The sequence below is a fragment of the Vigna unguiculata genome, chromosome 5 (assembly GCF_037176805.1).
Source record: "Vigna unguiculata cultivar grain cowpea cultivar isolate G323 ecotype 2 chromosome 5, ASM3717680v1, whole genome shotgun sequence".
Taxonomy (NCBI): domain Eukaryota; kingdom Viridiplantae; phylum Streptophyta; class Magnoliopsida; order Fabales; family Fabaceae; genus Vigna; species Vigna unguiculata.
The window spans coordinates 7330968-7403056 of NC_140796.1; the positions used below are offsets into that span (position 1 = coordinate 7330968).

Here is a 72089-nt window from a genome sequence, read left to right on the forward strand (position 1 = left end):
TTCTAATATGTTGCGTCTTGTATGAGATAGATATGGCTAGGATAACAAGTGGTATCTCAATGGAGTGAGTGCTACAAGCTTACAACCTCCACTTATAGGAGAGATTATTATTGAAATTGTGATATTGATCGTACAAATGATAATTTGCACGTGAAGGATGCATGCCTACATAATGAGTGCACAATATGGAATGATTTCCCATGGGTCTAATGGATATGTTTCTCTTGACAACCTATGTGGATCACATTGCTAAGACTTTGTGGGATGGTGTGGTGAAAAATGAAATTTGTTGAATTAACATGTTAACAGTGTGGTAAGACATTGGTTTAAACGAAATGCATATTAAATACTATCTTATAAGATCATAAGGAGTTCACACTGATGTCCCATGGATGAAAGATGACTAAATATAGGGTTCCAAATAAGTGTATTAATGTTATAATGAATAGTTATGGTTGGTTGCCCTTCTAAAATGATAGTTATGAGTTTGTCAATCAATAAGTGACATATAAAGACTAAGAACTTCCATCTACCAATTGGTAGAGCGACATCACATTGGATGATGTGTTCCCATTCCATCACATTCATGTAGTGGGATCATTTTTCATGTATGTTATTTTGGATGTGATGATGACAACACAAGTTTTTTGTGGAGCTCCTAAGAGTGGAGTATGGGTGTACCCATTAACATTTTACATTTTTTGCTAATATTTTTTTTAATGTTAAATCAACATAAAAGGCCAAAAACTTTAAGAAAAATGACGTTCATTTCATTTATTAAAGAAAAAAATCTTAGTGACAGATTTGGAGGAACATATATGGTCACACAAACAACCGTTCACGTCTTTCAAGAGCTAAAACAAATGAAAAGTCACAAAGAAAGTCAATTTCATGTACGTCACATAAAGAATCTTAAATGAATACAACAATTGTTAGTTTTGTATGAATTCCATCGACAAAACAACATTAATTAATTTAACAATTTTACTAAATCAAGGCGTGCCCATAAAAATAGATCATAACTCTCAAGGCCTCATCAAAACTATTCTCGTTAATATGCATATCTTGCTTTAATAACATGACCAATTATTGCATTTCATTCTTAGTCATTTTTACCATCTTTGATATGCATACCTCACATCGTACATATACTTTATAGTTGTGACATTACCTTGATTGTTCTCCTTCAAAATTAATAAAATATTTACGAGTTTCACTAAACTTACATCAATAAAAATGAATTGCTTAGTGGTTTTTAATTTGCCACTATATCAATGAACTATTAATATATCTGACAGATGTCTACAAATTAACTTTATAGTCTATCTTCTACCATTATTCATTAGTTTACTTGCAATTTAAACATACAATCATATTTTCTCATTTTAGTTACACAAATTTACAAATTCTCTAACAAAACTTATTTGAGCACCTATTTTATAACCTAACAACATATATGACTTTTTTCCTTAAGGGTCACTTATTGTATCAACATCAATATATGATGACTTTTCTTTAACAGTCAATTACAACAAGTGCACTGGTGTGTTGAAGTAAAATCCAAGTGTTGTATCCTCAGAGATTTGTTAAAACCTTACCAATATTTGTACTACAATAATGCTTTTGTGATTACGTTTTGGCTAAGAACAACTTAGTAAGAAGTATTATAAAAACAAATAAGGTTGGATGTTTTCTCTCTTTCCCTGGTTCTATTTTGATTTCCTTTCTTTAACCTAAAATCTATCACAAATTATTGCTCTTGAAGTACTCTATCTAAGTAGATTTAGATGCATCCTTACAGTCCAAAACCTAGGGAAATTTAGACCCAAGGTGATTCTCTACTCTTGGTAGACTAAATATCTACTTTACTGCTCATGACTTTTCAGCCCAACATCCCCTATAAGTACCATTTATGCACTAGTATAGGTAAGACAAATTGTTTAGACCATAATTCAAACCAATTTTCCAACTCAATTTGAACCAATTAGAATAATCAAAGATAATTAAAACAATTCACAATCTAATGAATCATAATAGCAATAGATACATTAGAAGATTAATCATAAATAAAAAAAAGGTTAAGTTCAAATACATCCAACCTTACGCTTTGAGTTTAGCCACACATGATCGAGAGATCAACCCATTAATACACATAAATCCACTTTCTCTCCACTTTATCCATCCCAAAAGAAAATTGTAAAGAGTTTCCAGAGGAAGGAAGCCTATTCTCTGTGAATATTATGACCTAGCCAAAGAAGAAAGTCTTATTTTATAGACTGATGTAAGCAATGCTCAACCAATTTTTCTGCACTCAACCACATGAACTTCTTTTATGAGTTTTTCTGTTGGTGTGCTTAGCCACATGAACTTCTTCTATTATTCTGATGCTTGAAGTATCACTTCACTATCAATAGTTTAAGCTCATGTGTGTAGTTCAACAACACTTTTTAGGCTCAACCCAAGGATCTATGATTGTTCTATATTCTCAACTATCATGGTTGAGCTCTTTAAACATGGCCGAGTGTAATGCCTGATTTCTCTCTCTTTTCTCTTGCAAAATAATGTGATTTCATTAGTTTTCATGTTTTCCATTCATCAAAGGAGGATGTTCATCGGTATAAGTATGGTCTTTTTCCTTGCTAAAAACAATTTAAGTCTTTAATGAGTGTCTAATTTAATATGCTTATGATGTTAAAGAGACACTTATCAATATACTAATAACAAATCCAAATTCAAATGACTAATTCAAGGAAGTCACCTCACGTACTAAACACCTATACAAATATATTACAATATTAATACATGTCACTTTTAATACATGTCACTTGTCATTTTTTATCACGAATAATAAACTTACTCAACTTATTTGATGTGAAAGTTTCATTTTCCTTTATTCCAACTATTTTTTTTATATTGATCATATCATTATATTATGAATTTCATTTATACAAATAAATTTATCAATTTCATCTCCTATGATACTTTAAAATCGATCATCCATTATAATTACAATTATGTTAAAGAGAATAATGGATTTCAATAAAAATATTACATTTTAGAACATTTAATCAAGTAAAAAAACGTTTTTAAATTACATATAAGCTAAACAAAATATTTAGATTGGCAAATCTACAAGTAAATTATACACTTACATTTGACTTACCATAATGTACATTCCATAATAATATCAAATGTTGAATTACTATGTGTTAATTAAAAAAAAAGTATAAATACCTCTATTATTAACTGCTTAAAACTAAAACATAAAATTTACTCCTACTAACTTCAACATCTACACAACGTTCTGAAAACAATAATAATGAATACAGATTGTTATAAAATAAAAAAAGACAAGCTGTTTTTAAATAGTGGCAGAAAACTCCTAAAGAGTGTAGAAACGAACAAATTGTTCTAAATAATTTCTTTTAACTTGGATCGATTCATACAATTTTGTTACGAGAAATCGAAGGTGCACAAAATTTCAACAACTTTTAAGAAATACCATTTCCGATGAAATAAGAATTCAACAACCTTATTACAAAAAGTTTAAATAAAATTCCACAATCAATTCAATCTTACTTTACTCTGAAATAATGATATATGACATTACAATGTATTTCGAAAAATCAATTTCAGAACAAAAGGAACAATATTCAAAATTGAAGGCTCTATAATCAGCACCTTCATTATATTTAACACATGCAATTAGACAGTGTTATGAAATGTTTAAGTGTTCTAACTAAAGAGACTATTATGTACAAAAACAAATCTGATCAAAGGTTATTTTTTTTTTTTCATATTGAAGGTTAATGTTTCAATCTCAAAATTATCAAAATTACATCAATAGGGTCGATCATTATATTTAATATATTAAAAATCATGATATAATTTTGACCTTAAAAAGTTATCTAATATTATTAGATATATCTAAATAAATAAGATTTTTGAATTATCCACTTCAAATTTAAATAGTTTTTCAGATCATATATTCACAAATATTTTATTAATTTTTTCTAGAAGGTTGTTGCATTTTTCTATAATGGTATTTTTGAAAGGGTAGTTGATTTTATTTTTTCGAAATTGATTGTCTAAAACTTATGTATTTGTAGGTTGCAACTTTCAAAGTTTAAAGTTAAGAACAACTTTGTCATTTCATATTTTTGGGGATTCAGGTTGAAATTTCTAGAATAGAAGAACGAGTATGTTTGCATGAGTAGTTTTTATTGAGCCAAAAATGTTTGTGGGTACCACAAATCTTATGGTTGACGAGAATGGGTCTGACTCTTTTTATTCTCGTTCAAGGGTAGGGTTAGGTTCAATTTGTATTAAAAAACTGTGGACTTAAATTTTAATATCTAATTTCATTTTATTACCTGATTTTGTTTTGCTTATAATTTTAAAAATAAATTACATCTTAAATTATTGTATATATTTAATTTAAACAATATATAAAACCTAATAAATATAAAAGATTGAAATAAATATTAATGAATGAAATTACATTTTTAGTTAAATATATGATATTACTATAATTTAAATGAAATAATTATTTTATATTTTAATATCTATAATAAATAGAGCTGATAAAAAAAATCTATAATTAATAGAAAATAAACACAGGATTTTAATTCTAATAAGATTAATAAAAGGGAAAATCCAGAAAAAAAAGAATAAAAAATTGAACCGGTTGGTAATCCGGTGGTGGTTTGACTGGACCGGATCAGATAACGAGAGAGTTAAGAAATGGAAAATGGGGTAAAACCATAGCAGACAGCAATAATCAATTACACAGCTGCAACAACCAACACAAGCAGCACCAACCTCCTTCTTTCTCTTCTCTTCTCTTCTCTTCTCTTCTTTTTCTCTCTCGCGCCCAATTCGCCTTATTCTCCTCCATCTCCAATTCACTCTCTCTCCACTTTTTTCTCTCCACACTTTCATTTCCGTCGAATCTTCGATCGGAACCGGCGATCGGACCGAACGCCACTCCGCGCCGGAATCCTGTAGAAGGTAAGCCAAACTGTGACCTATATTTCCTTCTTCTTGGCTTTCTTTGTATCTGAAGCAGCAATGTGGGTTTCGTTGTGATCCGTGCATTTTCTTTCATTGACTTTTCAAGCTTCGATCGAATCGTGCGTGAATGCGCGAGACTTAGCGGAGAGATCTGCTGTTTCTCGATCCGTGTTCGCAATGCGAGGCGATCAGAGTCGATTCGATTGCTTGAGTTTGTGTTCGAGCAAGATCCGAGACTTGTTTCTTGCGTTTTTGGCTAAGCGACGACTTTTGGCTTTGGATGAACGTGTGGTTGTTTTTACTTACTGTTGTTGCGTTCTTGTTGGATTGAATTGATTTCAAATAGTTAACTTAACTAAAGGGTGGAGCGTGTTTCAGTGTCAGTGTTTTTGAGCTTCGACTTGTGCACACTTTACTTCATTTAGTTATTGGAAATTTGTTCCTAACTCAAATATAAGCGAATGAAGTAGTTTTTTGAGTTGACCGAGGAAGCTAATGAATTTCCTCTTAGTGTGTACTGTAGACTATTGTAATGTGAAGTTTTATAATGGTTTCTTGTGTGCTTGGTCAAACTAAAGATTGTCTTGCTTACTTTTAGTTGCCTAGCGGGACCTTTTTACTGAAATCGCTGACGAACTGACATTGTCAACCATTTACACGCTGTTAGTTAACTGGATCAATAAATAGTGTGCAACTCATGAATCACCGTTTTTACTTCGTTTAGGTTCAATTTTATGCACATGAAATATAAGATTAGAGTCATAGAGGATCCAGATTCGGTGCAGTCATTTTTGTGTGCAATCATGCATTTTGTGCTTTCATAACTGTTCGATAAAGATCAGCTGCTGAGGTTTAGAATTGTTTTAAGTTGATGCACCAAGATATAATCCAAGCGGGCTGATCTTAACTTGATCGTTCTAAATTGCTGAATGCGTTCAAAAAGTGAGTGCCGGGAATGTGGATCTGAGTATTGGCCATCACAAAAGCATTTTCTATTTTTGTTTAATTGGTTTCTTTCCATATGGTCTGCGGTTTTCTTGTTTGATGCATGCATCACATAATGTCTGTTCTTCCAAAAGGTTCATATAGAACTTGCTGTTCATTAAGCTGTTTTGTGGTTATTGTAATTTTACTAGTTGTTACTTACAGGTGGATTGGGCTTTCATAATTGGAATGAATATTTTTTAGCTTACTCAAAAATATCTTGATGGAAGAAAAGGAAGAAACAAAAGAGATAAATATATCTGGTAATGGATTAGATATTGATGAAATAGTAGATAGTGGCGTAAAACAATTTATTGGAAGTCCTCATCAGGAAAATGTAAATTCTAGCAGCAGTGTTGGGGTTGAACTTATAGATGAAAGGGCTAACTTGCAAGAACAAGTTATTGATTCTGTAACTACAGTGATGGACGAGGACCAGTTTGAGCAAGTATCTTTGAAAGACCAAGATAAGAATAATGAGCATGAGGATTCAAACCGCTCGTCTGGTTCTGATAATAAACAACATCCATATGGTGGAAATGCAGAGGATTTTCAACAATCATTTGGGTCAAACTCAATAGAGAATGATTCTTCCCCAGTTGCGGAGATGGATAATGATAATCATTCTTATAGTCCTGGGTCAGAAGGACATTATGGTCATACATCCAAGCATTTTTCCACATCAATTAATTTTGATTCTAGCGGATATTCTACTTTTAATTCTCCACCAAAGCCAAGACAGAAACATGCAAAGCCGAATGTGTCTCCAGAATTGCTCCATTTAGTTGATTCTGCTATTATGGGGAAACCTGAAGGTATGGACAAGTTGAAGAATATCGCAAGTGGTGTAGAATTTTTTGATGGTGGGGAAGAAATGGACAGTGTGCCTTTCTTAATTGTAGATTCACTTCTTGCAACAATGGGTGGAGTGGAAAGTTTTGAAGAGGATGAAGATAATAATCCTCCCAGTGTGATGCTGAATTCCCGGGCTGCCATTTTGGCTGGTGAACTTATTCCTTGGCTTCCTTATGCAGGTGATACTGATGATGTGATGTCACCAAGGACACGGATGGTTAGGGGACTACTTGTGATATTAAGGGCTTGTACTAGAAATAGGGCAATGTGCTCATTGGCTGGCCTTTTAGAAGTGTTGTTGAGAACAGCAGAAAAAATTTTCACTGTGGATGTTGGCTTAAATGGTCAAATGAGGTGGGATGGAACACCTTTGTGCCACTGCATACAATATTTGGCGGGTCATTCTCTCACTGTGAGTGATCTTTATAGATGGTTTCAAGTAATTACAAAAACACTTACAACAGTTTGGGCTCCACGATTAACACTGGCATTGGAGAAGGCAATTAGTGGAAAGGAGTCAATGGGACCAGCTTGCACCTTTGAGTTTGATGGTGAAAGTTCTGGTTTGCTTGGTCCAGGCGAAAGCCGTTGGCCATTTATCAATGGATATGCTTTTGCAACATGGATCTACATTGAATCATTTGCAGACACATTAAATACAGCTACAGTTGCTGCTGCAATTGCTGCTGCTGCAGCAGCTAGGTCTGGTAAATCATCAGCTATGTCAGCTGCTGCTGCAGCTAGTGCACTTGCTGGTGAAGGTACAGCACACATGCCACGGCTGTTCAGTTTTTTATCCGGTGATAATCAGGGTATAGAGGCTTATTTCCATGCTCAATTTTTGGTTGTTGAAACTGCTAGTGGAAAGGGAAAGAAATCTTCTTTGCATTTTACCTATGCTTTCAAACCACAATGCTGGTATTTCGTTGGTCTTGAACATATAGGCAAGCATGGAATTCTTGGGAAAGCAGAAAGTGAAGTCAGATTGTATATAGATGGGTCTTTGTATGAAAGTCGTCCTTTTGAGTTCCCTCGAATTTCCAAACCTCTTGCCTTTTGCTGCATAGGGACTAACCCTCCTCCTACTATGGCTGGTTTGCAACGCCGTCGTCGTCAATGTCCTCTGTTTGCTGAGATGGGTCCTGTTTACATCTTCAAGGAACCAATTGGTCCAGAAAGAATGTCAGGCATGGCTTCTAGAGGTGGGGATATAGTTCCTTCTTTTGGTAATGCTGCCGGGCTACCATGGCTAGCAACAAATGCCTATGTGCAGAGCAAGGCAGAGGAAAGCGTGCTTTTGGATGCAGAAATAGGAGGTTGCCTTCATCTGCTCTATCATCCCAGTTTGCTCAGTGGTCGTTTCTGTCCTGATGCTTCACCCTCTGGTGCTTCAGGTTTGATAATTTCTATCGACTCTTTTATGATAATACATGAGTAATGAATTTTAAACACTGCATAAATGCATATTGATTTTTCATGCAGAAAGGCCCCTGGTACCTGGTAAATAATCATTGGAAGGTTAGTTTGTGGATTTATATGATGGAAATAAAAAGTGATTTACTATATTTTGGGTTAGTGTTTGTAATCATCACAATGGTGGTTCTTCTCTAATCTGTAGTAGTGAAAATTTTTCTTTTACCTTAGTACTAGGATGCTTCTACTCTAATTCCAAGTCTTTGATTCTTGATTTCTGAAAGTTTATTTTCTTTTGTTTTAAAACTATATAATTCAAAAAATATTTTATTTTTGGGAATCAAGAACAGATCAGTTAGGGGCTTGCATTAAGCTTATATCCAAGCATATAAAATTGTATTATTGTTTATAAAAAGTCTTACAATGAATATTAACCAAATTAAAGGGTGGGTAAATGGTATGAAATTCATTGAGAAATAGACATACTATTAGTGTTCTATCTGTGATTAAGCTGTCTCGTGAGGTTATCTTGTATAGTTGACTTTTTGATAGGTTCTGTTTCTCTCTTTGCGAGTCTGACAGCTACACACATAGATTAGATATGCTGGCTCTTGGAATTTGAACTTATGGCCTCATTCAACTTTATGTAACTGGCTTGTAATGTAATGAATGTTCGGAATTTATAAGATTTATTTAAATCATATTTTTAGTCAATGTGAGACTAAATACCATATTTGAGGCTACAATTAATGACAGTTCCCAAAGGGGCTGCAACTAAGTTGGGCTAAGGATGATCCCATTTAATGTGGCATTCAAACATAATCCTCCTGCCCACGGCTGTCAGCCTGGAGTGTGGTAATGTGGGTGGCCCTACAATGGATTTACGTTAGTCTTTGAGAGCATCTTATAGTTTGCATTTGGGATTTAACTCAACCGCATAAAACCACATTTGAGAGCATCTTTATAATGAAGGTGTATAAAATTTTCTGTATTGTAGTCTTCTTATAGTTTCTTTATAATAATGATTCAGGAACTCTTCGACGTCCAGCTGAGGTTCTTGGGCAAGTCCACGTTGCTACACGAATCCGACCTGTGGATGCTTTATGGGCATTATCCTATGGTGGTCCCTTGGCTTTGCTTCCTTTGACTATAAGCAATCTACATGAAAATACTCTGGAACCTCAGCAAGGGAATTCACCTTTGTCTTCAGCGACCACATCTTTGGCTGCCTCAATATTTAGAATTATATCCACAGCTATTCAACATCCAAGGAACAATGAAGAATTGGCTCGTGGTAGAGGACCAGAGGTTCTATCAAAAATTTTAAATTATCTTCTCCGAACTCTATCTTCACTTGATGTTAGAAAGCATGATGGTGTAAAAGATGAGGAACTTGTTGCTGCTGTTGTATCCCTTTGTCAATCTCAGAAGATCAACCATGCACTTAAAGTGCAGCTGTTCACTACACTGTTGTTAGATTTAAAAATTTGGAGTTTGTGTAGTTATGGCATACAAAAGAAGCTTTTATCATCTCTTGCAGATATGGTTTTCACCGAGTCAATGGTAATGCGAGATGCTAATGCCATTCAGATGCTTCTTGATGGCTGCAGAAGATGTTATTGGACTGTTCCTGAAATTGATTCATTAAATACTGTTTCCCTAACTGGGTCTACACGTCCAGTAGGTGAAATCAATGCTTTGGTTGATGAGCTCTTGGTGGTAGTTGAACTTCTAATAGTGGCTGCATCTCCTTCGTTGGCCTCAAATGATGTCCGATGTTTACTTGGATTCATGGTTGACTGTCCACAACCTAACCAGGTAAAGCAGTAACATCTAAGTGCTTTTATTTGCCTCAAATGATGTCCGATGTTTACTTGGATTCATGGTTGACTGTCCACAACCTAACCAGGTAAAGGGGTAACATTTAAGTGCTTTTCTTTTCGGTGCGGGCAATAAGAAGGGATTGTCGGACAGGATACTACAATGACAGACATATGGGTGCTGTCAATGCTAAAATGCATTTGCTAGAATAGAATTTCACAGTACCTTTTTGTGGTCTTTCTTATATAGCTTCTGGAAGAATGATTGCTTGTTTGGTGTTTTCAACTGAACTTTTTTATTATTAAATTTTTTATCATTTAGAATACAGTATTTTTTTATTATTTGTTAGGTACTTATTTCAGGGGTGTGGTAGTGTATTTCATGTTTGAGCTGGGTCTCTTCCAATACTATTATATAAAAATAACCTTTCCTTTTGTTTTACGATACAAATGGGTGTTATCATTTAGTTCCTTTCAGCCAGATACTCTTTTCCATGCAGTACTCATGTGGCATGGTGACATTGTTCCCTTGTGACTTGGCAACGTTTAGGGGACATGCCAATAATATGGCAAGTGATTTTGGCGTAACACTAACAAAGACATATATATAAGGTATACAACAAAAATTGTTGAATGTAATAAATAAGAAAAACTAGTAACATATATCTAAAACAATAAATTAGAAACGTGTTCTAGGAAATAAAATTCAACAAAAGTATCTATCAACAATGTATAGGGAGAAATGTGCAGAGGGATCATAGATGAAACTGAGGAAATAATGGCTCGAGAAAACAAAAAGGAACATAAACTGGTAGTCAAGATAACAAATAGAGATAATGCACAGTTGGCTGGAGAGGTTACATCAGAATTGAACTTCAGAACAAGGGGAGAGGAAACAAAAAGTACTATAAAGAGAGGAGTAAAGCAACTAATATCAATATTTTTTGTCTCAACAATCTGCCTTGGCCACATGGACAGGTGGCTGTCATAATCTGCAATGTAAAACTTACAATGCCATTGAAGTCTAATGACATTTTGTTTAACTATTGCAATCCCATCATGGGGTGGTACTGCTATGGAAACCCTGGCTTCTAGTTGATGACACTGACTTGGTGATGGTGGTTATATGATCTTGTTATGATATCTGTTTCCGCATTGATGATAATAAGGTCGTGCTCATTTGTTTCAGTTCTGACCACACACTTGTGAAAGCTGTTAAGATATCTTTAATATCTTATTTTTTGTTTTTATTGTTATTATTCTTCATATGTATTTTGGGCTTAGCCCATATATTATTTATTATAAATACAGCCCCTATGTGTATTTTCTACACAAGGGAGATTAATCTCAATCCCTACTTTCTCTATATTCAATAAAAGCCATGAGTTGGGCTGCATTTACATGGCACAGTAAGGCACAGCAGTTGTGAAAACCTAGCTAGCTGAATATCTGTAGTAGTTCCCTTTTTTAATCAGAGGAGAAAATGCTATGGCATCACCATACAAGTTGCAAACCTAACTAGGTTAACTCTAATAGGTTATATTTTGTGGTATGTTGTGTTAGATTGCGATATATTTAATGCATGTAATCTCAATGTTCTGGATCTCATGTTAAGTGGTTTTTTTGAAGTTTGTAATTCTAAGTGTTGCACATAATATAATGCTTTGGTTTGATTCTTTTATTTTTATTTTAATAAAACTGTACTAATTCGTTATTTATTCAATTTCAGGTTGCTAGGGTGCTGCATCTTTTCTACAGATTGGTTGTCCAGCCAAATGCATCTAGAGCTCATACATTTGCGGTAGAATTCCTGGCATGTGGTGGTGTAGAAACTCTTCTTGTTTTGCTCCAGAGGGAAGCTAAAGCTGGAGATAATGGTGTCCTGGATTCATGGTCAATGAATTCTGAACTTCACAAAACTGAGATTGATGGTGGTAATGAAATGACAAAAGGAAGTCAAGAAGATGAAGGATCGAAGGAGAAAAATGAAGCCATCTTACAAGACAATGACCACGGTTCCCTATCTGTTGATAGTGGCAGTAGCCCAGATCCTATTTCTCCTGTATTTGCCTCTGAAATTCCTTCTGTCAAGAATTTGGGAGGCATAAGCCTATCCATTAGTGCAGACAGTGCTAGAAAAAATGTTTACAATGTTGATAAAAGTGATGGGATTGTTGTTGGGATCATAGGTCTCTTAGGTGCATTAGTAGCTTCAGGCCAGCTGAGAATCGGTTCTTCTGCAGGTCCTGATACAACAAGCAACCTTTTGGGTGTTGGACTCCATGACAAAGGTGGTACTATGTTTGAAGACAAGGTCTCTCTTGTACTTTTTGCTTTACAAAAGGCATTTCAAGCAGCACCCAACAGGCTAATGACCAAAAATGTTTACACATCTTTGTTGGCTGCCTCGGTATGGCTACCTTCCTTCATCATATCTACACTCCATATTCCTATGCTGCAAATATGGGAATTGTCCTTTCATTTTACTATTTTTTGATAAAAGTTCTATCAATGTCTTTACCATGATTTATTCAGTATAAGCCCATTCTTTTATTTTATAAAATCATGTTAGGCATCACAATGAGATTTTAATAACTCAATTAGGTTAGCACCTTAAAACTCCATCAATCACGTGCCACCACATGAAAACTCCATAAAAAGGAAAAACAACAAGATACAAAAACACGAGGGGAGCAGATCAAAACTCATGCAAGAGAAAAAACCTCCAAAGCACTAACAAAAGCTAAACATAGGGAGGCTTAAATGATTTTTGAAGAAATCAAACTTAATATATGAAGGGAAAAAGTCATACAATGACATTGGCCATTCCAGTTTGTTGAATTAATTTCTCAATACTTGATCTTTTGTCAGGGGGCTTTTTAAATACACATTATTTTTCTTAAGAAAAGGAAACTTACTAGTTGAAGGGAGAAGGATATTTGCTAATATTAATGTAAAATGTCCTCTTATTAACCATGACCCAATGCAGATGAAAGAAAAACATAGAAGCCTTCAAGTCTCTTTTTGAGTGCTTATTCGAGATGTATGTTTAAAAATGTCATTAGGTGATAAGGTTACTATCCTCATTTGTTGATGTTTTCATTTTTCTTTGTTTTCTCTTCTTTTCAGATCAATGCCTCTTCTTCAGAGGATGGGCTAAATTTCTATGATTCTGGTCACCGCTTTGAGCATTCACAACTTTTGTTGGTGCTTTTGCATTCTCTTCCATTTGCACCTAGGCCTCTACAGAGCAGAGCGCTACAGGTATTAGCTTCACAGTCATGCATCCATTGTTTATAAGTTGTGTTTTATATGATTTATGAGGTGTTTGCTGTTTCATGTGTATTGTATGTGATGAAATTCTCAATACAGAGCACTTGTACATTAATGTACTGCTTAGTTCATGCATTTCAGTTTCTGGCATTTTATAGATTTTATTGGGGCATAAGTTCGCTGCTACTTGAAGATTCGAAAGATAATGCTGGAACACAGACATTTATTGACCTAGGCTAGTGCAAAACTAAAATAAAAGACAAGATTGGTTGTTAAAATCTAAATTTGCTTGTCAACAATGATTAATAGCAGTCCCCCCCTTAGTTTCTAGTACTTCTGTTATCTGTTACATTTAGATTTCATTGTAACGGATTTGACTATTTGATTTGTTATCATCTGGATAGATAGCTGTAGCTTTATCTGTAGCTTTATATTGTAATTGGTCTCAGTTAAGAGAAAACTGTGTCTGTGACATTTTCTCTAGCTTTGTCGTTACTGCTCTCATTTTCTCGGTCTCTGCCCTTATTAATGTTCAACTCTTGGGAGGTTGGGATTTAGTTTGGACAGTTATTATAGTTTGTTGATAGAATGGCTAGAGATTGTCGGATATATAACCAAATTATAGTATATGGTTGGGTGCAAATATCACCTTACAAGTTGGTTTTGTGAAATTAGATTAGGCTTTAAAGTCCACTTGCTAAGATAAGTGATTTGGGAGGTAAATAGCCAGGAGGAGGTTGTAAGGGATCAAATCGTGTTTGGAAAAAACCATTACCACCCGTTGGAGATTCCATATCTACTAGAGATATGGTCGAATAATAATATATACAATAAACCTTCGCTTAAATCCACACTCATTTAAGTTTGCATCCCGCTTAAATCCGCATTTAGAAAGAGAAAATTCTCGGATCAATAATTTTATGACTATTTTTAGAAAAAACCACATAAAGTCGTTTGACTTCATATTCGGTTACATTTTGTTCTATATATATATATAGTGTATAAATAGATAGAGAAAGAAATATGAATAAAATATCAAGTTCCTCTTTCACTATACCCCTCTTATATCTATCATATATCTTATATCTCTTATTTTACAATCTTTAAAAATTTTCAACACTCATAATATTCCATACTTTAATTATATGACCCCTAATATTTCATATTGTAATATGACTCTTAAAATTTCATAAATCTACATCCCAATTAAATATGTATCAAACTCTCAAGATTAAAATGCAGACTTAGGTGAATCTTATAAGCCAAATTTGTTAGGTTGAGTTAAATTTAAAGTCCACATTCTATGATGGTATCAAAGCCTTAGTAAGGTTTATTGGGCATATCATGCTACTCGTTATTAGATCACTCTTTATTCCTATGCTTGATATGTCTTTTTTTCATGTAAGGTATGTTGGAGATCTCATATATACTGAAAATTTGACTAAATTATAATATATAAGTAAGTTTAAATCTCAACTTACAAGCTGGTTTTGATATAATAATATACACTTTTTGAACAAGTTGTCTTTCAAACCTACCCAAATAGAAGTGCATACAAAAGAAACTAGCGAGCCAGATGGCCTGAACACACAAGCTGCAAAAACTTTTCCCATTTTAGATTTCCGTTTCATTAACTCCCAACTTAGTTTTAACATAGATGCTTCATTAAAATCTTCTATAGAACTTAATCCTAGTCCTCCTCCCTTGCAAGGCTTACAAACAATATCTATGGTACAGAAGTTGCTATAACCAAGCTAAATATCACTAGTCGAAATACAATTTATAAAGCAGCTCTCAATTGTTTTCCACATTGTTTTAAGCCATCTATATATTTGAAAACGAAAGAAAAGAATGTTTTGTATCATAGACTTGACCAGCATAATTTTTCCATTTGGATAGTTTTTCCTTAATTATGTCAGCAATTGGCATCAGATGATGTAACTTTAGCTTGCCCTTCAAAGTAGGTACACCAAGGTATACAAAAGGCAGTAGTTCTTGTGAGAAACCTAGTGTAGATGAAACTTCCCAAACTACAGCAGGTATATTCCGAACATAGAATTTAGATTTGCTATTATTCATTGTCTGATCCAAGATTTTTTCTATATCTATGTAAATCATCCATAATGTTGCTCATATTTTTCATCACACACCTTCAAAAGAACTTAATGTCATCAGTATATGAAGCGTGTATGGGAAAATCAATCTGTCTTGGTCCAGAAGCCCTTATTTTTCCATCTAAATCATGCAAAATGATGCTTCTATTTATAACTTCCTTTGCAATACAAAACAGCAAAGGAGATAAGGATCTCCTTGCCTTACACTCGATAACAATTAAAGGATCCCCCTGGCTTGCCATTCACTACAACAAAAATCTTAGCAGAATTCAGAAGCATATATATATATCCATGTGCAGAACTTTTTCTGCAAAACCAAAAGCTTTTAGTACAAAATATGAAAATTTGAAAGTGTATTAAAAAGGCCTTTTTATATCAATTTTGTTGGCAATATCTCCTGCAAAACACATTCTATCCAGTAAATTAACTGCTACAGACACTGTTTCTGTACAATCCAGGATACTTCTTCCCTGCATGAATCCTCTTTGTTGAGAAGAAATCAATTTATTAGTGATCTTGACCAACCATATGTTATAATCTCTGAAATTGTTTTATATTTAAAGTTTGCAAGTGCAATAGGTCTGAATTTACCAATCTCATTGGCACTAGGTTCCTTAACAATCAATGGTTTGAGTTACAATTTGGCAACATCCACCCTTTTTCAAAGATCTGCATGACAGCATTATATACATCAGGTTGGGTTATGTCCCAATATGATTAAAGACACTATAAATCCATCAGGCTCAGTGAACTTGTTGGACAAAGATTAAACAGAGCTTCCTTAACATCTGACATCGAAGGCATTTGAAGTAGCACCATATTATCAGCTGCATATACCGTCTTGGGAATCACCTCCCTAATAATAGGACTCGAAGGACTGGAACAGTCATTAGACACAATATTCTTGAAATGCTCCATCACATGCTCTTCCATTTCTAATTTATCAGAGATCATTCTTGAATCATGCTTGAGAAGAAGGAAATTCTATTAACAGAATATCAAATAGAAGATTTGTCATGAAATAACCTGGTAGTCCTGTCTGCTTTCTACAATTTAAGTCTACATCTTTCTCTCCAAAACTCCTGATACATTAAGGCATTATTCAAATCTGTTCTCCTTGTCAGTTAGTGCTTTTCTCATATTCTTTTTTCTTATTACTTTCCAATTTTATACTTTGTACCTTTAGGAGAGCCAATTCCTCCTTTTCATGTACATTGCCAAACAATGTTTTATTCTACATTCCAATTCGGATTTTGACTTTCTTGAGTTTTTGGTTTAGTGTATATATAGGACAATCACTCCAAGTAGTATTCGGTGCCAATTTATAATTGTTCTTTCATGGCTTAAGTACTTTTTGTCCGACTTAAATAAGGTTCTTGTATATGCCACAGCTATAATGAAAATTATCTATGGAGCTTTTGAGAGGAAGTTAGACTTGCACTTATGGACATATTCCTGCTTGACATCTTTTTAATACCAACTAGTTTTAAGTTGTTTTTGTTTGTGTATGATTTCAGGATCTTCTATTTTTGGCTTGCAGTCATCCTGAAAATAGAAGCAGTCTGATAAGCATGGAAGAATGGCCTGAGTGGATTCTTGAAGTTCTGATCTCGAACTACGAGGTAATAATATTAATTAAAGCCAAGTTTTAATCCTCTCTCTCTCTCTCTGTGTTTATTATTTGTCTCCATTTATCTCTAATATTGTCATACAAACACAATAAATTCATGCCATTTTCTTGTGTAATACACATTTGTATGGTTGTTGGGAAGACTCTTTAACTGTTCAACTTGTGCTCTTCTGTTTGACAGGTGGGTCCTGGTAAATTATCTGATTCAACGACCATTGGAGATGGAGACATAGAAGACCTTATACATAATTTCCTTAGTATCATGCTAGAGCACTCAATGCGCCAAAAGGATGGATGGAAGGTTGATATTTGTTAGAATAGTTCACTTCTTTCATGTCTTCACCTTATTGATGTTACTGCCAACTGTTGCCCAATTTTCTCTTTCAGTATGTTTCTGTTGACAGCATCCTCGTCGGACTGTATGTTTACGTGTTTCCGATGTCTTTATTAATTATTTATTTCATTGGCTGGTGTTATCAATTTTGAACATCAAATAATAGACATTTATTGTGGTTGCAATAAATGTGCAAATCCTTTCAATTCCAAGAGACTTATTTGGGATTTTAGATATACACACTACTTCTTTATCTTTTTATCTTCATGGTAAAGGAAGATATTTCATTCAAGTGAAGAGAAAAATACAAGCGGGGGATAATTTTTTCTAAATAAAGAAACCAAATGAATACTAGAGGTCAGAGGTTAAAAATGTGACAGAGCTTCTATTTGATAGCTCATATCTTGTCCTGGTGATATAGTGAGAATGTTTTGGATGTTCTCTATTTCATTGTAACACTGCTAATATTTTATTTTGTTATCACATAATTGTAGTCATCCTTAGGGAGTAAACTTTTGTCCTTGACCTGGAATTTCAATATAGTGGGACTTATTAGTTTGTTTGGAACACTATCTGGTTCAACTAAACGTGAATCGATCTCCTCCCTTCCTTCTATGTTTTGTACTTTGGAAAGTGGGATCTTCCATTTACAAGGCTTGAGATAGATCACCATGCAGAGTCTTAGTCATCTGAAAATATCAGTCATCTGGAATTTCCCTTTTATTATATGTATTTGTTTGCTTGCATGATTTCTGGTATTGTCAAAGTAATTCAGACTGCCCAGTGCTGTTCATTTTGTCCAGGATATTGAAGCAACAATTCATTGTGCAGAATGGCTTTCTATGGTTGGTGGATCTAGCACAGGAGAACAACGAGTAAGGTAAGTTTATGTGTCCATTATGAGCTCAACTGTTTACTTCTGAAGTTCTTCTATAATGTGATTTGACTGTTACTGAAATCAAGTTTTATTCCATTTTATTTTATTTTGATGCTGATTGTCATTGTTTTCTAGCTAAACATTTAACTCTTTTAGTTTGAAAACATATATTCAATATAAAACCATTCATTAGGCTATATGTGTATGTAACAGTGCAATCCTTTATGGAAGTTGGTCATTGTCGTGGCATAAGAGCCTTTTAACCAAATTTTTTAAAGTTCAATCCCCTTCCCATTCTAATTCAAAATAAATTTCAGCACAATGTAGGATGAACCTGCTTTGTCTATGCACAAGCCCAAATGGCTCTTGAGTGAGTGGGGGTTATGTTGGATATTCTTAAATTTTTGCGTTTGGATTTAACTCAACCCTTCAAGGTGGTTCAAGGGGTGAGAGTTGCCTCCCCTTTATATATAATATTCAGTCACTCCAACATCTCAATCAATGTAATTTTGGATTTTCCCCAATAGTTATGCAACCAATGACAAGTTTTTGCCTTACAGTTTATGGTTTGAGTAAAGTTGGTCCTTGATAGCACACTTATGACATCGTAATGTTTGGACACTATCATGTCACCATGTTTCAATTATAAATGCTACTGGCTCATATTTTCCTGAAGGGCATGATGTGGAATAAGATAAACAAAACTGGCCACATCTTAAGAAAATCCTCAATTTCGCTAATTACTATGATAAAATAATCATATTTAACTAAACTCTTATTACATGAGTTAGAGTAAAATTGTAAATTATGAGCATTTAGGTGAGCAAGACACTAACAATTAACTAATGCTTTCTAAATAAACATTTTGAAACAAACCAAAATTCACAATGTGGCAGATAGTTTGGAAAAGAGGAAGTATTTTTCTGTAACTTGGAGTGTAGATATGATGAAGGAAGGTAGCCATACCGAGGCAGCCAATAAAGAAAAATATACCGAACCTTCAAAAAGTTTATGTTCCAGTGGTGTTTGTTACCAAGATTTGATAAATTCTAAGTTTGTATAAAAGTTGCTAACACTTGATGATGAATTATGATGAAACAATAGGTATATAGGTTGCTCATCGGTTGACTAGGAATCGAGAGAGAAACAATTGTGTCAGAAACAAAGAAATTGATGTTTAGAGTGATCATTCTAATCTAGGTTTGTAGAAAAGATTGTGAAGGGTTTTGAGGAGTTTTACAATCTCCTTCTATACTATCATATTATTCCCTAGTATTGATTGAAAGTTTAAAGTGGCAGTTTACAGTTACCTGTTTCATGTCAATATAATCATTCATGTCTGGGTTAATTTCTGTATTGAAGACGTGAAGAAGCATTACCTATTTTTAAGAGGAAACTCCTAGGAGGCTTGCTGGATTTTGCTGCAAGGGAATTGCAGGTTCAGGTATATATATATATATATATATATTTTCTATTTTTTTTATTTTCCTATGAAGGGTTATGTACATTAAATGCCTTGGCTTGATATGTTATTCATTCTTATATTCTTTTTCCTCCAGTTATTTAAGGTTTTAAATGTGTAGGCACACTTAATAAACAAATCCCTCTTATGCATAAGCACATTGATATTAAAACCCCGTTTATCAGAATATATTTGAATAAAAGAAAATAAGAGATATTCTTTTATCCCTCTGTATCTTTCTGTTACATTTTCTCTCTCTCTGGTGTGTTATTTCCTGCTCTCCCTTTTGGTGAATCAGTTTTGCTTTCGAGGGTAGCTTCTATAAAGGCTCTCTTTGTATTCGGATTTATACAGAATAAAACTAATAAAAAATATCACATCAGTTTCTGTAAGATATAGAAACTGGATCAGAAACTTAAGAAAGGTGAAGTTTACTGAGATTAGAAAGACAGTGACTGTATGTTTCCTTCAATATACGGTGTTACAGAAAGAACAACTCTGGTTCTTCGAGGACCAGTCTCCTCCCAACATACATTTGTCTTGCCCTTTCTCTAGACCCACCCAAAATGTATTTATAAAAACCTCTCTTATTCTTAACTAACTTTGCTGAGATGGTAACTAGCTCCTAAGTACTGGAAACTTGTTCTTGCTGAGGTGTGGAAGAGAAAACATCAATAATGACTACATACATCTTTTACTTAATGCAGACTCAAATTATTGCGGCGGCCGCAGCTGGTGTTGCGGCTGGGGGTTTGTCGCCAAGAGAAGCTAAGACTGAAGCTGATAATGCTGCCCAGTTGTCTGTGGCTTTAGTGGAGAATGCCATTGTGATACTTATGCTTGTTGAAGATCATTTACGACTACAAAGCAAACAATCCTCTTCTACACGTGCTGCAGATGCTTCACCTTCTCCAATCCCTGCTGAGAATAAAAACAATAGTATCCGAATTTCATTGTCGACTATTGAAGAGTCATTAGAAGCTAGTGACTCCGAGGGAGTCGCTCTAGATGTATGTATACAGTAATTTAAAACTGCACATGCATGCATGCTAGAAATAAATACTGATGTGTTGTTTTTATTTAATAGATCCACAATACTGTTTCTGTCATTCATACAAAATCCATTCCTTGTTGATGTGACTGACATTTTCTCCAAATACTTTTATGTTATAAACCAAAGTATTATTTTTCCATACCTTTGTTTTTTTCTTATCTCTAACTTCATTGTGCATTCTTCAGATTTAGGAAAATATGGATAGACTATTTCTTTTATTTTCCTTACTATTCCTTTTATTTGCCTTGCTATTCCTTTTATTAGCATTCATGTTACTTTGAGTATGTAGTTCTCCACGTTTTCATTTATTTTTGTATTGGTGAAACAAATGCTTTCATGATAATTTTAGGTCCTTTCATCCATGGCTGACGAAAGTGGTCAGGTCCCATCCTCAGTGATGGAAAGGCTTGCTGCAGCTGCAGCAGCTGAGCCTTATGGATCTGTTTCTTGTGCTTTTGTGTCATATGGGTCTTGTGCTAAGGATTTAGCAGATGGATGGAAATACAGGAGCCGGTTGTGGTATGGTGTCAACCTTTCTGAAAATCCAGCTTTATTTGGTGGTGGTGGGAGTGGATGGGATTTTTGGAAGTCTGCTCAGGAGAAAGATGCAAATGGAAAGTGGATTGAGCTTCCCTTGGTGAAAAAGTCTGTGGCAATGCTCCAAGCCTTATTGCTGGATGAGTCTGGGCTTGGTGGTGGTCTTGGTATAGGTGGAGGGTCAGGTACAGGAATGGGAGGGATGGCTGCATTGTACCAACTACTAGACAGTGACCAGCCATTTTTGTGCATGCTTCGAATGGTTCTTCTATCGATGAGAGAAGATGATGATGGTGAAGATCACATGCTCATGAGAAATACAAGTTTTGAGGATTCAGTATCTGAAGGAAGAAAACCACGGTCGGCACTTTTGTGGAGGTAAAACAACCTATTCAATCTTCACGTATATATGCAGTTCATTTTTTTTATCCATAAATGATCAGTGGTCATTGAACTGTTAGAGCACATACTGAACATACACACAAGGACAGAATAAAAGGGGTTGAAAGAGAGAGAGAGAGAGACCAACTGACTTTGAAATTTTATTTTGCACACATCTAACAATATAGAATTCCTATTTATAGTATAATAACAAGCAAATAGTTAAAACAACCCACTAACTACCTGACTAACATACAACACTAACTGAATTATCTACAACACTCTCCTCTTAGTTCAAATTATTCATTAAAATATCATCCACACGTTTATTTTCACTGGAAAAATTTTCAACTCTAGGCAGTGTTTTCAAATGGTGGTTATGGCAGTACCATAATGGTACAGTTATTGCAGTGTTTTTGAGCCATCGCTATCTGCTATTTTGAAGGATATGGCATCATCTTCTATCATTTCAATTATTGCACCGTGGTGGTTTGCGGCACCTGTGGTGGAATAGTGGTTTTTAAATTTATTTATTGTTTTCCAAAAACACAATTTTAGGTTTAGCTCAATTTTAAATCCAAATCTTGAACACGGGAGCGAATGAGCCCTCTTTTATGAACCACTGTGAAAGATTCCTAAGAATGAAAGCATTAACAATGAGCCTTCTTTCTTGTCAAGTTTCCTTGGAGTTGTCTATGGCAGTAATTTGCTTCAGTGGCCTGAACCGCAGTGGTGACATCAGCTCTGATGACCTATACCTTGAAACCAAGTTATTTTATAAAGTCATTTTGATTAGGGGACAACATTCTACTAGCTATGTGAGCTAGTCTATCAGCCAAAATTTTAGAGATAATTTTGAATCTAAAATCTTGAATATTCTCCGCACAAGAAATTTTAGGAGTAAGAGATATAACATTAGAATTCATCCCTGCGAGGATCCAACCACTTTTGAAGAATTGTTGTACAACCTTGCAAACATCATCACCAACATGCCTGATAAAAAGAACCACCAAACCTATTAGGACTCGGAAAACTATCACCATTAAGATCAAACACAACTTGTTTAATTTCTTCCTCGGTAACCAAGCTAGGAATATACTTGGAGACAAAATTCTGCATCTCCAAATAAGAGCAATTAGCCTGAGCATTATCAGCATATAAACTGGTATAGAAATCCAAAATATGTTCTCCAATTTGACTTGGATCATTTAGATTTTGTCCATTATGTACTAATTTCTGTATGGTACTAGCATTGCTTCCTTTTTTCACCACCGAATGAAAGAAATCCAAAACAAATCCAGAAACTTTCCTGACAATCCAAAGCAAAATCCAACTCCTCCTTCAAGCTTTTCTCTTTAGTAAATAGCTCATATTTTTTCAGCATCAAGAGGAGAGGATTCCAGCTGACACTTGAAGGATGGGCAAAGTTCTGATTCAAAGACGAGATGGAATAAATCATTCTTAACAAATTTATTTTGTCATAAATGAAAACCAATTTGTTAAGCATTTGATTCACTTTACTTTAGACGTGTATCAAATGGAAGAAAAATGAAGTTGGATGACAAGGGGAAGCCATGGGTGTTGGGTACCATTAAATGGGTCCCAATCAACAAAATGGTAGTGCTGAGGAGAGATGTTGTTGTTGTTGTTGATGATGAAAGTAAAGGTTGGGAGCATGGTAGTTGAATCGCGAATAGTTTCACATATCAGAGAGTTTAAATTTTGAATCATGAATCGTAAAATTCATAAACATTAAAAAATCTAACATATACTTAAATATATAAGATATATAAATATGCAAAGAAACAATTAATAACAAAAACTTCATAGTCAAATAGAGTTGTTGTATCTATGTGTATTTACCACACAATTTCACAATTTCAGCAACACAACCTTCAAACAACAATGTGGTTACTGCATAAGATTCCTTTAACTATGGCTGTATGCTACTAAACAAACTCTGCATTATAGCCACCCAAAAAATAAGTGTTGTTGCTGCTATTTGCATAATTACTTCATACAGACTATGGTTGTTGCTTGTGTTGAATATTGAGAAAAACTGTATAGGGTTAATCTCCCTTGTGTCTAAAATACACATAGGGTGAATGTATTTATAATAAAGAGTGATACTAGTATATATGGCAACCAAACATAAATATGGTAAATAGAAGATATTGTATTAAACAATATCAACAATATCTACCAATATCAAACAATATCTACCAATATCAAACAATATCTATTTTCCCTAATAAACAATAGATGCTATGCTTCCCTAATTAATGCAATATATCTAACACTCCCCCTCAAGTTGGTGCATATAAGTTGTATGTACCAAGTTTGTTACAAATATAATCAATTCTCAGCCCCCTTAAAGATTTAGTGAAAATATCTACTAACTGATCATTTGAGTTAACGAATTCATATCTCTAGACATAATCTTTTCTCGAATGAAATGACAGTCGATCTTAATGTGTTTGGTCCTCTCGAGAAAGACATGATTAGAACTGATATGAAGTGCTGCCTGATTGTCACATATAAGTGTCATTTGAGTGACATCTCCAAATTGTAACTCTCTAAGAAATTGCTTAAGCCAAACACGTTCGCAAGTGGCTGAGGTCATAACTCTATACTCTGCTTCTGCACTAGATCTTGCCATAACACTTTGTTTCTTGCTCTTCCAAGAAATCAAGTTACCACCAATGGAGACAAAAATACTCAGAAGTAAATCTTCTATCAAAAGGAAATCCTACCCATTCAGCATCTGAATAGCAAACAACTTTTGTATGATTATTAGAACCATATAACAAACCCTTTCCAGGAGATCCTTTAATGTACTTTAATGTACGGAAGACTACATTCCAATGATCTTTACATGGGGAATTAAGAAATTGGCTCACCGCACTGACTGCAAAGGAAATGTCAGGACAAGTAACTATAAGGTAATTTAATTTTCCAACCTATCTTCTATACTGCTCAAGATCTGAAATAGGCTCTCCCTGATTTGGTAGGAGTTTGCTATTAGGATCCATGGGTGTGTCAACGGTTTTGAATTCATCAACCCAATTTCCTCCAAAATATCCAATGCATACTTCCATTGATATATAATAATACCATCGTTGGATTGTGCTATCTCAATACCCAAGAAATATCGGAGTTTGCCAAGATTCTTGGTTTGAAAATGGTGGCAGAGGTGTTGTTTCATCTGGGAGATGCCATGGTGGTCATTTCCTGTAAGAACAGTGTCATCAACATATACTATCAAATAGACACATCTAGCACTTGAGTGACGGTAAAAGACTGTATGTTCTGTCTCACATCGAGTCATACCAAATTATTGAACAACGCTACTAAACTTTCCAAACAAGGCTCTAGGAGACTGTTTTAGGCCATATAAAGAGTTGTGAAGATGACTTACCAATCCAAAAGACTCCTCCCGAGCAACAAATATGAGAGGTTGCTCCATAAAAATTTCTTCCTGCAAATCTCTGTTGAGGAAAGCATTTTTGACATCTAGTTGATAAAGAGGCCATTGTTGAAGAGCAGCCATGACTAGAAATAAGCAAACAAAAGTCATTTTTCCCACTGGAGAGAAAGTATCACCACAGTCCAATCCAAAAATTTGTATGTAGCCTTTGGCTACAAGTCGAGCTTTGAGGCGATCAATAGTACCATCAGGTCCAACTTTAATACAGACTATGTTTGTTGCTTGTGTTGAATATTGAGAAAAATTGCATAGGGTTAATCTCCCTTGTGTCTAAATTACGCATAGGATGAATGTATTTATAATAGAGTGATACAAGTATATATATGGCAAATAGAAGATATTGTAATAAACAATATCAACAATAACTACCAATATCAAACAATATCTATTTTACCTAATAAACAATGGATGTTATGTTTCCCTGATTAATGCGATATATCTAACAACGATATATCTAACAACTTGTATACTAAACAACCTCAAACAAACATTCTATTCTAATCATTTATATTTTATTCTTTCGTTATAACATGACTTAAAGTGATAAAGTAACTGTACCAATTTAGTTTTGATACTACTTGTTAGAACACACACTGAGCATACTCACAAAAACAAAGAAGAAAAGGGAGAGGACGAAAAAGAGAGGGGGTTATGAATCTAATATACTATACTATCTATGTATCATAATATGTCATTATTACTTAAAGTACAATAACAATCTATTGGAATTATATAGAACATGAACAAGTTCTGTATGGTAACAAGGTCCAGCTGCAAACATCTTTCCCCTCCTCCTTATTTTTCCTATAGTCAACTAGAACTTAATATATACCTTTTTCTCTTTACATCTATTTGAAACATTATACTGTATTTTGTAAAATGGTCTTCCTAATTGAATTTCCCAATTTGTCTTTATTTTTCATCTCCTCGCAGATGATTATCATCATCCTAAAATGACTGGGCTTATAGTATTGAAGGGTTTATCTTGTTTACTTATTTATTTGTAATTTGAACAGTGTTCTCTCACCTATTCTCAACATGCCAATTTCTGATTCTAAGAGGCAAAGAGTTCTGGTAGCATGTTGCGTGCTTTATTCTGAGGTTCGTATTATCATCCTTGCCGTTTTAATTTTTCTGTGCACAACATGTGTCACTTGTCTTTCTTTTGTGCACAACTATTGTAGTTACCGTAGTACAACATCTGCCAGGTATACCATGCTGTTAGCAGAGATCAAAAGCCTCTTCGTAAACAGTACCTTGAAGCTATTTTACCACCATTCGTTGCTGTATTAAGGAGGTGGCGCCCTGTTTTAGCTGCCATTCAAGACCTTGCTACTGCTGATGGCTTGAATCCTCTTGTTGCAGATGATCGTGCATTAGCAGCTGATTCCTTACCAATTGAGGTACTTTGCTTCACACGTGTTTTTGAATATATATTGAGGTATGCTGCATATGATTGATCTTGATTAGGTGCCAGCTTAGTTGGAACTGAAATCAAGATAGTGATGCTTTTGCTTACTTATTTTTATTTAAAAAGGAAGCATATGGATGTGCACAAACTCATAATGTGCTTGTAAATTAACTTGTTTTGTACCCTTTGCGATGCATGATAGACTATTTACTAATTTTAGGTGCTTGCATTATATTTTCTGTTAGGCCCTGAGAGTCTACTATAGGAAGAAAAGCCATAAAACTTTATTTAGGCTTTTCTTAGAAGGTTATTAGAAGTTAGTGAGTAGGCAGTTAGAGAGAAAGGCATATAAATAATCTTTTGACTGTGTTCTGATTCCGATCCATGTTCGTCCAACAACCATCGTTAGGAACAACCACCGTGTTTCCGAGTATTGTCCGCTTTGGAGTAGTGTGGAGCTTCGTCACGGGTTTGTCTTTGAAAGGCGCTTCGGAGGGTGGAGGAAAAAAGGAGTATTTAAACTATGCTTGACCTCAACTCCTAAACGATGTGGGACTTATTGGGTGTTCCGGAACAGACTGAAACATAAAGGAGGGAATTATGTTAATTGTTGACTAGGGTATTTTCCCTGTGTAGAAGGAGAATGCTCTTTGGTGTTTTCAACACAATTCTTTTCTTGAATAAAAGTAGCAGAATAATATTCCTTCCATTAGCTTTAGTAAGATTTAGCTTGAAGGGAAGTTTTAGAATAATATAAAAGTATCTACTAAGATGTTCATAAGGTGATTTATTAGCGAGTAGTATTAGAGATCAACTCTCATGCGTTCACTCTTTCTTTCCTGGGCTTTGGTTGGTGGTCAGGTTCCAGCTTATCATCTGGCCCATCATCAATAAATAAATGATTTCAATCAGTTTGAACTGGATTTTACTGAATCGTTAGTACAACTTTATTTCTCGTTACATGAACCATTCTATCTCTGAATTGTGTATCATATCTGGACTATCTTAGACAATCTCAGATTATCTTGTTGTGTCCATATTTGATGAATTGTTTCTTTATTTATGATTATGATCTAGTATTGGTATAAATATGGGTTATTGTGTTTTATTTCTTTGGTAATGCATAAAATAATACTCAAGGGGTTATTATTCAAAGTCTCTTCTCCAATTTCCTCCCTCAATACCTAAAACCCTATATTTTTCAACAATATAAATAATGCGTAGACTAACACTTATTCGGTTTCCCTTTAAGTTCTGATCTGTGATTCGGTCACTGATTTTATGCTCAATTTTAGAAAATCTGCAATTTTGGACAAATCCTCAGTTACCGGATGCTTTTTTTGGGGTCAAATTGAATCCTAGACCTAATGTTTTCATTGAAGGTAAAATGTTAAAATCAAAAGAAATACAATGTATAGAAAAGTGAGGATTTGACCAAAATTGAAGATTTTCTAAACTTACGATGTAAGGGACTAAAATTGAGGGGGGTGAATTAGGGGACCAAAATTACGATTTAGCCTATTTATCTACTTGAATAAAATTACCACCAACCTTGAATAAAATTTGCGTAGCACTTGATGGTGCCACCAACCTTAAATAAAAAGGGGTTTTTGTTACTTGAGATAAGTGCAAAACCATTACATTTGTATGTTCTTTAGTTTTTCTTTCTTAGCTTTGTTAGTTGTCTGCTTGTTTATTTGTCACTACAATAATGATAGCTAAAACATTCATTATGATGCTATTCTTGTATTCATTGAGATATGCATTCAATGACTAGTATTTATTTCAGGCCGCTCTTGCTATGATATCTCCTGCCTGGGCTGCTGCTTTTGCATCTCCACCTGCTTCAATGGCAATGGCTATGGTTGCGGCAGGTACTTCGGGTGGTGAAAGCCATCCTCCTACAACAACTTCCCTTCTTAAGCGTGATACTTCATTGATGGAACGAAAACAGACTAAACTCCATACATTTTCAAGTTTTCAAAAACCTCTGGAAGCCACAAATAAAACATCACCCCTACCAAAGGACAAAGCTGCTGCAAAAGCTGCTGCTTTGGCAGCTGCTCGTGATCTTGAGAGATTTTCGAGAATTGGTTCTGGAAGAGGTCTTAGTGCTGTTGCAATGGCCACAGCTGCACAGCGAAGAAATGCTAGTGATATGGAGCGGGTAAGGAGATGGAATATTTCTGAAGCAATGGGAGTTGCCTGGATGGAATGTTTGCACCCTGTTGATACGAAGTCGGTATATGGGAAAGACTTCAATGCCTTTTCATATAAATACATTGCCGTGCTTGTTGCCAGTTTTGCCCTAGCAAGGAACATGCAACGGTCTGAGGTTTGTTTGCTAATTGTTTCTTTGGAGTTCAGATTATGGAGAAACCAATGTTAAATATTTCTTGCTTTCCAGGTTGACAGGCGTGCTTATGTAGATGTAATTGGTCGGCATCGAATCAGTACTGGAGTCCGTGCATGGCGCAAACTTATTCACCAGTTAATAGAAATGAAAAGTCTTTTTGGGCCTTTTGCAGATCATTTATACAGTCCACCTTGTGTATGTTGTGATACTATTCTTCACATTGTCATTACCAAACTCATTTTTTATAGCATCTCATCCCTTTCTACCATGAATTCTCTTTTTGGGATGAGAAAGTGACTCTAAGAAACATGCATCGTTTTTCTTGCTTCTTGTCCTGTGACAATCAGAAAATCTTGCAAACAAATTATATCCTTTTTGTGTAATGTGCTGCTGACATTTATATGGGAGACTTTGGGTTTTGCAAAGAATTTGATTACTCCTTTGCTTTTTTTCTTTCTTTTTTCTTGTTAGGCCTTAATTGGAGGATGCACTATCTTGCCTACTTGCACTATTTCTAGTAAAGCTACGTGACATAGCAAAATGTTTGTGTTTATTTCATTATACTAATTATTATAATTTCTCTAGGTTTTCTGGAAGCTAGATCTAATGGAAGGTTCTTCAAGGATGAGAAGATGTTTGAGGAGGAATTACCATGGCTCTGATCATTTAGGTTCTGCAGCAAATTATGACGACTATTTAGGGGAGAAAAATGACCAGCACACACCAATTTTGTCAGCAGAAGCAATCTCATTGGAGACTGTCAATGAAGATGAAGAACAGGTGGAAATTGACAACCTGAATACTAGGGTCAGTGATGTTGATAAAGGAGCCAATCAGACTAGACTGTCTGAAACGGCTGATCAAGCTGTTCAGGCATCTCTAGAGTCTGGTGCTACTCAACATGCAAGTGATGAAGAACTTGTGCAGAGTTCTTCGGCCATTGCGCCTGGGTATGTACCTAGTGAACTTGATGAAAGAATTGTTCTTGAGCTACCTTCATCAATGGTCCGACCACTAAAGGTCATTCGGGGAACCTTTCAAGTAAGTTTTATGGGCCTCATTTAATATAATCTTTTATTAAATATCTATTTAGTTATAAATGTGGATTTGAAAAAAGTCATGAACCTTCCTTTTGCTTCATTTTCTTGTTACGATTGGGCTTTGTTTTCTTGGCACTGCTGTCATTCTACTCCTAGCTGTGCTTCTGGCACAAATTACAGGGTGGATTTGAAATTGGACTATGTTAATGATGTGTTAGAAGATTTGTATTTTCTGCAATGTAGAATCCTTTGGGCCATAATACAATGTGCTTGGTAGGAATTTTGTGCTCACAAATAACCTCTGATGCCTTTCCCCATTTTCATCACCTAACTTGTTCCAATTTCTGCCCCTTTGTTTATGATAGAAAGGTAGGCATGCAAGAGCATCACTATATACCTTACGATCCCAACTAGAACCTAGATTGGTGCCCCATGCTCATCAATCATTTGCAGCATACCAAAATCATTTGGTATCAGTTTTTGTCCCAGAAGCTCTAAAGTTTATAGTTAACTGGTTCCTTTTATTTCTCAGTTAAGTGGAATCATTTACAAAACAACAGTTCAACAATTTTTCTTCAATATGTTGGGAAACTTATATATCTCACATTCCTTATTCTCTGTCCCAATTTCCAACTTCTCAAAAGCTTTGGATCATGCCTCAGTTTTCCTTGTCTTATTTCTGTCTTCGTTATTCGCTTTCTTCCCTTGTTTATTTTATGGAGCATGGTCGTTCTCTCCACGACTGTGGAAAATTATACTTTAAATCCGATGGATTTACAAAGATCACTATTATGGATGATATTATCTCACAAAAATGTAATTGAATTCTTCGAAGTAAATAAGTTATAAAATAAAGAAAAATGGTATATCAAATAAGTTTTTAAATTAGTTTTTGAAACTTTATTTTAGAACAAATTCATTAGTATATTTTCTTCCCTTAAAACTTTTGGAATTGTATTTTTTTTCTTTAAAACAGTATGGTCAAACGTACTTTTTCTTTGAAAAGTCGGTTTCAAAAACTTATTTAATAAATAGTTTTGAAAAACCAAATAAAAGCATACGATGGAATTCGCCCATAATTTTCTAAACATAATGTACCCACAACTGGAAACAAGGGATTCGAAGAATAAAATGAGCTACAACAAAGGATCTTAGTATTTGATTCCATAATACAAGAGATCCCGAATTTTGTTTGATGACTTTCCAATCATTTGTATTTTGTTTCACATCATATCATATCAATTTCATATCTTGTTATTTTCTGTTGATATTTTCTAATTTCCACCTTCCCTACCTAAAGCCTATCATTTCAGTGACTTTCTTGTCTAATGTAGGTAATAACACTCATGTAAAGCATTATTCTCTTATTGTAGGTAACCAATAAGAGGATAAATTTTATAGTTGATAACAGTGAAACTAGCACCACAATGGACGGTTCTAATTCCAATGTTGAGGCAGGGAAACAAGAAAAAGATCGCAGCTGGCTAATGTTATCTCTTCACCAAATTTATAGTCGGAGGTGAGCTTATTTTGTAGATCATACTATTATTTATTCATTCTGTAGTGGTTTAGTGTTTTGTCATTTCAAGTACAGTGTGTAGTGTTTTGTCATTTCAAGTACAGAGTGTCGTGAGTTTGGTAATTAAGACAGTTGTCATACTAGTTGGTGAATTAGAGGTTGGGTAGTGAAGAAATAAATAGAGGTCTTACAAAGTAGTTTATGCTTAATTTAATCCTAGAAAATCAACATGTAAAGTGAGGATTGTACTCACTTATATGTTGTGTATTGTGACAATCTCTAGTTGATGTGCGACTTAGTTTTTCCCAATACACCATCTCATTTATAACACTATTGGGCTTGAAATGTGGATGATATAGTGAGTGGCCCTTCTAATAGATTTAGGATAAACTTTGATACCATCTTACAAATTTTTAGGCCTAACTCAACCTTACTAAATTTTCTTGTAAGGTGATATTGTCCTCATTTGAGATTTGAGTTTTTCTTAGTAATAGGAATGTAATGTTGGGAAATTCATTGAGTTTTGTCATTCGAGAATTGTGTTTTTCTCTATGAAAGGAAAGTAAGTGAAAAGGGTACACACGGCCTATGACCTCTCTAGATACAGCAAAAAACAGTGATTCCATAATAGCCACTTAATTACATGTGATTGTGATAACAGTATGAAAATATTAGCCACTTACGAAACAAACTTAGCTAATGAATTTGATCTGGGAGGGAATTGGGATTGGGAGCGGCCATTGTGGATCACGAACTAGATTTGATACCATAAAGAATTTGATGAAGATGATGAAAAGAATAATTAAAGGATAGTAACAGGCAGTCGTGTGACTGGAAAAGATATAGGCTGTATTATCAGTCTCAAGAATAATTACAGGTCTGTTCTGTAGCAGAACATATAAATGACCAGGAGAAGTTACATAGCAGTTGAGAGAGGTTATAGACAGTTACAGACCAGTGTAACTGCCTATAATTACAATAAATCTAGAAAATAAAATATACAAACACACCTGTAAAATAGTTAAAACAAACTACAGAAAAATAGAACATTATAGACGAACAGATAACACTAATAGCTAACATTAGACATCTCACTAACCTCATGATAATATACACTTGAAAGAATTAATATGAAAGAAAGAAGATTTTATTCAATTGATTCGTTTGAAATAGTACGTCAACTTTTATATATAAAGAACTCAAACCTTTAAATAATAATTACATGAGATCTCTAGAACCTTCTATCAACTCCTAACAACTTCTAGTAATACATTTAATATCATACCAACAACTTTCAGTATTGCATTTAATATCCAACTAAGAACATATACACATTGATAATTGTATACAGTTCATTTACTCTTTAAGTAATTGACTGTGTCCCGGGGTGACACCAGGCATTGGTTCCTTATTTCCTTTTTATTTTTGCATTAAATTAAGTAATTTGTTTTTCTTTTTATTCCTATTTCTATTGTAGGTTCCTTAGAGATGTTGAATTTGCACTTAGCCATTGATGCTTAATATTTGTCCACAAAGCTATAAGGGAATATCCTTGATTAGTTTAAGTTTGCTCCATAGTTGTTTGTAACTTAGTAGTTTTCTTTTTCCAAGAATTGAATACTTTATTCTCTTGAGAGGTGAAGCATTGTGTTCTCTTTTTTGTTTATATACATGAAGTTTTCTCATAGTTTTTATTGTACATTTGCAGTATACTTCTTTTTTAAAACATGATTTTGGTGATTTATAAGTGTTAGTTCCTGTTACAGATACCTTCTTAGAAGAAGTGCCCTGGAGTTATTTATGGTGGACCGGTCAAACTTCTTCTTTGATTTTGGGGTATTTCTTCTTAAATATACCAGTTTATTTCCTTTAAATTTAAAAAAAAAAAAGGATTTGTTCCTTCAATTTTAGGGAGTGTACTTACAGGAATAAACTACAGTTGTAACCATAGATTAAAAAAAATCAAGGGTTCTGATTGTTATTAAATTCACACACAACTACAACAAACTAAGAAGCTGTTCAAAACCTCAAGTCTCAACCATTAATTTCTATTCAATGGTTATAATAATACTTTATCCTCTAAAAAGTACATCCTAATTTTAGAGGAGCTAAATTCTATCAAAATATCAGTTTGTTTTTGAGGTTATCTTAACACTGATATGATTCATCATATTTTACTTATATGACTGTTGAATGCAGTACACTGTAATCCTTGTCTAAGACTCTGTTAAAAGCTTAGGCTCTTACATGGCCCTTCTTGCAAGAGCTTTTTATTCTTGAATTATGAACAATGCACTGGCCTGTTGGACCTTAGCACCAAAATTTTATTTAATTTTGGAGAATGGATGTGGAAAGGATTGGACACTTGACCACTTGGTCTTGAAGGCTTTCATACTATATTAAAGATCAACTCTTCTAAAATCCTTAACAGCGTTGGAGGCTAAGCAATGGGTATGCCTAACATTTTCCTTTATACTTCCCTCTTCAGAATGGTGAAGGGCGTAGAAACGCGTATCGTGCAATTGTTCAAGCACGACCTCCACATTTAAACAATATATATTTGGCTACTCAGGTAATATCCTTTCTGTTGATTTCGTCTAAATTTTTCTGCATCTGGGCTATATGAAGAAATTTTGACGAAATATATACAACTCATGCTGATATTTGCTGCAATTTATATTTGTGATATTATAATTTTATATATATATATATGTATGTATGTATATCATAGCATTTGGGTTTCATGTTGTCCAATAATCTAAAGAAATTCCTTCTTGTTCTAGAGGCCTGAACAACTTTTGAAGAGAATTCAACTCATGGAACGTTGGACTAGGTGGGAGGTAAGAGCCATGATTCATTAAGTAAAAGAATAATTTGCATTATAATTGGGTACTCATCCATTTCGGAAAATGACTACAAGAGTTTTGTATTTCCTTTGTGCAGATCAGTAACTTTGAATATCTAATGCAACTCAATACACTGGCTGGGCGCAGTTATAATGATATTACACAGGTTACCTCCCCATCCCCTTTAATTAATCTATTTAATCCTATTTTCATGATTTTCATTATCATCATTACCAATTTAATTTGTCATACCTCCCCATCCCCTTTAATTTACTTCATTTAATTAATCTATTTAATCCTATTTTCATTTATCATCATTACCAATTTTTGGCAGTATCCGGTTTTCCCTTGGATTCTTTCCGATTACAGTTCAGAGAGCTTGGATCTGTCTAATCCCTCCTCTTATCGAGACCTTTCAAAGGTGTTAAATAATGAAATATTTCTTTAGAAGCTATTGTAAAAGCATTTATAATGTGTTTTCATAGTTTATTTTTTTATGTCATGCAGCCTGTTGGTGCACTAAATCCTGATCGACTGAATAGATTTCAGGAGAGATATACTAGCTTTGATGATCCAGTCATTCCCAAATTCCATTATGGATCACACTACTCAAGTGCCGGAACAGTTTGTCCCTTTTTTTTTATATATTTCTAGTATCCTTATTGATCAAAATAGGTTTTTAGCATTGCTGGTATGCTCATTTAGTATCTTCAACTATGTTTGGGTCTTAGGCTTATTTGCTTAGCTGAATATCACTTAGCAAATTAGTTCAATGTGGATAGTTTGATAAAAAAAATGTATTTGGTTAAGTGAATACAGATCTAAATTGAAGTTTGATTGTATTGTATTTTGTTGTGTTTGAGTTTTGTATGTCCAGATATGATGCTGGCATGGTTTCTGCAGCATACTATCATAATTGAACAGAGAAATTATTCAGATATTATGAATCTACCCTAAATTTTGACAGTCTGCTCTTAGCACCTATGATTTTAAAAGGCAACTTTACAAACTATTATATTACTGGCCTTTTAGTAAATTTGCGTTCAGATAATTTATAATCAATTGCTTTGGCGTCTTTCATTCTGTATATGTAAAGTAGGGCAGTGGATTACTTAAGATTTTATCAATATTGGTTGGCTATCTGTTGTTTTAGAAATAAATGGTAGATGGGTTTGAGTGTATCATTAGGTTGAGGCATTGGAATTGGAAGCTGTGTAGGTTCTTTGAACAGTAGACTCTGGCTTTTAGTAAATGGGATGATTTGAGTGAATCATTTACGGGGATAACCAACCTTATAAATAATTCATTGAACATTTCCTATTAGTTAATGCAAGACTTAGGCCTCAATAATACCCAAGTCTTCACAATGAATTTTACTGTTGACTGCCCAAAAGTGGCATGTCATGGAAAGCTTGAATTATATAGTAGACTAAAATGAGAAGAATCCCCCTATCTGAGATTTCATAGGCACTACTGCATCTTGCTTTTGATAGCAATGTGCAACCAAATTGGAAGCATTTTGCTGAAAAAATATTCATAAAATGTTCCTTACTAAAACTTTATTTTAATCATCATTGTTTCAACAACATAGCCTTATCCCAGATATTTTTTTAATTCATTGATGCTTTTGAAATTTATCTCTGAAGAAATGAGCATCACATCCTCTTAAATAGAGCTCGTATTTTCAAGGGAAAAGCCCAAATTCTATGTAGAGTTAGACTTGCCAATAATATTTCAACTAGGACTGCAGAACATCTACAAAATTAAAATCCAAGTACTTTTACTGAAATTGAGTTACAATTTAGAGAAGATAGCAATCATAGTTTCAATCTAGTAAGGTCTAAGAGATATACTTATTGGCCCCAAAACAAGGAACTAAGTCAATATTTGAAAGAATACTATCTTTAAGATTTTGTTTTCTGCTTCATTGTTTCTTTTGCCTCATGAATTCAAGCCTCCGTTTTTGTGTGTATTATAATCACTATGTCCTCTGATGCCTGATTTACCCTTTTGTTTCTTAATACAGTAGCAATAGAAGTAACTACACAGTATTTAAACTCGGTTGTCTTGCATGAATTTTTTTAGTTGCTGATTCTGGAGTATCTAATATTTATTATCTTTTACAGGTTTTGTATTATCTTGTCAGGGTTGAACCGTTCACTACCCTTGCAATCCAACTGCAAGGTGGAAAATTTGACCATGCAGATCGAATGTTTTCTGATATTTCTGCTACTTGGAATGGAGTTCTTGAGGACATGAGTGATGTAAAGGAATTGGTATGTATACACTTCTAAAACATGGTTGTTCTATATATATTGGGAAAAACTTACGTACTATATTGACTAGGGATAATACCAAAATACAGTTTATGAGTGGAGGAAATCATCACATTACATGCTTGTTTTGTTAGATTGAGTTAGACCTAAATTCACCTTTTAAGAATATAGTTCTATTAATTAGGGGGACCTTTGCTAGGTGTCTTCAATAGGGGGATGCTTTTATTAATATTGAATGTTATTATGGTTTTATTGAAATTATTATCACTAACAATTTTTTATTTCCACTTTTTAGGTTCCTGAGCTATTTTACCAATCTGAGGTCCTCACAAATGAAAATTCAATTGATTTTGGCACAACACAAACAGGAGGAAAACTTGGTATGTTTCAAATGATGTTTTATGCTTTAGTTTTTTCTTTTTTTGTGTGAAAATGTCGTTTGTGATATCATGGTTAATAGCTTACTTCTGCTTTTTTGCCAGATACCGTAAAGCTTCCTGCTTGGGCTGAAAATCCAGTTGATTTTATTCATAAGCACCGGAAGGCTCTAGAGAGTGAGTATGTCTCTGCTCATTTGCACGAGTGGATTGACCTCATATTTGGGTAGGTTTTTAACTACGTTTTAATTTCACCCAAATGTTTGATGCTTTGCTCTGCTGCTTGTTTTCTTTTCTTTCCATTATCGTAAGTTAGTTAATCCATTCTTTCTATACATATTCTGGTTTATAAAATTAAGTTGATCTGCTCAGGTTTAAGCAAAGGGGCAAGGAAGCTGTTACAGCGAATAACGTTTTCTTTTATACTACCTATGAAGGGACAGTGGATCTTGATAAAATCTCTGACCCAGTATGTTTCCTTCTCATCACCATATTTTCAACTCATTTATTTGTTGATTAAAATCCTAAAGTTTCGTAGTATGTAAATATGGTAATCATACATAATATAATAATATTTAATCATGGTAATTAGGGCCTCTGGAAAATTCTTGTACTTAATGCTTTTTACATGCAGTTTTGTAGTTGAGACAAGTGGATTTCATTGTCTCTTGTTTCTCTCTTCCTTAACATGGTATATAGTGCGTGATGAGGATGACAAGTAATCCTCAGCCATTAAAAATGATGGGCCTATTGTCCACTGGTGTTAAACTTTCAGAGTGAGAGAGAGAAAACAAATAATTATTTATTGATGTTAATTGATTACACTTTGGTTGGTTCATTTCACTAGTGAATGGAAGGTTCTATAGTCTTTAGTGCAGTACATCAGTCTCCTTATCCACTAACAACCATAGGCAATTCTTTTTTAGGAATAACCATGACCCATCTATAACTTTCATTAGAATTGTCATGGCTCCTCCAGATTTGTTGGCTTCTGTCTAGTACACTTTTTCATTTGGTGACCACCCATTGGTTGGTCCTTGGCTCCTCTAGAGCGTCAGATCACTGCCAATTCCACTCTTTTATTAATTACACACTCATGTACCAGACAAACTTTCTTTATGTGGCTGTATTCAGAGTTCTGGACAACAGTTGCATCAGGAATCGTGTATAAATGGTCAAATACTCTCGATCTATAACCTTTTGGGGTTTGGATTAGATCAAACCTAAATATTAAATATTCATTATAATATGATATTTTTACAGGCTAAAACTTTATTTAAGCTATTATATGCTGTGCACTACTATGTTATTATGACACTTGGGATAACTATAAATCCTTGTATTTGTTAGTTACAGTGTAAACGACATTTTTAACTTTGTAATTGAGACATATTTCCATTACATCTATTGTTTCACTTCCTTAATAATGTCCCTCATGCATGAGTTCTTTGAGCTTGAAGCATTGACCAATGCACATGATTACCAATCCTGCGTTAAGAGTCAACCTTTTATTAGAAGAATTAGAGTAGCAAGTATGGGTGGTAAATGGATGGAACAGAAAAATTTTAATACGGATTATAATATCCATTACTAATTTTGATCTGCTGAATTATTTAAAAAAATAAAATAAAAACCGATCTGTCTTTAACCATTTGATGAAAATCCATCTATTAATAAATTTTTCATGGATGGATATCCAATCCATCGACAAAAATATAATACTTCAAGTTCTATATATAAGGAAAATGTATCTAGTTATGAAGTTGTATAAAAGTAGTTAAATTAGTTTTAATGAATAATGTCATAAATTTTAATATATCTCAAAGATACTCAAAATTAAAAAGTTCAAGTGGTAGTTATATTTATTGACACTGCTAATAATTCATATTGTTAATGGCACGATAAATGCACCCACTTTCACGAACAACAATGAATATCTCGTCAATATACTTGATGGAAGTCTCACATCAACTAGAGGTAATGCCATTTCATAGTATATAAGTGGGTGCAAATCTCACTTTACAAGCCAAGTTTGTAGAGTTAAGTTAGGCTTAAAGTTCACTTCTTAACATAAATTTAGGAAAGATTTAAATATGAAAAAAATTGTTGGAATAATTTTGATCTTTGAGGTATAGATCAGAATATCCATTAGATTTTGATAAATAGTTGATGGATCATTATACATCCACTGAAGGGAATGAATGGATTTAATGAATTTACATGTGGATAAATTGAATGGATGACGGACAAATAGATTGTTTTGCCATAGATCAAACTCTAGACCATTTGACCATAAAGGCATGGATACCAGGCCTTTGACCTAACTGTGCCCAAAGCTGTTATGTGAAGATTCCTGATTAATTAGTACTTTTGCATTACATCCAAAAAATATGTTGCTAATAATTGTAATTGAGTGGATAAGAAAAGTTATATGGAAAAAAATTATGTGTTATAAATTGGGATAATTGTGCTAACCTTCCCTGAGGTTAGCTGTACTCCTAGGCCTCACTGATAAAAAACTTTACCTAAGTCCCTTCTCATATGTATAATTCTTATGCATTGACACCTCTATTGTTTTAAAGAACTGCATATACTTCCTTTATTTTTATGCACAAACCAAACACATAATGCCTAAAAGATAACAAATCAAGGGACATGTGAAAGAAGTTTTTAGTACAAATTTATTCATACTAAATTTAATCTAAGGGAAGACCATGTAATGTACCCTTAAATTGCTCTGTTATAAGATGATTGTAGGAATGTAATTTATTCATGTTTATGTAGATTAATATTTTCTTTTATTCATGACAAGTAAAGGTACAACAGCGTGCCATACAAGATCAGATTGCTTATTTTGGACAAACACCGTCCCAACTTCTGACTGTTCCTCACTTGAAGAAAAAGCCATTAGCAGAAGTTCTGCATTTGCAGGTAACAGCTGATTATTGGATAGTGTTAGAATGTTGGGCATTAACTGTTATAGATTTGTTAATCATTAGCTGTTACAAATTCTAGCAAATGAGGATCATTGATAATTGATTGTTAGGCATGAATCTAATGTATTTGATTTCTAAATTAGCCTAGTTACATACTGTGTGGTATGTCATTAGACACAACATTCAGATAATTCTTTCTTATAGATAGTTTGTATTGAGAAGTTACATCTGTACTCACCATCAAAAGGAAATTACATCTTATCCTTCTGATTTATTTAATGGAGAACTAGTGGATATGCTAAGGCATTGAATAGCTTTATTCTATTGATTTTCTCTTTGACATTGTTTGTTTTCTGTTTTATAGTTGGGGAATTCCTCTTTCTCTTTGTATTTTTTGTCCCTTTACTTAGTAAGTTTTTATTAAAAGAGAAGGAAGTAAGGTTTAGATAGCAGAAGTCAAATACTTATTGTTGATCAAGTTCAAAGGCTTTAAACATACTTTAGCAGGAGTCAGAAAGGAAAAGTGTTGTCATTGTGCTTTGAATGCTGTTGTGTGATATTTTTGGCAGGTTTGAAATCCTCACTTTTATGCTTGATTTGATGAATTGGAGTACACAGTTGTTTTCATGGCTTGTCTTTGATGCTCTTGAGTGGTGTCCTTCATGGTATTTTTCTTGGTACAACATAAAGTGGGACTTAAAAGCTCTTTGAGAAATCTTCTTCTGCACTGCTTTATTTCTCCTTGCTGTTAAGAATATTTCACCTTACGTCTTCTTTTTATCACTTCTTTCTAATAATATTCTGCTCCTACTAGCCTACAAAAACCTCAACAAATGAGTCCATCACTGTTAAATCCGAAGTAATGCCAATATAAAATTGGAATATTGCACTTTTCTATTCGCACATGAAAATTTTCTAATATCTAGCCCAATGATATCTTTCTTTTTATATCAATGTTAGGGGAAACTGTACTTACCTCCCTAAAGTTATATTAAATTATACTCGCATCCCTTCTAATTTTAAATTAGATATCCTCTTCTCTTATTTTGAGCTTGCATGTGAAATCATGAAGTTGTTTAGTGGGAAGACCTTTTATAAATGGATCTGCTAACTAAAGCCCAGATGAAACATAAGTAGTGATAACCACTACCCAAAGAAACGGTGAAATGTAGAATGAGTTAAAAAACCAGACCATGCTTGCATGTGTGTACGAGAAAGTTGTGCTTATGGGGTTCTAAAAGTAAGCAACATTGACATTATTCCAATATTATACTTTCCTCAGAAGCTGCATCTGTATTGACTATCAGTATTCACAGCAAGTTGTGAACTCATTTGAATTCGTATTGCTTGCAATTTTGGTTAAATATTCTTTTGAGTTCTTCTTGTTGATACAGTTCCCTTTTCTAGGCACTTCATTAGATTATCCAACATAGCCATGTGGAAGCCCATTTCTGGTTTTTTATCAGTGAATTCACTTTTCGTTGTAACTGAGAATATTTAGCTTTTAATATTTTTCTCAAAGCTTGATCATTAGTATTTTTTTTAGGAAATATATGCTGATTTTGAAATGTGTGGGGATACCTGATATCTAAAACACTTTTTTTAATCTAAAACGATGTAAATGAAATTTGTTGGCATTAGATTTTTGTAAACCTTTGACTATTATCGTTTATGAAAGAGTTACTGTGCTTTGTTCAGAGTATGTAAATACACTGTCATTTTCAATGTTAAGTACGTGACAATGTTTATATTTCAATATCAGACAATATTCCGTAATCCAAAAGAAGTCAAACCATATGATGTTCCATTCCCAGAACGCTGCAATCTTCCCGCAGCTGCCATCCATGCATCTTCAGATACAGTTGTGGTTGTTGATATGAATGCACCAGCAGCTCATGTTGTACAACACAAGTGGCAGCCCAATACACCTGATGGGCAGGGTACTCCTTTCCTCTTTCAACACAGAAAAGCTACATTAGCCTCTGCTGGTGGTACTATTATGCGCATGTTCAAAGCACCAGCCTCATCTTCTGTCGAGTGGCAATTCCCCCAAGCAGTAGCATTTGCTGCCTCTGGAATTAGAAGCCAAGCTATTGTTTCTATAACATGCAACAAAGAAGTTATTACTGGTAATCTAGAAATGCTTAACATTGTTTTCATATCCTGCCTCTTATTTATAAAGCGAGCTCTTCTGGTGGATTTATACTCATGCAAAACTTCAAATTAATTGAATAGTGTTATTTATCCACTACATGGAATCTTTGTTAGGGTTTGAACCATAATTGTGTGGGTTTATTTTCATGTTATAATGTTTCCTTTTATTCTTATTTCTAAAACTGGGCTGGAATGACTGGAAATCAGTCTAGTGACTAGTCTGGTAACTCCAAAAAAGCTAGTTCATTTCAGAAGAGGTCCAAAACTTTGCAGAAAGCCAGTTTGAACTAGTATTTGTCAAATTTTTCCATTTCTATTTTAAATTTAAACTAAAACATTTTTAAGATAAATAAAAAACACATTTAAGGATTACACTTAGTTATAAATAATTTTTTTTCCATTACTAGTATTTTTTATCTTATGCAACATAATTATGTTAATTTATATTTTTTTGTATCTTAATTTCTTACAACATTACATTTTTTATTACTTCATACATTATATAATATAAAAAAAGTTTTATTGGTACTGTAATCCAAGTTTATGCCTACAAATCCAAGTTTTAAAACATTGCTTGTATGGTGATCAAATTTAGCATCCACAATCATTGTAATATTATTGTGTAGATCTGTAACCCATAAAGCTAAATGCCATTACTGGTGCTCAAATTTTAGTTTTAAATGTTGCGGCAGTGCAAATTAACATATTCTAATCATCAATCAATCTTGACAATTTAAAATTATGGAAATAATAATAAATTATAATATAGTTGCTCACTAACAGGGGATATGAATAATGACATTTCTATCTTGCTTTTTATTCACGACGTTGCAGTATCATTTTAATTTGATTGCTGGTCTGTATTGCTGACTTGAATTGCCATATTTTCAAGTAACATTTACTGAGAAATAGTTCATCTGTTTTTTGTTTAAAATAAATTATGTTTTTTCATCGTCTTGGCTCTTACAGAGTTTTAGAAACATGGACTACATTGTAGTTGGTTTTGTATACTTAATATTTGACATCTAATTTTGGAGTTTTGCTTCTAATTGATTAGGTGGGCATGCTGATAGTAGTATTAGGCTAATATCCTCAGATGGAGCTAAAACATTAGAAACAGCTTATGGGCATTGTGCTCCTGTAACATGCCTCGGTCTTTCACCTGATAGTAACTACCTAGTGACGGGATCCCGAGACACCACAGTATTACTCTGGAGAATACATAGGGCACTTGCATCCCACACAAGTGTCATGTCAGAACATTCCGCTGGAACAGGTACATCATCTTCAACTAGTAATGGTTCATTGCACATGCTAGAAAAAGACAGGAGACGACGAATTGAAGGTCCCATACAGGTACTTCGGGGCCACCGCACCGAAATACTTAGTTGTTGTGTTAACTCGGATATTGGAATAGTTGTTTCTTGCTCCCATTCATCAGATGTTCTCTTGCACTCTATAAGAAGGGGGCGTCTAATTAGAAGGCTGGATGGTGTGGAGGCCCATATTGTCTGCCTTTCCTCTGAGGGGGTTGTAATGACTTGGAATGAATCTCAGCATACTCTCAATACTTTTACACTCAATGGTACTCCAATTGCAAGAACAGAATTATCTTTCTTTTGCAGTATCAGTTGCATAGAAATTTCGGTTGATGGGATGAGTGCTTTGATTGGAATAAATTCCCTTGAAAATGGTAGACCCATTATTAATAGTCCGACCTCGCAAAAGTCAGGTGACAATTTTTATTCAGAATCAGAAGAAACTTTTGAAAACGCCGGAATAGATGTTCCATCGCCATCTATTTGCTTCCTGGATATGCACACGCTGGAGGTACAGCATTAAAATTTCAGATTTAAATTTGCATTTACGTTTTATGACACATTAAAGTGCGGCATTCTATTCCTCATTTTTGTGTACTGTAACCAGGCATTTTATCTAAAAGAGCAACATTCAAAGCAAGCTTTTTATTTCTTGTCTTGTAGTGGAATTATTATAAATATCGTCTGCAGATATGTATTTTCAAATAAAAAATAATTGATTTCTAATGAGACAGTAAATATTCTTGGACCTGTTATTTTTTGTGGGTTCCCAATATTAGGCAGTTTTCTCAAAGATCACAAGTCTTCTCTACATTTTTGTGTAGGTATTTCATGTATTGAAGCTGAAAGAAGGGCAGGATATCACAGCTCTGGCTCTAAGCAAGGATAACACAAATCTTTTGGTTTCAACTTTGGATAAACAATTGATAATCTTTACTGATCCGGCTGTAAGTTAATTCTTTCATATGAAATACCAATGTCCTTCAACTGGAGTCTTTTTTTTTTTACTTCTCCTGAATTGTAAACTGATAAATAGAACAAACTTCATATATTGCCCATGCAGTTTCTTGAATTGCATAATATTAGTAGTCACTACATCACATCTGTGTAGTTTCCACCAATAGAATCAAAATATTTTTGCGTTATACTAGTGACTTTAAATGGTGTGAAATTTCCACTATTCTTCTTACCGCATCTGAAGTTTAGTTGATGATAGCCAGCGATGAAATTTGAACCTTTTATGTGCATGAAATGAAGGCCAACTATTTGTCTAAATAAATCTCTCTGTTGCGCCTGTAATTGTTTTGTTTTAATGTCTAAACTGTTTCATTCAATGGTTATTAATACTGCTACTTACTGTTTGCAGTTAAGCTTGAAAGTTGTCGATCAAATGCTCAAGCTTGGCTGGGAAGGTGATGGACTTCAGCCTCTCATAAAATCATAGTTTGTAGGGTATACATTAATGGGTTACAGATCTTCTACACACAATCAGTTAGGAAGGTTAGGTTGAGGTTATGAAACAGGTTTGTAAGCATATTGGTTGGACCCTTATGGTTTAGTCTTGTGACATATGTAGCATCCTACTGTTACCACTAGTGTTAGATTTTTTAGGTTTGGCAGAGGGTTCTTTGCTCCTCCAGTTGTGCTATAGTGTTGATATTGGACAAGCTTGAGTTCCCACTGAGGTTTGAGCCATTTTTGTCCCACCATTTTTTTATTACAGAGAATTAAAATATAATAGCTATTCTTTCTTGTAATGCTGCTGCTATTCTTCCTTGTAATGCTGCTGCTTTTCAGATGTTGCGATTGATTAGATTTTCAGGTTTGAATGGTTAATATTTGTTAATATAATCAAATTTCAGTTGTTACTTTTTCAAATATCTTGTTGTATAAACTACTCCATGAATCATAGTCCATGTTGCTGACGAGGAAAGGCTGCTACAATATCAAATTGATCGTTTATTATCAAGTCATTTTAAAAATAATTAGAATATCTGCAACCTTTGCCAAGACTTTTGGTTGCTCAATTTTAGAAAGTGTAAGGAAAAGTTTAAAGAGGCCAGAAAGTCAAGCCTAAATATGGTTTAATCGTTGCATATATATTGGGACATCTCTTAAGCATGAATGATAAGAAACTTGGATTTTTATTTTTATTTTTCTTGGCCCCGCCTTTAATTTTAAAGGCATGGTTAGATGATACTGGTCCCTTCACATATTACAACAAATTTTATTATTTAAACTTCTCATAAAATAAAGTGCACAAAAATTTTAGGCAGTTAAGAAGAATTGTTGATATTTTATTGTTTCACCTTACTTTAATTGGGGATATCTCATCTAAAATGTTGGTAAATATTTATTTTTTGATTTTATATATACGAATGTGTAAATGATAAACTCAATCTTAACAAATATAAGGTACTATCAACGTGTGTGGTGATCAAAAATCTCACCATATTAAAATAATCATAAGGGGCGTTAGCTACTTGTTTCATTAACGTATTGTTTCATTTTCTACCTACATTTTACTTTTATTTATTAAGGAATTATATTTTAATTAATTACACTTTTTTTTTATCTTTACAACTTAAATTTATATATAATGCAGCATGGAGGATGCTACTATATCATTTGTTATTCGTATGTTTAAATTATTATTATTATTATTATTATTATTATTATTATTATTATTAGTATTAGTATTAGTATTGATATTATCTCAATATATATTAGTGTAAACACAGACATATTGTACATGTGTGTACGCATTTTTTAAATATGAATGATATTATATTAGTAGGTCATAATAGTGTAATATTATTAAGTTAATATATAAAATAAATTTATATTTATTAAAAATAAAATAGAATGAATAGAGAGAATAATTATTGATGAATAAAAAAAAGATAAACAATTTTATAGAAAATAACCAAAAGTAAGCGTTAATTTTAAAAAATTTAATAAATAATTATATTGTAAAGGGTATAATTAGTATTCTGAAATATGAACACAAAAGAGGAAATTATCTTTATATATTGTTATAGATTATCATAAAATAATATAATTTTTTAATTTTTTACATGATTCAACTTTTTATTTCTGTAACACACTTATATATTATTATATATAATTTTAATAATTAAATATTTACTTCTTAAATTTATTTAAACAAATATATTTTTTATTTATATTACTTTTATAAATAAACAAAAGAAGACGCGTGCACATAGATCACACACTAATTATTATTTTGGGTGTGTTATTTTGAGAAAATGGATTTGAAGAAGAATTGGATTTGGATTTGAATAGATGAACATGTTCGATTTTTTAATGAATTTAGAGGATAAAATAAGTAAATTTGAAAATGAATTTTTGTGAAAATTAGTATGATTTGGGTGATGTGATAAATTAAAAAAAAATTAATAGATAAAATTTAAAAATTACCTAATTTTCCTTACCGTAAAAATAAAATTAAATAATTTTTAAAAAAGTTAAAAATATTAAATTTCAATAATATTTTATTATATATATGTTTGTTATTATTAATTATTATATACATATATTATTATATATTATTACGTAACTAATGAACATACACTCACACACAAAGCACCGTAACCGATGCACACACAACACTTTATTAACACATTTTTTGACACACAAAACACCAGTACACACACAACATTCCCTTGAACACACGTTTACCACCACCCCATTTGGAACAAAACTCACCTACAAATCTAACTTCCAAAATCTTCAACCACAAAACACAAACCACGTGACTGAAAAATATTAATCACATGATTGGGTTAAACTCGTAAAATGGCAGCCAACACCCTCAAATCTTTACGTCCTTTCCATGATCAGATTGTTAGTTTTGATGTACCCATTTTTCAAGATCAAGAGGAGGTGAATTAGTTTCTAAAACTTTTTATTCGTTTTTACACTTGAAAATTAGCGCCGGACAAAATTAACCTAACTGTATTAAATTATAGTTAACTATACTAAACTAAAATAAACTGAACCATTTGAAATAATAATTGTACTTAACTGTTTTAAGGTGCAGTTTTAAATAACTGAACTTGTATCAGTTAATTACTAACTGAACTGAACTTCCCTTTTATTTTTTCCTTTCTCTTTTACATGAAATTGGCACTTTTGTTTGATCTGTATAAAAATAAAAATATTTTCCCCTAACCAGAAGAGACTTAACGACTGATTCTTGCGACACCTCCATATTTCTCGTAAATATAAAATTATCACTTTTTCTTCAAATATGTAATATAAAAGTTAAATGATCTTTAGAATTGTATAATTTAGAAAAAAGAATAAATTATATAATTAAAAAATCATATAATTAGAAATTTATTTATTTTTTACTTTCAGACATAATTTAGAAAAAAGAATAAATTATATAATTAGAAAAAATTAAATCATATAATTAGAAAATTATTTATTTTTTACTTTCAGACATAATTTATAAAATTATAAATATATTTTATATTGTATAATAAAAAGAAAAAAGTATTTTCTGTATTATAGAATTTTGTAATCAATTCATTTTTTGGTTGTACATTACTTTTGATCTCAATCAATTAATTCACTATTTCTTTTGTTTCTTTATATATGCACTTGTCTAAGCAAATCACAAACAACAGTGGGTTATTTTTGTTTTAAAATTATATAATTAAAAATTTATTTTATTACTTTTTAAAATGTTTAATTTTAGATTGTACAATTTGAAAATAAAAAACAACTTTTTTATTTTATAATCTATTTTTTTTTTAAACTACACAAATGACAAAGTAATAAAAAATAACTTATATTTGAAGATGTATTTTTGAGTAGAGACAAATTTTTCTTATCTACTTAGTTTTATGTTTTTTTTATCTACACAAATGGCAATGTTAGTTGAAAAATTTAGTTAAACAATTTAAAAATAGTACACAACTAGCTCGGTTCAAAAAATATTGCAGTTTTGTTTAAAATTAGTATAGTTCGATTAAAAATTAATACACTTCAGTTTAAAAATAGTACAATTCAGTTTAAAATAATGTAGTTTAGTTAAAAAATAGTGCAATTCAGTTCAATATTAATGTAATTAAGTTCAAAAATAGTGTAGTTTAGTTAAAAATAGTGCAATTCGGTTCAAAAATAGTGCAATTTGAAAAAAGAGTTCAGTTCATAGCAGTTCAATACATATTGCAATTCAGTTCAGTGCAGTTCAATGTAATTCAGTTTGTTAGAACAAAAAATAGTTTAGTTCAGTTCAGTTTGTCTGAACTGTTTTTCAGTTCAGTGCAGTTCAGGTGAACCATTTTTTAGTTCAGTACAGTTTTTAATGGTTCAGTGCAGTTCAGTATAATTTGGCCAGCCCTATTAAAAATAGTTTTTGTTATATCTTTAACCAACTGACAAAAGAGGTTTTAAGAATGCATATTGTTCGATCTTTATACTTAACAAAAATTAAAAGAGAATGAAAGGGAGCACAAGAGATAACAAGATTTATTCTGGTTCAATTCAAATGAATCTACATCAAATCTCTATTTTTCTTCACTTGAAATTTTACTATATCAACAAAAATGCTCCAAACAACTATACACAATTACCACGATCACAGTGATAACACACAAAATTTTAGTTTCAAGAAACTACAAAAACTAGTGAAAAACAGTAATAATGATGGAGCAATAACACCTAATTAGAATATAATTTTTGTGTCAATATTACATCTCTTCATTGGATCTTGTGATCATTCACGATGAACACTTAAGTCATTACTGCATGATTTACTCCAATGCATGATTTACTCCAAGAAGATATTCAGCACTCTTTCTTTTTTGGTTGAAAAAACATAAAAAAAAAACAACAGGTGCAGTAATCTGATTATATGAATCAGCGGTTGTCATGACGTTCCTCATTTTCCTGCCTTCTCATGATTTCTCTTTAAATATTCAGATTGTCTTTTTGGGGCCTAAAATAACCCGTGTCACTCTTTGGACACTTGTTAATTTTTAACTTTGAATTCAAAGCTATTGTATTCGGTTCAAACGACCTTTGTTTGATTTGTGGTCCATCTTTTGACATTAAAAAGAGAATGAATGAGAGCACAAGAGACAACAAGATTTATTTTGGTTCGATTCAAATGAATCTACATCAAGTCTCTATTTTTCATCACTTGAAATTTTACTGTATCAACAAAAAAAGGAATACAAGAAATACCTATGCAATTCCTAAACTCTAAAACCACACATCTTGAAAACATCCCTTCAAGAAATGTACAAAATGTAATGCTCCAAACAATTATACACAATTACCACGATCACAGTGATAACACACAGAATTTTAGTTTCAAGAAATTACAAAAACTAGTGAAAAACAGTAACAATGATGGAACAATAACACCTAATTAGAATACAGCTTTTGTGTCAATATTACATCTCTTCAATGGATCTTGGTGATCATTCATGATGAACACTTAAGCCATTGTTGCAGGATTTGCTCCAAGAAGATATTCAACACTCTTTCTTTTTTTGTTGAAAAAACATAAAAAAAAAAAACAGCAGGTGCAGTGATCTGATTATATGAATCAGCGGTTGTCATGACGTTCCTAGTTAATTAGATTATTTGGTTAATCAATTAGTTTAGCGTTAAATATGTTTTTGGTCCCTCAAGTTTCAGTGAATTTTGGAATTAGTCTATCATCAAAACTTTATACCAATTTAGTCCTTCATTTTTCAAAATGCGTGAATTTAGTCCTTTTAACCAAATTTTGTTAAGTTTATCTGACGTTTCAAGCACATTTCATAATAGTATTTAAGTTAACATTGAAGCAAAAATGTGTCAAACAGTGTAAATAATTTAAATACTATCATGAAATGCGCTTGAAACGTCAGATAAACTTAACAAAATTTGGATAAAAGAACTAAATTCATGCATTTTGAAAGATGAAGGACTAAATTGGTCAAAAGTTTTGATGAGAGACTAATTCCAAATTTCGCTGAGACTTAGAGACCAAAAACATATTTAACCCATTAGTTTATAACAGAACCCAAGTTCATGTTACAGAACTAAATTAATTGACTAAATTAGTATTCTAATCGACTATCGAGCCAACAAAACAACACTTTTTAACTATCACACACGTATCAAACATGATCTACTAATCTAACCAACTAAGTGTTAGACATTTAGTACATACATGGGATCTTACATCACATTCACACACATATATCTATTGTTTGAATTCCAACACTTCTATAATATCATTTTTCTTATAAACATCATCAGAAACATCACCGGATACACCCGATAGCAACACAAATAATTCATGTATTCTGCTTTTTCGCGCTCATATATTCTTGCAAATCCACCCAAGAGAATACATTTCATTTTTACTTTCCGTATTCGTAAAGTCCTTTGAACAGCGAAATCGTTACAAGCGAGAACAATATTAAACTTCATGCAAAGATTACTGTTATGGAAAATAACTCAAAATAACAATATAAAAAATTTTAAAAATTCAATTACATGTTCTCTATATATTTTTTAAGTAACAATATCGCATCAAATATATAAATTGTATTTTTTAAAGGAAAATAAATAGATTACATGTTCTCATTATATTTTTTAGGTAACAATATCGCATCAAATAAATAAATTGTAATTTTTTAAATGAAAATAAATAGATTTGAATCCTGTAAAATTTTTAAATATAGATTCGATCTAAATTAGATATTTAAAAATCGAATTCTTGCACACTCCGTAATTATTAATGGCTATCCCCAATTAATTAATGGCTACCAGTTTCGTCTCGAGTGGGTATCTCACTCATTCAAAGCTTATCTTACTCGGTTTTCGAGTGTGGGTATCCCAATTCTTATTTTTTTTCCTTTATTCCACTTTATTCTCGATGAATAAAAATGTGTAACGTAGACAGGGTAGATTATGTGTTTACGCTAATAACAATATGTTGCATATTACTCTGATTTATTATTATTTTATTATTAATATTGTTACTATTATTAGTATAATCTATTATTATTATTACTAATCCAACTTTCTATAATTTATTATTTTAGCTTATAGAAATCAATATTAAAATAGTGGTATTTGTTTTTAATTTATTTGTTACAAAAAATACTCACAATTAACTATTTAATTTATGTCATTATTCAATTATTTATTTAAATATTATATTTATAATTATATTTATAATATTTTATTTATTTTATTTATTTTGTACGAATTCATAATATATAATATATCTATATTTTAGTTTAACAACAATTTGTTTAAATACATTTTATTTTAATATAATATATAATTTAAAAATTTAATTATAAATTTTAATCATATAACAATATTATTTTACTAGACAGCTCAAAATCATATTTTACATTATGTCTACATTTTTTCCTATATCTCTTATTTTATTTTCTACATACCATCTACTTCTATTTAGTGCGAGAAAATATTTCAACTATTTGTAGACACTTTATATTTTTATCGATCTTTTATTTTGATGTGCTATTCAACATAGAAGGGTGCAATAATAATAATAATAATTATTATTATTATTATTATTTATTATTATTATTACTTTTGTGAATATAGTTTTTATTTTAGTATTATTTTATTATTATTATTATTATTATATATTATTATTTGAATTAATATTATCATTAGTTTCATTATTATTATTATTACGGGTTTGTTTTTATTATTTTATTATTTTTATCTTATTACAAATTTTAAATCAATTTCGTATTATTTTTATTTTATACAACATGTTTCAAATATGTCTATGACCGCATCTTAGTCTTTTAATCTGTCTATTTATATGTGTTTTTATTTATAAACTTTAAGATCAACTTCATATTATTTTTATTTTATATCATATCATTCATATTTTATAATATGTTTATATTTTCATTTTAATTTTAATGTATATCTTACTTTTATTTACTAAGAAATCATATTTCTTGCATTTATTTTTTTGTTAATTTATCTTTATATCTTAAATTCACTTTTTTTATTTATCTTTACCTCTTATATTTATATACAATACAACATGGAGGGTGCTACTATCAATATTGTTATTAGTATGTTTATATTATTATTATTATTATTATTAATATTAGTATTGGTATTATTATTATCTTAATATATATATATATATATTATCATAAAATAATATAATTATTAATCTTTTACATGATTACTCAACTTTTTATTTCTATAACACACTTATATATAATTGTAATAGTTAAATATTTATTTCTTAAATTCATTTAAACAAATATACTTTTTAATTATATTATTTTTCTTTAAATAAATAAATAAAACAAAAACGAAGACCCCGCGTCCGCACTGCCACACACTAATTATTATTTAAACTTCACTCTCAACGGCGAGGGTTCCGAAAGATAACTCAAAATAATAATATAACAAAATTTTAAAATTCAATCACATGTTCTCTTTATATTTTTTAAGTAACAGCATCGCATCAAACAAATAAATTGTATTTTTTAAAGAAAATAAATAGATTTGAATCCTGATAAAATTTTTAAATATAGATTCGATCTAAATTGGATATTTAATAATCGAATTCTTGCACACTCCCTAATTAATTAATGGCTACCAGTTTCGTTTCTAGTGAGTATCTCACTCATTCAACGCTTACCATTCAAAGCTTTTATCTTACTCAGTTTTCGTCGTTAACACAATGCTTATTAGTAGAGACAAATTTTGAGAGCATAAAAAAGTTTAAGTAAAAGCAGCAATGAACACTCCTTCCAAGCTTCTACCTTTATTCTTGGCCCTTCTTCTCTTCCTCATTCCCTTAACATTCATTCTCAACACTTCCACACAAACGTATAAACCCTTTCATGGCCTCACCGCCACAACTTCCAACCATAGACACAAAAACATTGACCACTCATTCTCCGTTTCTAAAGCAATATCTCTTAATATAACTCACTGTTTTCCTGCTGAGTTACCTTCTAATCCAATAACAGACAACCATTGTTGTCCATCTAAACCATCTTTCTCCAATCTCATAGATTTCAAAGATTTTGCTTCTCCCAATGCCACACTGCGAGTCAGGAAACCATTTCACATGCTTGATGAACAATACATAGCTAAATTTGAAAAGGGCATTGCACTCATGAAAGCCCTCCCTCAAGATGACCCACGTAGCTTTATTCAACAAGCTAAGGTTCACTGCGCCTATTGCAACGGGGCTTATCACCTTGAGCCCCCTTTTCAAGACACAAAATTCGACATTCATGTGTCATGGTTTTTCTTTCCATTCCATCGTTGGTACATGTACTTCTTTGAACGAATTTTAGGGAACTTAATCGGTGACCCTGACTTTGCTTTACCATTCTGGAATTGGGATTCTGCAGAGGGCATGCAAATGCCATCTTGTTTCACAGACCATAACTCCTCACTTTACAACCAACTCCGACACCAGAAACACTTGCCACCCCACGTCGTTGACCTCAACTATCATCTTGACGATAGCTACGTCCCTTCTCAGCAACAAGTTTCGTATAATTTAGGCACCATGTACAAGCAAATGGTGCTTGCAAGCACCACAGAATTGTTCATGGGAAGCCCTTTTCGGCTAGGGGATAATAACCCTCATCCTGGTATGGGTTCTGTGGAGGTTGCTCCACATAACACTCTTCATTCATGGATTGGTGGGGCTGATACTCCGCACCATGAGGACATGGGCACGTTCTACACAGCTGCTAGAGACCCCATTTTCTATGTTCATCACGCGAACATGGATCGAATGTGGGCGATATGGAAAACACTGGGAGAAGGAAGAAGGGACTATAGTGACGAAGATTGGTTAGATTCCGAGTTTTACTTCTACGATGAGAATGCTGATTTTGTTCGTGTTAAGGTAAGAGATTGCGTTGATACTAAAAAGTTGGGGTACGTGTACCAAGATGTTGATCTTCCATGGTTACGTACGCCACCCACATCACGAAAAAGTAAGCTCCTGAGACAAAGGAAGAAGGATGAGGTTTTGAGTTGGAAGCCGATAAAGTTTCCTTTGGTTTTGGATTCCGTAACGAGTGTCATTGTTAAGAGGCCGAAGAAAAAAAGGAGCAGGGAAGAGAGAGAAAAAGAGGAAGAGGTTTTAGTGATGGAAGGGATTGAGTTTGGAAGTGATAAGTATGTTAAGTTTGATGTTCATGTTGATGATGATGAAGAGAGGTTGAGTAATCCAGATGAGACAGAATTTGTGGGAAGTTTTGTGAATGTGCCGCATGGACATGGCCATAACATCACCACTACCTTTAAAGTTGCCATATCCAAAGTTCTGGAGAATTTAGAAGTTGCAGAAGACGATGATGTGCTCGTGACTTTGGTACCTCGCGTGGGACAAGGAGACCTAATCCTGGGAAACATCAAAATTGAGTTTTTTCCAAGAGAGCTCAAGGATTAATTAAATTTCAACTACCCAGTAAGTTCAGGTATTTTTAAGTGAATTTGTGTTAAATTTTTTTATTTATTAAATATTTAAAAATTTTATATTTGTTAATTAAGTTTTTGTTATTTAATTCTTTTATTAATATTTTGTTTAGTTATCTTATTTACTTATTATATATGTATTAAGAAATGTGAGATTGTATGACGAATATCAAATGATACTATATAGAACTGATTAAAATTATTATTACTCACAATAAAGACAATCTCATCAATACCGGTGATGAGACATTATTTTAATGGATTTAAATAATAATATCAAAGTTATAGAAGAGTGTGTCATCTCGTTTTTATTCAATTAGAATAATAAAATTTATATATTAACTGTAATATTATTTTTATATTAAATATAAAATCTTACATTTTAATTAAATCATAGTAAAACATATATTTTATTATCTGTGTGTATTCAAATTATACTTTTCACAAATTGAAAAAAAAAAGGTACACTCAAGATTTTTCGTACAATTAACTAAAATAATAAGATAATGATATTTGATTTATTTTTTCACTCACTTTAACTTACTATTTTAATTATTTTAATTATTTTTAGATCATCACATTATACTACTAAAAAAACTTAAAATAAATAATTAAAGAATGATTAAAATATTAGATTAAAAGTGAATAAAAAATGCATTAAAATATTATTATTTAAATAATAAATAAATGTTTGTATTTAAGTCTTGGTTTAACTTTTTCTTCTTGGAAATATAGAAATGTGTTATTTTCCGTGTGGAACTTTTGGAACCAACATCTTGCTGAAACATAGGACATTGAGTTGGTTGTTACGTATAAATTGAGGAAGAAAAAGATAAATTGAGGAAGAAAAAGAATGTGAAGGGCAGCTCAAAATTATACTTTATTTTGTTATTACTTAGAATGCAAAGCAGTAAATGAAGCTATTTTAAATTATTAGTGAGATTAATTATTGTATTTTGAAGTACGATTCTTCTTAAAATGATTGAAACAAATTTGAATATATGTTTTGATTGAAATTATCCTTAGTTATGTTTGTTGATTTTATGAATTTTATGAATTCGTACGTAAATTCATGCAATGATATCATAAGTAACTACATACTAACATATTTTTTAGTATAAAAATTCTATCCGGTACTAAAATATTCTTTATTATATAAATACTATCATAAATAACGTGTACAGGATATTATAAATATGGACTCTTAGCAAAGGATTGTCTTGTCATGTTAGGATGAAAAAAAAAAGTAGTTTTAAAATGGATTAAATTAAAGCTAATGATAACTAACATTGCAAAAATACAAAAATAATACTTCTCATTATTGAACATTACTGCCATACTTTAATATATAGAAGTGAAAAAAAAATAAATGAATGTAATAAGCATATAACGATAAAAAAAACTAACTTTTAATGTTTTACTTAATTCCTAGCAAATTTGACCAGTGCTTTAATGTTTATTTAGTTTAGTTATTTAAGTATAATTATATCTATTTATTTGCTTTAGTTATTTGAGAAGAATTTATTATATAAATAAATAGTTTTGAATTGATAAACGAATGCTTAAATGATAAACAAGTATAAAACTCTAGAGAACACGTTTTCAACATATGGTTTACATATGGAAACATTAACTGTGGATAAATGACTCATTGGAAATTTTAACTCTTGGTAATAAAAAAAAAAAAAACTTACTTAAAATCAATTTTTCCTGAAGTAATAGTTCTTAAATATTATTTATTTTGCTATTTTTATTTTTATTGAATATTAAACTTCTCATTCATTCTTAATAAAATAATACGATGATAATGACTAAAATGATGGCTTAACAAAAACTCTTTTTCCTATTTGTTACTTCTCGAAAATTGAAAAATATTCATTACCTTAAAACTTCCCCGTTCACATGAATTTAATATATCCACCAAGTTAATAAAATTCATCTAATAGAAAATGAAGTCAAATTTGGATTTCATGGCGAATATCGAATGCCATTGCTTAAAAAAAAAACACAAAGAAGAAAAAACTTTTGAATTTTTTATAAAGCTTTGCTCTAAAATTGATTAATAACCTTAAAATAAAATCAGGTTGAACAAACTTTTATCATTCAAATTTAAACTTAAATTATTAAATAATGGATCTTCATATTAAAGGTTTAAAATAATGTTTTCAAAACAAGCTTAATTTTAATATCTATTTTTCATGTAAAATTATTAGAATTTATTCTCCATATATCCTTAAAATATGACGAGTGAGTTTCTCTTTTTTTCTTACACAAAAATAAAGGATAATAAAAATTGTATCATTCTTAATAATCAACGGTGTTGACCATTGTCTCTATATATGAAGAAAGAAACATCAAAAGTTACTAAACTAACTATGAAGTTAGAGATGACAAGAGGTCGGATATAGTCTATTTGTAATCCAACTTGTGACAAAAAAAATTCATTCATTACCCATCCATTTATTAGTCGAGTACCTGTTTAAAAAATACCCACAAGCTTTTTAAAACTCGCGAGTACATGTGGATATTCACAAATATTTTAAAAATATATATTTTATAAAATTTTAAAATAAAATTTAAACAAAATTACAAAAGAATATAAAAGAAAATGTAAATTAAATTAGATTTTAATTAAATTCTAATATTAATTAAATTTAATCAAATAAAATGTAATTTCAATTTCAATTTTAATTAAATTTAACTTAATAAAACATAAATTAAATTTTAATTTTAATTTTTGACAATATGATACCTATGAGTACACATAATATTATATCCAAACTCAATCCATTTATAAACATGTATTAACATACTTGTACCTGCGAATAATAAATATCCGTAGATCATGGATATTCATGAATTACAAATACTCTCAAAAAGAGATATTTTGTCATCTATATGAAATTGAGATTACGATTTTCCTATTAATATCTCTTTTAAAAATGAAATCATTAAATAAAGAAACTTCCCATGTATCTTTGTACCAATGCATATAGTCATACATAATTATATATTAAAAAAGTTGAAAAGTAATAAAATTAGTAAGTATAGATTTTTCTAAAGTTTTTTATAGTTTATATTTGTTAGCACATGAAATTGCAAGACCTCTAAATTTAATTTTGTCGAAGTTGTACCAAAATTAAGGATAACTGCAAATATTTAATATTTTGATCGATACATTGATGTTATATATTAAATAAATATATATTTTCATCATTTTTACTAATTAGATCAAGTTTGTTATATCATAGAAAGACATATCTTACACAAAAATGTGACGTTAGTTTGCAACTTTAACATATTAATTGAAGAAATGGAACATGTGTCTCCACTCAAGGAAAAATACATATAATCTTTTTCTCCGTATAATTTGTTATTTGTATATTTAAAATTAAAATTTTAGTATAAATTAATTATATTAATTATTTATTTATTCATTAGGAGAGTATTATGAAGTGGAAGCTGAATATCCAAATATAAAAATATATTCAACTATATAAAATAACTCTATCATTCTATGTTTTGTAAAGTTTGTAACTAATAGCTAAATTTCTTTGAATAATATTATTTATTTATATCATTTGAAAATAATCATCCAAATTAAATAAAAGATATCAATAATAAAATTAGTTTTTAACAATTTTAGAAAAATATAATTTAAATATCGACATTTTACTACTTTGATTTTGTTAAAATAATTTTATATTGGTTAAATTAGTTTCATGCATTTCTTTTATTTTATAAACTGAATAAGGTAACCACTTACCAAACAACTTCTAGTTTAAAAAGATATTTTAAGCTAAAAGAAATTACTAAATTGGTTCTATTTTTTTATAAGTTTTTATTTTCTATTTCAACTTATGAGTGATTTTTTATGTAAAAAAAAGGTGATTGGGTCAAACATATTTTAGATTATTTTCGTGTGTTTATATTGTTACTACATATATATATATATATATATATATATATATATATATATATATATATATATATATATATATATATATATATAAAGTATTAAAGAAAGAAACATTGCATTTGTATAGAGTAATTATATTTTAATACTCTCAATATACATTTAATGAACCTCCATTAATTTTTTTTTATAATCATAAAAAAATATTTTTCAATAATCATCTTTAAAAGTATTGTTTAAGTTTCAAAAAATATTTTTCACTTATATATGATTCTTATCATTATGAATATGATGTGAAATGTACCTCACTTCATACTTCTTTTTTGTGTTTATTTAAATGGTTTGACATAAAGATACTGTTAAACATAATAATAAAAGGGTGATCTTGAAAATTAACGAGTCCAACTAAGTTTGTACAAAACACTTGAAAATTTGAATGGATTGAATTGTACTCACCAAAAGATATCCAATTACAAACGGGTCAAGTTACTCCGATTGAAGTATTGGGACCCGACCCAAGAGTTAGAAGGAGAAAAAAGGAAAAAAAAAAGAAAACGGTGCGTATCAATTGTTCAAACTGAATCGCTTTTGTCAAGCCCTAATTTGAATTTGTGCGCCAGTCCCAAACCAGTGCAGTGAAAATTGTGTGTATCTGCAATGGAGGTTCTGTATTCGAAGCTCTACGACAAGTACACCAAACTCAAGGTTTGTTCTTTCATCAATAACTGACAGATTATTAAGCTTCATTGCTGATCCTTCGTTTTATCTATTGTTGAAGTCCAAGAAACTCTCAGATTTGGATCACCTAAACAAAGAGCAAGAAGTTAAATTCGTGAATTACTTGTCCGGTACGTTTCTTCTTCGTCCCTTTCTGCGTGACTTACCGGAAGAACAACGAACGTGTTATGAATTTCGAAGACTTTGGGTGTTGCAGCTGCGGAAGAGTTGATTGAGCACTTGAAGAGCGAAAAGGAAGAGCTTCTTGGACAAGTCAATGAGTTGAGAACTGAATTGGCTTCACTTAGGCACGTTTTCAAAATGCAGCTTTATTTATTTTTAAGCATATGATTTAGTTCATATGCTGGTCGTAACATCTCAAATTGGTCTTTACATGTAAAAGTTTCTTCAATCGATTCTTACACGTACCTTGTTGGTTTAGTCAGTTTGTCATACTTTGACTGTTAACCTTTTACTTATCCCTAATTCTTAATTTGATCTGCACGTATAGGGACCATATTACAAATGTGTTAAGAATGTATATGGGGATTGATGTTGGCAGGGACCAAACCATTAACGCTTACTAGTATAGGGATTGGCTGAAGAAGTTTTCTATCTTTAGAGACCAAATTGAGAATCTGCAACTCATAAGACTGAATTATGCGATTAACCTTTTCTGTTGTTGATTTTTAAGGAATGTTTTATTTTGTTGGTATACTCAAATTTTTTACTTTAAATTTCAGGGCAGCGAAGGATAAAGAGATTACAAATTGTCAGATGCTTTTGATGGAGGAAAGAGAGAAAAGTGAGACTTTCGATTGCTTTTGTGGTTCTTAAATTTAACTTAAATGCTTGTTAAAAAAATATTAGTATGGATTTTGACAGTTTTTATTTTAAGTTCGTCATGTACATGGACGATGACACGACGACAATAATAATAATAATAATAATAATAAAGTACTTGTTGAAAATAAGATTTCATAGTTTTGAAGTTGAACCTATTTTTCTCTTATTGAAAACATTGTACGTAGTTGGTGGAATATATTATCAGAAGTTGCTTTAATAAATTAATTTCTACATGAATGTGGTTGAATTTTTTTGGTAGCACATTCAATCAGTATATTAAGGAACATATGACTATTAGTGTAATATAGCATAATCCTTTGATTTTGTAATGTTTTCTTTGTTCCCTTTTCACTGGATTTGTTCATTCCATCTTTTCACCCTATGCCTGCAATTTTGGTTTCTGGATCTGTTATTAGTCTTATACTGGACTTTATATATAGACAGTTTGCATTACCTTGTCCCTTCTACTATGACCAAAAGCCTTTTGCCACAATTAGTGTCAGTTTCGTGGATCAAATGATGCCATATTTTCTACTTGGCATTTACTTGAAAGAAAAATTGGCAAATTTCCCCTTCATGCTGGTACTTTGAATGTGGATTCTGTTTCAAGCAAAGTCATAAATATTAGTTAGGTTGTCTGACCCAATTTTTTTTATATTGGGCAGTATTCTTGGCCTTGGCAAAGTGAATCTGATTTTCCTTTCAATGAGCCTTTCATGATTCTTTAAAGTTACATTGTGATTTACTTATTCATCTCAAGAAACAAAGAATATAGTAGTTATTAATATTTCGGACTTGTTTAGATTTGCAACAGAATTTAGTTAGCTAACTTTAGTTTTTAGTTGATTGCTTGAGTCTGAAACTGCTTTAGTTACTTTTCGTATTTTACTGATTAATTCCTTACTGAAAAGGGAATCACGGTGTGTGGTTTACCATTATGATAGCTTACCTAGTTAATCTTTTTGGTTGGAACTTTGACGGGAATCTATATCCGATGTTGGAGTTTGATTATGTTTCATTGCCTCTTTTGTGAATGCAAGTTCACTACAGTATTTCTATGTACCTGTCCTTGAATGTACTTCAATTTCATTTCTTCTTGATGATTTGGTTGTAAACTGAGGCAGATGAAGCTCTTTCTGAAGAAGTGGAAAAGTTTCTAAAGCTTCACCAGGAGAGAACATCTGATTTAAATAATGAGAAGGCTAACTCCAACAACCGCTCATCTATAAGAATGACAAGAAAACGGAAAAGGCAGAATGCTTTGGAGAAAGAAGCAAGGTTTATATCTTTTGAAAATGAAGTTAATTCTGTGGAGACTTGCAAAGAGACTGCTTCTGGTAAGGTGAGAATTTAAAACCCTAAAAATTGATATAATTATGTGCTTATATATATATATATATATATATATATATATATATATATGTATTCGATTTAATTCATTTGGGTGGAAAATGTAATCACTTTAATATGCTGTAAAAAGCTGCTGGAGCGTTGTACCAAGGCTAATGATCATCAATCAGGTTGGTATTAGCACTTGCAATTTGTGCTTTATGTGGGAACCATTTGGTTGGAATTTTGGTACATTCAATGTGTCCTTCATTGCGTTTTACAGGCATTGATTTACAGGAAAGTGGACATGATAACTGGCTCATTCATGTTCTTTTTGAGTATGCACTGGGCATGAAACTATCCATTATTGATCAATCTGGACAAATGTGCCTTTCTGCGCTGCATCAATCGAGTGGTAATTCATAATTTTGGATTGTAACAATTTTTTTGTCTCATTCTTTCCTAGTCTTATTATACATTGTTTCTGAGGTAATAGTTCGTTGGAATGTTCATAATTAAGATTCTGAGTTATAGTGTTTAAATGTGGACATATTTCTGGAATTCTGATGGATTGTTTGGTGGACAAGGCTCAAGAGAAAGTAAGGTAAGGATGACAGCGAAACAAAAATGAACAAAATGGGCATGATCAGCTCTTATCCTGTCCAGTGTGTAAACACACCATATAGTAACATAAATACAAATTGCATACAAATAACAAAAGTACCCTTATAAAGGTACAAATAGGGAGAATTACTGGGTTCCATTTATTTATTTATTTTAAGACAATGATCTAGTTGTGTGATAATCATAAAAACACTGCACGAGAAGAAAGGTGGAGATATTCTGTCATTATCTGTACCTTTGACAGCAGATGACTATAGAATGGGGCTGAGGGCTGAGCTGACAAAACACTCAGTTACCCGTCAAATTTTACTCTTCCTCATTTTCCTGCCTTCTCATGATTTCTCTTTAAATATCCAGATTTTCTTTTTGGGGCCTAAAATAACCATTGTCACTTTTTGGACACTCGTTAATTTTTAACTCTGAATTCAAAGCTATTCTATTCAGTTCAGCACGATCTTTGTTTGATTTGTGGTCCATCTTTTGACAAAACTGATCTGGTTCTCAAGTTCTAAATAAAGTTCTATCCATTCAACGTTTTGCAGATACATGTAACTGCCTGGTTAACATGTTTCTTTTATTTAACCCTGATAGGTTACTCTTTCAGCATATCATGCATTAGCAAATCACCTAGTAATGAGGACGCAGAGCTGCTGTACCATGTCATATCTCTAGGCACATTTGAAAGAGTGGCACCAGAATGGATGAGGGAGGACATCATGTTCAGCCCCAGCATGTGCCCCATCTTCTTCGAAAGGGTATCTCGTGTTACTAAGTTGAACCATTAATGTTTTGTAGCATTGATTCCATTGCCCCCCCATGTGGATTTTCTGTACATATTTCCTGCTTGGAGAGTCCTAAGAGTTATTGCATGTAGATTTGCTTGTTTCTCTCCAGTTCCATTTCCATTTCCTAATCCAGTTCTTAATTCAAAGACTTTGTAAGGTTTTCCAGAAGAGGTTTTACAGAGCTCGTATAGCAGCAAGAGTGTGATTAAGTTATTAAAGGTACTTATATTTCTTCATAGATTAACAGGTTTGATACACATTTTGTCCAATATTTTAATTACAAATACTTTGTAATTTCATTAATTAAAATATATTTTAATTATAAATTTATTTCAATATGCTGTTGGTATAAAAAAATTAAATTTGTTATATTGTTAACCAATCAAATTTTTAAGGCAAATAGTTAGATAAAACAAGGCCAATAATTATACTAGATGATGATGTAAAAAACATTTACACTTCTAGTGATTCGATAACAATATTGTCTTATGAAAATCCATATGTTATTTACCTAAATAAATATTAACAGCATATTTTCTTTAACCATTAATTACTATTATTATAAATTTATTAAAAATTATAATTTTATGGGCCTTATTTTTCAATTATCAAAACTCTTAATTTTATAATTTTCAATATTCAAATTCTTAGCCTCCCCTGCTCTTGGTGCATTAGTTAAAGTGATTTTAGATAAAAAAAAAAAAAGAAATTTGCTATGGTAACCAATTTAACAATTGATTTCGTGTATAAAAATAACTTTTAGTAGATTTTGTTATAGTAACGAATTTCACAACGAACAACAAAATAATTCAAATATAAATCACTATCACTTCAAATTAATTCGTCAGTAAGTACCTGAACTTCTTGAGAAAATTTTAATTAGGCAAAGCAAAATTATAATCAAGTTTTTAATCTTTTATTATTTTTGTAATTGAACCGTTGAAATTTATTTATACTGACTTACGATCTTTAAAAACAAAAATTGCCAATTTTACTAGTTTCAAATCTCAATTTCAAAAATATAGTAGATTGGCTATTTAATTACAATTTTAATTTAAAGGCCTAATCAAAATTTTGAAATAATTAGGAAGCATAACCTGTTAAGCTTAATCATCATCAATTCTACTCCAAAAGACACACACGCTTACTGTTTCTGTCGCCGAAGCACGTCATTGTCGTGACTGTTTGAGCCATGACAAGCTTATACTTTTGCTAGAAATCAATTCCAACGTATTCACGAAAATACCTAATAAAATCAAAATACAGTAATAAGTTAAACCCACGCAAATCAAAATGGGCTTTTGCGAGTGATGAAACGTGAAAACGGATAATCGCGTTTGCGACTGAGGAATGAGTTTCTTGCAGGGAATTATTGATTCCTTTAACTCCATCTTCGTGCCAGATAACAATCACAACACCGCAAATTCTCCTTCTCTTTCTTCTTCTTCTTCTTCAACGGATCCAATGGAAGCTCCTCCTCCTCCTTCCGTTTCGAACGAGCGCGTCGCTTACAAGCTCAAAGGCTACTTCGATTTGGCGACGCAGGAGATCGCGAAGGCCGTTAGGGCTGAGGAATGGGGTTTGGCCGACGACGCGCTTCTTCACTACAGGAACGCACAATCGATCCTCGTCGAAGCTAATTCAACTCCAGTTCCTTCCTACATCACCTCCAGGTTCTCGCTGTTTCACGCCGATCATTTGAGCAAAAGTAGGGTTTGTGGATTCTAATAATATGAATGTTTTGTTGATGGAAACTGTGGCAGTGAACTGCAGAAGGTGCAGTCATATCGTGAGAAGATATCCAAATGGCAGAGTCAAGTTTCTGAGAGATTGCAGACTCTCGGTAGACGAGCTGGTAGCTCATCAGCCAATCAGGTACCCATGTTCTTGGTGTTTGAAAGTTTCTATCCTGTTAAATTAGAATGATCGAGAGTTCTTACTTTATCTTGGTCATAGGATGTTAATTTTATGATTATAATTTATAATGAGCCTTTAATGTTTCTTTTCTTTTCCCTCAAAAAATGTTTACAGAGCACTGCTGCAGTACCGATTAAGCCAGTGGGTACTAGAAAAAACGTGTTACAAAAGCCCCCTCTAAGAACAGGTCAGGTGAATAAAGTTGGAAGCCCAAAATCGAGTCAAGCATCTGGTGCGAATTTTGATACCAAACTAGTTGAAATGATTAACACTGCCATAGTAGATAGAAGTCCATCTATTAGATGGGAAGATGTTGGTAAGAATCTATGCATGTATGCTTCTTTGTTTTATATGTTATCATTTCTTTGATTATTAGTGTGGAAATGCAGCCGGGCTCGAAAAGGCAAAGCAATCTTTAATGGAGATGGTTATTTTGCCAACTAAGAGAAGAGACTTGTTTACGGGTCTTCGAAGGCCAGCCAGAGGTAATGCCTAAGGACCTCACAACATTTTGCTATATATTGGATCGTGGTGAAAATTGAAGTATGAAAATGCCAAATACTGAAATTGTTGAACCCTTTTTGTTCTAGGTTTGCTACTCTTTGGTCCACCTGGTAATGGAAAAACCATGCTTGCCAAAGCAGTGGCGTCAGAATCACAAGCAACATTTTTTAATGTCACGGCAGCTTCCTTGACATCAAAATGGGTTCGTCTCTATCTGTGCGTATCAGTTGGAATTACAGGGTTTTAGGCATAGCGGGAGGAAAAGGAAATAAAACATGCTTAATACATGAATATTTGACAAATGTTATATATTTTTTACAAAATCCTTATTTAGACTAATGCTAGAATAGAATCCAAACTATATAATGAAACAAATCATGAAACATTTCAAAGTATGGAAGTTAATCCCGACCAGGTAATCCTAGATGTTCTAAATTATTCTAAAATAGGGTGAGGTTATTATTGGATAATTTTCGTACATTCTAGCAGTTTCCTTTTTTTTAATCTCATTTATTTCTTCTGTTAATATGTTTAAAGGTTAAGACTTCATTCCATGATTGACTTGTGCTCAATAGGTGGGTGAAGGTGAAAAGCTTGTCCGGACACTATTCATGGTAGCTATATCAAGACAGCCATCTGTAATTTTCATTGATGAGGTATTTCCCTCATGTATAGATATAGAGTTACTGTTCTCCCCATAAGAAATATTACTAGAAAGACATCATAGAAGAATATGTTTAGAGAATAGGGAAAAAATTTTAGCTTGCTTTAAAAGCAACAAACCATTTCAGAATCAGTTTTTCCAGAGTTTTGTTTGATAACTATTTTGAAGTTTTGAACATGTCCAAATGCCCCCTGCTTTTCAATTATTTTGTTTGAAACTTGGTTCACAGCACAATACTAATTGATTTTTTTTTAGAGAAAGAAAATAAGAGAATGTGATGATTTCATATACAATATGTGTCGTGTCATAAATAGATAGATTACGGTTATCCAAAACTTAATTTTCTTTATCAGTGGATAATAATAATTATAATAACAATAATTTATCCACGCACCCCACTTACATCATTTCTAACAATTTTCATTGAATTATCATTCTTAACAGCATAGAGAGCTTGTTTTAAAATTATATGGTTAAGGATCCCTTCTGATAAAAGTTGTATCGGGTATCTTTTATCTTCTAAACTGAAATAGGCTAAATATTTATTAATATTGGTGATGCACATAAGCAATTCCAGTATCTACATTTTGTGAAAGCACTTCCAGTGTCTACATTTTTGGTGAAACAGATTATTTCTTTATCACATTAGTCTGTCCTTCTTTATAAAAAGGAGAATTTACAAAGCAGAAAGTAAAAGGCTATATTTGCATCTCCATTTTTCTTCACTAACAGTGGTCGTTTTTCTCTTAAACTAATAACAGATTGATAGTATAATGTCAACAAGGTTGGCCAATGAGAATGATGCCAGCAGACGATTAAAATCTGAATTTCTTATCCAGTTTGATGGGGTGACCTCCAATCCTGATGATATTGTGATTGTAATTGGTAAGCATTACATCTAAAGATACTTAGTTATTCACTTTCTAAAATCAAGCAAGATTTAGATTTTAGACCTAGTACACACTGGTTTAGTGTTCCTTTGGTAATAGTTGCAGTTGCTGGTCTTAGTTCCCCTTTGGAAAGTGACGATTGATAGTTTAGATGTATGCTCATCTGGGAATGTTGGAATTTGTGACATTCATGTTGTAAAGCCTCAATTTAGTCATCAGAAGTTATGTGTCGTCACATAAGTCTTTTAAAAGCTTTAGTCACCATATTAGTCCCTCAAAGATTTCAAGTGTCATCACATTCGTCCTCCAAAGATTGTTGTCGTCTTATTAGCCCCATATAGATGGGCTTTGGGCTTATTCCAGAAATAGCGGTTTAATCTCATCTGGTGGAACATCATGGTTTAATCTCATCTGGTGGAACATCATGGTTTAATCTCATCTAATGGAACATCATGAGGCCATTACTTCTCTTCTCCCTTTTAAATTCAGCTGAATCTCACATTTGTAGTGTGTTAAGAACAATATTAATTCCTTTCCTAGCTAGCCTGCATTGTAATCTGTCCTAAAAACGTGGCATCTGTATATAATGGGATGCATGCTAGACTGATTTAGGCCATTGTGTATGTGGAATTGCATGTTTATCTTCATACTTTTTTCTTTTTTTTTTATATTACACAATAATGAGTCTGAATATGGATATAAGTGAATACTTGGTCATGTGTCTATGAATATATTAGTCTTACTAAATTCATAAATTCCCTTCTCCTTAATTTAGGTGCGACAAATAAGCCACAAGAATTGGATGATGCAGTTCTTAGGAGACTGGTAAGAATTTCTTTAGTGTCCTATACTGGAAATGTAGAAAATATAATTCTAGAATGTCATGTTGCTCATGTGACATATTGTACAGGGATATAACTTGCTGTTTATCTTTTGCATAATGATTAGTATACCTTGTAATAGGTTAAGAAATGATGTGATCATATCACTCTGTCTTGAATTTTGGTTTTAAAATGGTCATATCATCATATGAAATCGAAACCCATTTGTAGATAATTTTATTTTGCTTGTATACCTTTGTTAATTGCAACATGTCTGTATTTAGTATACGATAAACTTCTATTCTAATAATCAGTATTATCTTGTATATATTGGTTTTATATTTGTAGGGAGTTTCTATTTGCATGTCAATGTGGCATTCATTTGTTTCTTTAACCCAGACTTATGCTCTCTGTTAAGATTCCTCCAACAACATTTCCGAAATGTTTTGTGGAAAACTAGTCTTCAAAAAAAAAATCGTTAGAACATATTGAATTATATTTTTCAAGAGATATGTCATTTATTCCCATTGAAATCTGTGCATGATTGTATGCCATGGATGGACGCTGATTTTAAACTAATAATGATCTTTGAACCACACATGCTGCTTCTCTGCTAACACTTTTTGGGTTTGCTGTTAAATCTTTACTAGGTAAAGAGAATATACGTACCTTTACCAGATGAAAATGTTCGAAAGCTTCTGTTAAAACACAAGCTCAAGGGTCAAGCATTCTCCTTACCTAGTAAGTAATGTGCTCATATTTTATGTTTTATGATACTTCTTTAGATATCTCGGTGGTGCTACAGAGTGTATTTCCTGGTTATTTATTCTTCAATAGGGTAGTTCTGGGTTTACTGTGCCTAGCTTGTACCTTCATATATTCTGGTTTCATCTGAAACTTAATGCCAAATCTGGTCGAATTGATCTAATGCTTATGGTTTGCCAAACAAATACTTGAAAATGCAAAAGTTTTATTACTTGTTAGAGATGTTATTTTCTGTTTGCTTTAAACTTTTGTCATTGAAATCTTCTAGAAAGAAGCTCCAGATTATTATTATTTGCATTGTTCTGCTTTCAACTAAAAGCTTTGGATTTTTATGTTGCAGGTAGAGATCTAGAGAGGCTTGTAAAAGAGACAGAAGGTAACTATTTGTAGCTAAAATACTTGTTTTGCTTCTTCCTAATTTGACTCGTGATGAGAAAGAAATTAGAACAATGATATGTTCTTTTCTTTTTCTCCTTTTTTTTCCCTTTTCAGACTTGCCATAATGTTTGTTATTCTTGGTTTGCAGGATATTCCGGTAGTGATCTGCAAGCCTTGTGTGAAGAAGCTGCAATGATGCCAATTAGAGAGTTGGGTGCTGACATTCTTACTGTTAAGGCTAATCAGGCATGCTATTTGATTTGAATTACTAGATCTTAGATGCAGATTAGTACAATCTTGTAAATGAAAACCTTTCTCTCATTCTTAGAAGTTAACTATTTTAAGTTCTACCAGGTAAGAGGACTGAGGTACGAGGATTTTAAGAAGGCAATGGCTGTAATTAGACCAAGCTTAATCAAAAGCAAGTGGGAAGAGCTTGAGCGGTGGAATGAGGAATTTGGCTCTAATTGAAGTCATGATATTAAACACCATGTGCATGAAATTCGAAGAAAATAAACCAGTGTAGTAATGTGTACATAACTAAAATTAGACAAGACAAAGACATAAAGGTTAGTGGCTATAAAATAGGTGCTGCTTATTTTGTAAATGACTATCCTAAAATCCAATTTAGCTGCTAGCCACACCATGGTTTCCAATGTAGAAACCTTCAAATGGCCTCATTAATCATTTTAACTTTTATTCTTTGTACATCTTTAAGATTACATATTTAGTGATTGTAACACCAATGTCTCCTTCCCCGGGGGGGAAATATTGAAAAGTTTATAAGCATGTCAGCATATGAATTTTGAAGTTGATAAACCTAATTTTGAGAGTTTATTGGACATCATCTATGAGGACAAGTCTTTTTTCAACTTCTGGGGTGTTCCTCTATTTCTTTTATCTTTGGCTGTAACATTTGTTTCATCTTTTTTCAGTTAACTTATAAAATGTAAGTCTCACAACTAAATCAATATTTGTATTTATGTATAAATCGCACAGTTTTGAGGATTTGTTACGCGGAAGAAATTAACAAGCCTAATCCAATTTATTTCATGCTTGAGAGTGGAATAATGGTTTTACTTCCTGCACCCCGACAATTTCTTCGTGCACCCCCACAATTTTCTTAAATAACCATTTTGTCTTCAGTAAAAGTAGCATCCGTGTTACATATTTGAAAAAAAAAATAGAAATTTTTGGAATAAGTTTTAGAATGAGATTTTCAGAAACAACTTTTTAGAGGATTTTTCAGAACGTTTTCAGAAGCAATTTCCAATGGATACTCATACACGTTCACGAAAATGAAAAATGCCTATTTTGGAAGAAAAAGTAATATCTAAAGTGAGAAACCATTATAGTTTAGTCATTCTAGTAATTTTTTTCAAAATTGGCAAATATAAGCACAAGTAGTAAGTGACATATACTTATGCTTCTGGAAAGTCTATTTTTGTGTTTCAACCTTTATGTTAAATTAGCATTCAAAGAATCAAAATTTGATTCATTCCCAATTTTCCTTGCATTCATAACCTATTAACATATAATTGTTTCATTTTAGAAACTTGGCATTATTATTTTATATTGGTGATAGTTTGAACAGACTACACAACCGATTTCATAAAAAAGTATGGTCAAAAAACAAACAAAAACGGTAGAATGGGTAAAAACAACATAAACCTTAATAGTACACATTTTTACTCTTTTTCCTTAAAAAATAAAACTTCACCTTAAAATAATTATTATTTTTTATTTTATATATAAACTTGCTATGATTAATAAATATTGATGCAAATTGTTGAAATTTCAATTTAAATACGATAATATATTTTATTTAAACTTTCATGTGTATTTTAAATATTTGGAACCTATGAGTTTATGCATCATTTTAGTTTTTATCACCATAAATTATAATATTGTGTTTTTGTATATTACTATATTTTTCTATTATTAAAATAATTTATTAATTAAGGCATTTCAAATTTGGTATTAAGCATAAAAACTATATAGATATATCAATACACTTCACACGTCATCCAAATAATAGAATTCTCACCTTATGAATGACTACCCTATCATTATATTAAACGGAAAAAAAATACAAGTACATACAATATTTATACATACATCACATTTTCATGTAATCTTAAATCATTATACTATGACATACATATGTATCTTACTTCCATTCAAACTCATCACATATGTTATATATCGAGTGAAATATTAATAACACATCATTTATTTTCTATTATATTAGTATAATATTCAATTATAATATTTCCATTAAATATCAAAATTGCGAGTTGTATTTTTTTAACCACATACCACTAATTAAAAATCTCAACAAGTTTTAATTAATAAAAAGATGGTGATTCTTATGAAATGAAATCTGATTAATAGAAAATCTAATAAAATAATCGAGTATAATCATTAAAGCAACTACTACTCTTAAGCTATTTTTTAATTTCTTAGATGTAGTTTGTGTATTTTATGTAGGATTTTATTTAAGAAAAGGATTAATAGAAAATATAATAAAATAATTGAGTATTATCATTAAAACAACTATTACTTTTAATTATTTTCTAGATTCTTAAATGTAGTTTGTTTATTTTATGCAAGATTAAAGAAAAGAATTAATTATATTTTTTATTTTTAAACCTTCAATTGAAATTTTGTTTTTACCGTAAACTTTGTATTCATTTCATTTACATACTTTATAAACGATATATGATATCATCGTCAATAACATTAAACCATTTATAATGTAGCAAACAATGTTGTACAGTAAATTAAAATTGAACATCATAGTCACTTGAACATTCAATTTTAATCCATTGTGTAACTTGTCATCGTCATAAATTGTTTGATGTCATTGGTTGTCCAAGAAGTTATACATTCATTCATAAAGTATGAAGATGAAATTGTTACAAAGTTTATGAAAAAGATAAAATGTTGTTGAAAATTTAGGAACTAAAATTATAATT

At 32.0% G+C, this 72089-nt stretch overlaps 3 protein-coding genes and 1 pseudogene across 5 annotated transcripts; all 4 read left to right on the plus strand.

The window, feature by feature from the left end:
- The first annotated feature begins 4755 nt into the window (after positions 1 to 4755).
- Positions 4756 to 45346, plus strand: LOC114184879 (WD-40 repeat family protein / beige-like protein). 2 transcript variants are annotated; one of them, XM_028072256.2, is made up of 32 exons: positions 4760 to 5010; positions 6163 to 8246; positions 9296 to 10083; positions 11815 to 12495; positions 13215 to 13349; positions 16990 to 17094; positions 17284 to 17403; positions 18240 to 18316; positions 19676 to 19757; positions 20483 to 20785; positions 21179 to 21744; positions 26251 to 26335; positions 26443 to 26637; positions 28435 to 28980; positions 29053 to 29196; positions 29587 to 30042; positions 31415 to 31560; positions 33327 to 33396; positions 34049 to 34132; positions 34344 to 34400; positions 34504 to 34572; positions 34741 to 34827; positions 34914 to 35030; positions 36533 to 36682; positions 36978 to 37062; positions 37165 to 37285; positions 37432 to 37528; positions 39877 to 39990; positions 41758 to 42124; positions 43207 to 43979; positions 44293 to 44415; positions 44835 to 45346. In XM_028072256.2, the coding sequence occupies exons 2-32, from the start codon at positions 6221 to 6223 to the stop codon at positions 44910 to 44912; spliced, it is 8847 nt and encodes a 2948-aa protein (XP_027928057.2). In that variant the 5' UTR covers positions 4760 to 5010; positions 6163 to 6220; the 3' UTR covers positions 44913 to 45346. The 2 variants fall into 2 exon arrangements, with proteins under 2 accessions (XP_085529855.1, XP_027928057.2); XM_085673729.1 differs by lacking the exons at positions 41758 to 42124; positions 43207 to 43979; positions 44293 to 44415; positions 44835 to 45346 and having other exon boundaries at positions 4756 to 5010; positions 39872 to 39940.
- Positions 45347 to 53189: 7843 nt separating this feature from the next.
- LOC114185767 (polyphenol oxidase I, chloroplastic pseudogene) lies at positions 53190 to 55159 on the plus strand (annotated as a pseudogene).
- Positions 55160 to 59419: 4260 nt separating this feature from the next.
- LOC114183561 (uncharacterized) lies at positions 59420 to 63427 on the plus strand. 2 transcript variants are annotated; one of them, XM_085673153.1, is made up of 9 exons: positions 59420 to 59576; positions 59650 to 59719; positions 59806 to 59896; positions 60332 to 60393; positions 61559 to 61776; positions 61915 to 61954; positions 62047 to 62178; positions 62351 to 62367; positions 62979 to 63427. In XM_085673153.1, the coding sequence occupies exons 1-9, from the start codon at positions 59529 to 59531 to the stop codon at positions 63057 to 63059; spliced, it is 759 nt and encodes a 252-aa protein (XP_085529279.1). In that variant the 5' UTR covers positions 59420 to 59528; the 3' UTR covers positions 63060 to 63427. The 2 variants fall into 2 exon arrangements, with proteins under 2 accessions (XP_085529279.1, XP_027926432.1); XM_028070631.2 differs by lacking the exon at positions 62351 to 62367.
- Positions 63428 to 64411: 984 nt separating this feature from the next.
- Positions 64412 to 69983, plus strand: LOC114186241 (AAA-type ATPase family protein). Its single transcript, XM_028074284.2, has 12 exons — positions 64412 to 64845; positions 64936 to 65047; positions 65204 to 65405; positions 65479 to 65574; positions 65680 to 65795; positions 66169 to 66249; positions 67019 to 67142; positions 67923 to 67972; positions 68619 to 68709; positions 69074 to 69109; positions 69260 to 69357; positions 69466 to 69983. Exons 1-12 carry the CDS (start codon positions 64523 to 64525, stop codon positions 69580 to 69582), a joined length of 1446 nt encoding a protein of 481 aa, XP_027930085.1. The 5' UTR covers positions 64412 to 64522; the 3' UTR covers positions 69583 to 69983.
- The last annotated feature ends 2106 nt before the right edge of the window (positions 69984 to 72089 follow it).

What these genes read in the sequence shown, in the direction of transcription:
- LOC114186241 (XM_028074284.2), top strand. Translation starts at nt 64,523, where the DNA reads ATGAGTTTCTTGCAGGGAATTATTGATTCCTTTAACTCCATCTTCGTG. An exon ending in CTTCCTTGACATCAAAATGG is followed by an intron (nt 65,796 to 66,168) that starts GTTCGTCTCTAT and finishes TGTGCTCAATAG; the next exon opens with GTGGGTGAAGGTGAAAAGCT. An exon ending in CTGTAATTTTCATTGATGAG is followed by an intron (nt 66,250 to 67,018) that starts GTATTTCCCTCA and finishes AACTAATAACAG; the next exon opens with ATTGATAGTATAATGTCAAC.
- LOC114184879 (XM_028072256.2), top strand. Translation starts at nt 6,221, where the DNA reads ATGGAAGAAAAGGAAGAAACAAAAGAGATAAATATATCTGGTAATGGA. An exon ending in TCATTCGGGGAACCTTTCAA is followed by an intron (nt 30,043 to 31,414) that starts GTAAGTTTTATG and finishes CTCTTATTGTAG; the next exon opens with GTAACCAATAAGAGGATAAA. An exon ending in CAGAAGTTCTGCATTTGCAG is followed by an intron (nt 39,991 to 41,757) that starts GTAACAGCTGAT and finishes TTTCAATATCAG; the next exon opens with ACAATATTCCGTAATCCAAA.
- LOC114183561 (XM_028070631.2), top strand. Translation starts at nt 59,529, where the DNA reads ATGGAGGTTCTGTATTCGAAGCTCTACGACAAGTACACCAAACTCAAG. An exon ending in ACTGAATTGGCTTCACTTAG is followed by an intron (nt 59,897 to 60,331) that starts GCACGTTTTCAA and finishes TTTAAATTTCAG; the next exon opens with GGCAGCGAAGGATAAAGAGA. An exon ending in AAGAGACTGCTTCTGGTAAG is followed by an intron (nt 61,777 to 61,914) that starts GTGAGAATTTAA and finishes TGCTGTAAAAAG; the next exon opens with CTGCTGGAGCGTTGTACCAA.